Here is a 72,089-nt window from a genome sequence, read left to right on the forward strand (position 1 = left end):
TATAGACTGTTCTCTCTGCTACTGCACAGCAAGCAGTACCGGAGCCAAGTCTATGACCAAAAGGCTCCTTAACAGCTTCTACCCACAAGCCATAATACTGCTGAACATCAAATCAAATAGCCACCCAGACTATTTATATTACCCCCCCCCCCCCCCCGTTTTTACACTGGTGCTACTCCCTGTTAATCTATGCATAGTCACTTTACAAATTACCTAGACTAACCCTGCAAATTGACTCGGTACCCTTTATAGCCTCATTATTGTTATGTACATGTCACGTTCCTGACCTGTTTTTCCTTTTTCTTGTATTTATTTAGTTGGTCAGGGCGTGAGTTGGGGTGGGTTGTCTATGTGTTATTTTCTATGTTGGGGTTTTGTGTTCGGCCTGGTATGATTCTCAATCAGAGGCAGCTGTCAATCGTTGTCCCTGATTGAGAATCATACTTAGGCAGCCGGGGTTTCACGTGTGTTTTGTGGGTGTTTGTATCTCGTGTCAGTGTTCGTGCCACACGGGACTGTTTTTGGTTTGGTCACGTTTGTTGTTTTTGTATGTGTAAGTGTTCAGTTTACGTTCATTAAATAATGACCACTTTCCACTCTGCGTGTTGGCCCAATCCATGCTCCTCCTCGTCCGAGGAGGAGGATTACGACTGCCGTTACAGAAACACCCACCAAAAAAGGATCAAGCAGAGTGGGAACAGACAGCAGCAGAGACCGAGGACACAGGACTCATGGACTTGGGAGGAGATCCTAGACGGAAAAGGACCCTGGGCTCAGCCAGGGGAATATCGCCGTCCCAAGGCGGAGTTGGAGGCAGCGAAGGCAGAGAGGTGCTGGTATGAGGAGGCAGCGCGGCGACGCGGTTGGGAGCCCGAGAGTCAGACCCAAACATTTCTTGGGGGGGGGGGGGGGGGGGGGGGAGGCACACGCGGAGTGTGGCTAAGCCGGGTAGGATACCTGAGCGCTTACCGCGGAGTGAGAGGGCGTCGTACTGGTCAGACACCGTGTTATGCGGTAAAGCGCACGGTGTCCCCAGTACGCGTGCTTAGTCCAGTGCGGGCTATTCCACCTTGCCGCACTGGCCGGGCTAGGTTGGGCATCAAGCCGGGTATCATGAAGCCGGCCCAACGCATCTGGCCTCCAGTGCGTCTCCTCGGGCCGGCATACATGGCACCAGCCTTACAAATGGTGTCCCCGGTTCGCCAGCATAGCCCAGTGCGGGCTATTCCACCTCGCGTGTTGGTCCGATCCATGCTCCTCCTCGTCCGAGGAGGAGGATTACGACTGCCGTTACAGTACATTTCTTGTGTTACTTTTTGACTGATTCGATTTTTTTTTTTACTTTAGTTTATTTAGTAAATATTTTATTAACTCTATTTCTTCAACTGCGTTGTTGGTTTAAAGGCTTGTAAGTAAGCCTTCCATGATAAGGTCTACACATTTTATTTTATTTGTGTAACGGTCCTGACCTGTTTTATGTTGTTTTTGTATGTGTTTATGGTCAGGGCATGTGTTTTGGGTGGGCAGTCTATGTTTTCTGTTTCTATGTTGGTTTTGGTTGCCTGGTATGGCTCTTAATTAGAGGCAGGTGTTTTGCGTTCTCCTCTAATTAAGAGTCATATTTAGGTAGGGTGTTCTCACTGTTTGTTTGTGGGTGATTGTCTTCCGTGTTCGTATATGTATGTACCATACGGGACTGTTTGGTTGTTCGTTTCGTTTTGATGTAGTCTGTTCCTGTCCGTGAGTTTTACGTTAGTTATGTAAGTTCATGTTCAGGTTTTTTCGTCTACGTCGTTTTCTTGTTTTGTAATTTTGAAAGTGTTTGTTTTCGTGTTGCCATCGTGTCAAATAAAAGATGGCTTATTTCCCGAATGCTGCGTATTGGTCCACTGATCTTTCTCTCCTCTCCTCGTCCGAGGATGAGGAGAACGACAGCCCTTACAATTTGATATATAAACCCTTCTCATAAAACGTTATCAAGGTTTACACATAAAGGAGTGTATACGTCGCTTATGCTGGTATTGAATTTAAAGTTTTATTAAATCCAATTATTTTCAAATGTAGGCCGATAGCGTCAGAGAAGAATTAGAATAACCCTATAGGCTAAAACATTTTATAAGGAAAAAAAATAGCCTACCTCACAGGCATCTATCTGTTTGTTCTCCTGGAGTAAATTCAAATTCAAACAATCACAGCCTAGGGACTTGCAAATGAATAAAGACTACTAGGCAAGTACTACGTAATGACTATGTTTTGGGCATTTTATTGAATAGTTTGCTAGTGCAGTTGCCTAGTAGGCTATGATTTCCTCGTAGTGGGCTTTTATTATAGAGGAAGCCACAGGTCCACTAACTGTCATGTTACTGCCATAAAGTGTAGTACACAAAGTTCATTCACTCTCGGGAGCCTACGATAACTGATGATCACAGCCACACAGCAGAGGAGTTTGGAGAAAAATGATCTTACCTTGTCTTTTTGCTTGAAACTATACTGATTTGGGCAAAAAAATAAATAGAGTATTTTTAAATTGCTTTTTTAATACGGTCGGTGCGTAAACGGATATGTATTTGTCACTACAGTTCGGCATATGACAGCCGCATTATGCTCGACTCGTCTCTCAACTTTAGGCTGCGGAAGAGAGGCTGCGCCGTGGTTGTAGTTTTAGGTGTTATTAATCTCTTAGTGGCTTTATTTTATTTAATGGATTACTCGAATGGGTCGTCAGCAAACAAACTAATAAAGACACAGACGCGAATTGAAACAGCTTTTATTACCGTGACACTTCCACCGCAAGATAATGGACAACACGACCATAATAACAGAGTTGTAATATTGCGAACTCCGAAGTTTCAGGATATACCCAATACAACTACTACAACCACAACAACTACTAACACTACTACTACAACAACTTTGTGGAATAAGTTTGAAAAATGTCCTGATCCGTCTCCACATCTGGGTAAGTAGGCTATGATTTGATCAATTAATTCAAGGGCTGGTATTTAATCAAACATGCACAGCAGAAACATTACATTATATTGCATTATACATGTAATTGTTATAAACATTTAAGAGGACACTTTATAACACATTAGCAGGCTATTTCCATGCTGATTTTTTTTCTCCAATTCTGTCATGCACATATGGACTGTATTTGTTTCCCCAATCAAGCATGGCACCTGAATCCAGATAGTTTGGCCTCCCAAGGAAATACATTCAAATTTTTGATATTTAATCGAACTGTGTGGCCAAAAATAACAAGGAAATGAGCATGCTGCATATCCTTGAAATATATGTAATTATCAGCCATAACATTCATGGGATCATTCTCTGGGATCTTCTCCAAACATACACTGAGTACACCAAACATTAGGAACACCTTTCTAATATTGAGTTGCAACCCCTTCGCCCCATTCGCCCTCAGAACAGCCTCAATTCGTCAGGGCATTAACTCTACAAGGTGTCTGACTCCAATGCTTCCCACAGTTTTGTCAAGTTGGCTGGATGTCCTCTGGGTGATGGGCGATTCTTCAAACTGTTGAGCATGAAAATCCCAGCAGTGTTGCAGTTCTTGCGCCTGGCACCTACTACCATGCCCCGTTCGACACTAAAAAATGTTGTCATGTCCATTCACCCTCTGAATGGCACACATACACAATCCATGTCTCAGTTGTCTCAAGGCTTTAACCTGTCTCCTCCAGTTCACATAAGTGACATCGATAAGGGATCAAACCTTTCACCTGGATTCACCTTTTCAGTCTATGTCATGGAAAGAGCAGGTGTTCTTAATGTTTTGTATACTGGCACAGTTGCATCAAACATTGTATTATGTAATTATAAATGTATTATGTAGTTGTGTATCTCACATTAGGCCGATATTTCCTCGCTTTAGCTATAAGTCGATACGAGGAATTATCTCTCGATTTATTTCATTTTAAGCCGAGCTGCATTGTGAAGTTTGCTCTGTTGCTGGAAATAACTATATGTTCTGTGTTCAGCACAATCATGGCCCGGGGCAAATACTTTCAGCAGCATAGACCATACTTTTTTTGGGGGGGGGGGGTGAGATAACACATATTTCCTCTTAACCCCTGAACTGCCTGTGGCAAAGAGACAATCTGTTAAATCCGCACCATTTCCTGTGGGTCTGGTTGTATCTGTGAGTCAAATCAAATTGTATTAGTCACGTACACATGGTTATTAGATGTTATTTCAGAGGGGTTGGGTTAAATGCGGAAGACACATTTCAGTTGAAGGGGTTCAGTTGTACAACTGACTAGGTATCCCCCTTTCCCTTTATTGCGAGTGTAGCGAAATGCTTGTGTGTAGTGAAATGCTTGTGACATCAACAAGGGATGCGTCCGTGTGTGTGTGTGCATGCGTGCACGTGTGCTTGTGAGTGTGCATGCGTGCGCGTTTGTGTGTGTGCTCTATTTTTTTTTTTTACAGGAGGTCAAAGGCTGAAAACTTTGAACAAAGAGAGAGAGAGAGAGCAGGGAGTGATGGAGGCGTGAAGGCAGAAAGTGAAAAGGAAGTGAATGTGGTTATGGAACAGGAAGAGGTGTGTGAGAGTTTATGACCCAAGAGATCTGTTTCTCCCGACCTACAGTTGGGCCTCTCAGGGTGGAGTTCTCTACACCTGTCAGCTTGGACACAGTGAGGAAGGAGAACTCAGGTCTGCAGGAAGGAGGTCGCTACAAACCACATGACTGCGTCGCCCTCCAAAAGGTTGCTCTAATCATCCCCTTCCGCCATCGTGACGAGCACCTCAAGTTCTGGCTCCACTACCTCCATCCCATCCTTCAGCGCCAACAGCTGGACTATGGTGTCTACGTCATCAATCAGGTAAAGCCAGAGAAACCAGTCTAATCTACGTGCATGACTGGTTTCGTCTATTCACTGAACTAGCCTTTCAGAGTCTGTCTGAACAAAGAAAGCCGCTCAGTGGTCATACATTTGTTTATTCATGCCTAGAGGTTTCCACACAAGTAACCTCCCACCCATCATTGTAGATAACAGGAAGAATGTTAACCCCCTCCTCACAGTTACAAATCCTTACTCAGGGTCTTCAAACCGAGGCTGAATCTCAATAGCCTGTCCTTTATTCCTTGTGTCCTCTCCTTGTGTCCTTCACCCTCGCTTCCTACAGAAAATGTAAGAGGGATGAAAGAAGAGGAAACGTAAATGTACGGAACTACGAAATGATAGATTTGTAAGAAGTGCGACGTTTGTGAGAAACTAAGAGACCTAAGAGAGACTCTGAGAGAGACACAGAGAGACACACTGAGAGAGACACTGAGAGTTACACAGAGAGACACTGAAACAGGAGATAGACAGACATCCAGCTCCAGCTCTCCAGCCCCAGCGCCCCAGCTCCACACAAGCCCAGGCATGTACTTTAAACACAGACATGGTTCAGCTGTGAGTTGAAGTTTATACTCACTATCTGTAAACCACCAGCTGTCCTGCTGTGTTTCTCACAGATAATCAGAGGGCACAGCCAAGTCGCCGTGATGAACAAGTGGAAGCCTTCGGTTTGCAACATGGAGTGTCTCTATCAAATAACCGTGATGCCTGATGTGATGTCATCAAGTATGAGTTTATTCTAATGTATTGTTTTAAAGGACAACATGTCTTACTGTAGGTAAGATAAGAGGAACTAAACATGGTTGACAGACAGCCTCTATTTCCTGATTGTGTGGTAACTCAGGTCCATGAATACCTGTTGGATGGTTTCACCCGTGGGCAAAAGTTTGTTAGTTTAAGTCAACAGACTTAGTCATTGTTAAAAGATTTCAGACACAGGTGCATCTTGCTGTCTTTGTGAACGAACAGGTTATTGTCTTGTAAACCGATTAGAAACCAGATATGGCAGTATGAGCGTCCATCCTACACTACTGGAAGAGAAAAGAGTCAATGGCTCGCTATAGAACGGCAAAGCTGTTCGACTGCATACCGCGGACAGCTTCTCTCTGTCTTTTTATTCTTCCCTCTTTCCTCCACACCTTCCCTCTTTCCTCCACACCTTCCCTCTTTCCTCCACACCTTCCCTCTTTCCTCCACACCTTCCCTCTTTCCTCCACACCTTCCCTCTTTCCTCCACACCTTTCCTCCTTTCCAACACATCCATCGCCTCAATGGACTCTCTGCCTTTCCTAACTTGTAACGACTCTTAAATTCATAGACGGGGCTATTGATGCAAAGACTGATCATCCGAGATATCAACATTATAGTTTTAAGCATATTTTCAGGCTATGCATTTACAATGTTTACAAACATTGGAGTAAAACCAGCTTATATTTTGGGTTCTGATGGGGTACGAAAGTTGAACTAAGCTCAAAGGCATGTATACGTTATATTCTTCAAGAATCAATCTATCATTCATTTATAAGTTCTAAATTGGATGTAGCAACTGCAGATTGCCCCTTTTAAAGCACGAAAATGGTCAGGTATAGTAGTTTTCAGGATATAGCAGGTATCTCGAATTATGAAGATCAAACCAAGGCAACTGATTAAAGCAATTGTAGGTGAGAGGGCGTGCTTTTTCAGCACGGCTGTGCTGTGATCACAGGTACGAGGCGGATCCGAGTGCCGTAGATTCACAGGTACGAGGCGGATCCAAGTGCCGTAGATTCACAGGTACGAGGCGGATCCGAGTGCCGTAGATTCACAGGTACGAGGCGGATCCGAGTGCCGTAGATTCACAGGTACGAGGCGGATCCGAGTGCCGTAGATCAGCGGAGCCGTGATAAAAAGGTTGTTCAGCACCTCGAGTGAACAATTGCTTTTCTACAACGGGTTACCAATTAGATAAAACACTTGATTTTGATATGTATTCATAGGCCACTATTTCATCCCTCAATGAGAATATAGGCCTAGTCCTGACACAAATCTTGGTTGCTAGCCAAGCTGGCTGGTCGTTCATTCTATCGGTTAGGTTGCCAGAGCCGTGACCCAGTCGTGAAGTCTTTTTGTTCCATATCAATGGACGCGACCCAGTCGTTCGGCCTAAATGTTTATGGCAACGCTCTTATCCCTTACTTGCTAGCTAGCCATCTACGGCTAACTCTGTCACGTCAAACAGTGTAGCCAGAATAACAGCAAAGCAGCTGTATTTGCGTTTGTTTAAGCTGTTTTATATTGACATTTATTTGGATAACAATGAGCTGATGATGCACGATTTTCCCTGACATAGAATATTTGCTCTCCCGTCAGGACACTGTTCAGAGGTGCTAGCCAACTACACAGCAACACAGTCACTTCAAACGGAAGCAGGAAAGACCGCAAACTAGCTGCATTTCATTTTGTTTAATTCATGATTTGGACGGGCTGAGAAAAGATGTTTGTCTCGTCCTGACACGATAATCCTCATTGGGACAGTGAGAGATAGAATTTCAACAAATGTCAGAGAGAAAGACAGCAACGTTTGTACAAACCCCCCTCGTTGCGATCCAAATGTAATGCCTCGATCAGACCGACATCGTCATTGCGTTTTGGCACACCAGAAGTACATTCATTTCCAATGGAACGCTGCGTTTGCCTTGCGCCCTGCGTTCTGTGTGGTGCATACGTTGGATATATCCAACGTATGCATCAACTTGTATGCACAGACCTGACAGAAATAGTAGCAAAAGGTGAATGTTGAACTTTTATTGCACACAAAAGAGTAACAATTTTGGATTACATAATGGGAAAAGTTTGACTGCAGAATTTATTACACAGCATTGATGTAATGACGCTGTTGGTCTGATTGAGGCGTTAGGCTAGAAGCACGGGAGATCATGTCTAGATGCTTTTTATAGTGGAAATCAAGTTAATGAATGGCCTGTCTGGGCTGATGGGACACTGGATGCGCAGTGATTTCTCTGATGGAACAGAAAGCAAGATGGCAATTTTTGTATTATAGGCTTACCCGTACTAAACTGGTTATTTAGTATGGCTGAGACCGCGTCTCAACCAATCACAGAGCTTGTTTTGACCAACCTGTTGTAGAATTGTGACTTTATATATTTTTTTGTTTAAATAATCAAATTCATTATTTCATTTTTGTGGTGTATTTGGATGACAAAATCACCACTTCGGCCCTAACTGTCAGCTGATGACTACCACACATTGATAGTGAACAGTAGCCTACTCCTATGAAGATGACATTGACAGTGTCCTTACACACAGAGGAAAGAACTGTGTCCTTACATGACTTCTACAGGTGCTTCCTGTTCTTGAAACCAAAATCGCAGATGACTTTTCTCTCTACATATCTCTCTCTCTCTTTCTCCCCTCCTCTTCTCACTCTCTCTCTCTGTATGTCTCTCTCTCTCTCTTTCTCTTTCCCTCTCTGTTTCTCACTCTGACAGACTAATAACTACTATTAACTCTGTTTCCACTCTCCTAGCACTGCATGTCTGGAACCAATCACATCTCAGCTAAAGTATGGTTGGGTTCTTCCAATGCTCGGTGGCTTTTTTTTTCTCCTTCTGCTTTCTTCTGAGGTAACTAAGAGCTACTGTATGTATACTCCGCGGTTCTCTAACACGCTGCTGCTTATTTTCTGACATTCCTTAAGGGGAAGTCCCTTGGTTTTTCTAGTTAGTGTATTGCATGATGGTTATGCAAATATTGTTTACTTTCCTCATATGAGATAAGGACAAAACCTGTCTGGGGCTCCTAGGGGCGGTTTCGCAGACACACATTAAGCATAGTCCGAGACTAAATTTATTTTTAGACCAGGACTAGGCTTAATCTGTGTCCAAGAAGCGGGCCCCTAGTGACTGTCTTTTAGAAGGTGGTGCGTTGACCTGAAGTAATCTGTAAAAGAAAAAAGTAGTGAGTGCGGACCTTCCTTTTTTTTTCTAGTGCTTTGCTCATATGCTAATGTGAAGTTAGCTGGGTGTTGGGAAAGAGAACTGGCTGGAATGTAATGTTGCAGCTCAGTAGATCTTCAGGTTGTCAGTGACTTAGAAAACTGGTCTGCTTGCTTTTATTTATTTATTTAACTAGGGAAGTCAGTTAAGAACACAGTCTTATTTACAACGACGGCCTAACCTGGCCAAATCCTAAACCAGACAACGCTGGGACAATTGCGCACCGCCCTATGGGACTCCCAATCACAGCCAGTTGTGATACAGCCTGGAATCAAACCAGGGTCTGTAGTGACGCCTCTAGCACTGAAATGCAGTGCCTTAGACCGCTGCGCCACTCAGGAGCCCCTTCTCAGTAAATCTTTAAATAGTTTACCCAACAATGGAAGATCTGTGAGAGCTAAGAAGAAAAAAAATACTTTCAATGCCTGTGATGTGGTTGTCCCACCTAGCTAACAGTAAGTCGCTCTGGATAAGAGTGTCTGCTAAATGACTCAAATGTAAAATGTAAGAGTACACCAACTTGAAATCAATTTGCATATACCGGAACTTTTTTTAAATACACTTTTTGATGAATTAAACCTTTTCTAGGGATAAACTTTATTCAATTATAAGTGAATATTTGGCAAATAACTTTGCGTACCCATGTTTTGAAAATTACTGTCATTTATTCATTAGGATGGAGACAACACATTCAACAGGGCCAAGCTGATGAACATTGGCTATGCTGAGGCCCTGAAAGAGTATGACTACGACTGCTTTGTGTTCAGTGACGTGGACATCATCCCCATGGATGACCGCAACCCCTACAAATGCTTCAGCCAGCCCAGACACCTGTCTGTCTCCATGGACAAGTTTGGCTTCAAGTACGGCACAAAACTCAACCGACAACTTCTTTCTAATGCATCATCATCATTTTGATTAATTGGGACTCTTCCTCAATTCATACAATGAGTACATAGCGAGAAGAGTAGTTAACAAGTATATCTACTTACGCTTAGCCTACACTTTTCATTACTTGGCTCTTTGTATGGGCCAGATGAGAACTATTTTGTCTTTGTCTCATCCATAGGTTGCCCTATAACCAGTACTTTGGCGGTGTCTCAGCGTTAAGTAAGGAGCAGTTCCTGAAAATCAACGGCTTTCCCAACAACTACTGGGGCTGGGGTGGTGAAGATGACGACATTTTCAACAGGCAAGACAGTGCATTCCAATCCAAACAGACTTCTAAAGCATTACAGACGAGCCTATACTAAAGTCAGACTTGGCAAGGGGACATCGTCGCGTTCTAATGTTACCGATGCATTGTACAATGTTCATGCAAAACACAATATATTCACCAGGGTGTTAGAGTCAGTCAATTCAGGAACTAAACTGAAATGGCAGTTTCTTTTTCAATCTTTTTTTTAATAAACTGAAAAGGAGAAGCTATTTACTTAAAAAGTTGTCATTTTTTTTTTACTTAAATCACTTCCTGAATTGAACTACAATTGACCCCAATCCTGAATTCCACAGTATTTCCAACTTGTATGCAAAGTCCATTATAATAATCAACTCTGATTTCCACAGGTTGAGCTCCAGAGGAATGTCCATCTCTCGTCCAGATGGCGAGGTCGGAAAATGCCGGATGATCCGCCACGAGAGAGACAAACTGAACGACCCAAATCCTCAGAGGTAAAGTTTTAGATTAGAACAACCACATTCAACAGGTTCCCCACAATGTTGTGTCTTTAAAAAATAACATTTAGATTTTAAGGGGTAAGTTTTTGATTTCTTCATGATAGCATCAGCATTGTCACTCAGCCATCACAGCCAAGAAAATATTGGCTATTGTATGGCCACAGGATTGACATATCAGTGCATCCCGAATATCTTCATAGGAGGATAGTAGACTGATAAGTCGTTTCCTTTGCATCGCAGGTTTGACAGAATACAACGCACGAGACTGACGATAAATACCGATGGGATCAGCTCTCTCAAGTACGAAGTCATCAAAGTGGAAAAGGATGCTCTGTTCACGAATATCACAGTAGATGTGGGGAAACCTTAGTGAAAGTGGATAAATGTTAGGAGTTATTTTGCACATCACTTATCACAAGGTGGTGGGCAGAGAAAGCACAGCGGACCCATGGAATGCAGTACTGAGAATGCTCTGAATTCTCCGGGAACACGTGTATTTATTGTGGAAACAAATGGAGAGCACTTGGATAAATAGGATGGCACAGCAAGACCTCATAAATATCAGAGTGGATCAAAATGTTTGATCAACATGTTTGACTTTTAATGGCAGTACAAAAGGGAAGGTGCGTGGGACAAAGAAGTTACTTTATATATCATTTGTAATGAGTTGTCTTTGTGTAATTCTGTAAGGGGGAACTACTTGGTTTAAATGTGTATATAAGTTGTATAAATATGCATATAGTTAATACATATTTTATATATTGTTTCTTCTTTCATTTTCGGCTAAGATATTTGAGATGATTACGGTTTAATATATTTTTTGCGGAAATGTTTCCCATATTTGAAACTGTGTGAAAGGTCTTAATCACAATCTAAAAGCAACGATCGGTTTGGTTACTTATATATGTTTCTAAAAACATCAGTCGATACCCACTTGTTTGCTGTGATTCTGTACATTCACTACCTGTGACGTGATCACTTCCATGCTTCTTTACATTCAAACCCTATTCAGTACCTGTATGAATGATCACTTCCATGCTTCTTTACATTCAAAACCTATTCAGTACCTGTATGAAGGATAACTTCCATGCTTCTTTACATTCAAAACCTATTCAGTACCTGTTACATGAATGATCAATTCCTTGTTTCTGCAGCGCACAAATCAGTCGGGAACAAACATACGACTGACCATCACAATATGTCTGTATGGTCAGTCTCAGTCCCCGCCCATTTGGCTTATCTTTAATGTGTAGAAATACTGGTTTGGTGAGCAGAACACTGTGGACCCAACCTGTCACTTTATTTCATGTGACTGGAAGCAAAAGCCTACTGCCTGGTTTTCAGTCATAGGAATAGAACAGGGAGAAGTTATTGAATAAATCAAATGTTTTACATTTGAAATATTCAAAATCTATTTTTATTGAATACATTTTACTTTATTTGTCCTGTTGGGCTATTGAATATATTCATTTATAATAGTTAAAATTATTGGAATACATGTTTAATTGAATTTATTTAATTTCAACTCTCCAATTGGGGACTCCAAAAAGTGACTACAGACCTCGCTCTGTTTTTGATTTCCGTCCTGTTACAAGGAAATCAGTAACGGATTAATTTGTGGTTAGTCAAATAATTTGAAGAAATACTAGTGAATCAGTCTTGGGAAATCCCAGACCTAGGGCAACATTGTTCACATTGTGGGAGGCAACTCGTGTGCCAAGGGAGACTAGAGTATTATTAATTTAGAAGTTAATCATTTCCTTTTCCCCCGTCACCTCACAAATTGGAACTTGACCATATAACTGGGCAATAGTTCAGGTGTGATAAAAGTAGGTCTTGTAAGACTTGTTAAGTTGATTGTGTTGTCAAGAAAGCAGAGCAGTGCGTTATCACAGATAGACCTCTCACCGAGGTAAAGACAGTTTCAGGTTGGATATTCCACGAATATTCGCCTGTACTTTTCCTTACGTCCACCAACAGCAGTTAGGGACCGTCAACATAGTGACAAATCAAATTTTTCACATTTCGGGTTGTAGCTAACCCGATGGCATAGACACATTGCACACACATTTTTTTTTTTGATTTACATCTCGCACTATTTTCAATTATTTATTTACATTTTTGAATTTCAATAGCTCATTGGTCATATGACCTACTGACTTCAACAAGGTTCAGAATGTCCACTGACTACCCTTCTATATTGCACAACCTTTCGTTTGTCCATTTTCATCTCACATGTTTTTACATACATTTTTCAAAATGTTCATCTCTCACGTTTTTACATGAAATTTTCCAAATTTAACGTTTCAATAGTTCCTTGGTCATGTGACCTGACTTCAAACAAGGTGCATCTATAATAATTGGTAATTCTAAGGACTTATTTTCCCAGTTTTTATTTTATTTTTCCACAGTTTTTAACAGCGGTACACAATAGGAGAGAGACAGATAATATCTCCTTTCATCAACCATAAAGGAAAAGGGCAAAGTACGAGAGTCAAGTGTTGTATCCCAGGAGGTTTACCCCGGGGGATGGTAATAGAGGCGAGGTAGGCGACGTTGGCTCCCTCTGCTGGGAATACGGGAGCTGGGCACCCCGACACGGACAGCTCTAAGTAGAGGTAATTAGAGGAAAGTGCCAACCAGCCGTGGAGGCCAAATAAAAGGAGCACGGTGGCACACCGCGAGAGGGAAAGTTGTTTTTGCGCACTAAAACCTCCCTGTCTCTGTGTCAATCTCTGCACGCTCAACCCAACACCCCACGGTTTACCACACATGTTATGAATTGTCCAAAGCAGGGATGGCGAGTGAGCTAGTAAGGTAGGCTGCAGTGGGTTTGCTGGTCAATACATATACTGAACATGTCACCAATGTAAGAAATTGTAATAGAGACTGGAAACTAGTAATAACAACATTTCAACATAAGTCATCTTTTATACAAAATACACATACTCCTCATTTCTCTTGGACATATGCTGGACTTATTAAGACACCAACTACAGACACACACAATTCCCCTCCCCCATGATAACCATAGACACACACAACACAAGGTTGGAGCTCAAGACAAAGAACTATCTCAGGAACGTTGACACCAGGCCTGTTCAGGACTACCCAAGACCCAGATCAACCAATCGGAAGGCCAGACTTCCAGATCAACCTACTTTGCTTGTTGTCTATATAAAACTGTACAACTGCTTAAACTACCTCTTTCCGGACGATTCCATACGAGTCAGACAGAAAGAGCCTTGCTGCAAGATTTTACTAAGATGTCTTTATATGTGATTAAACGGCCTTATTATAAAATTATCCACCTCGTCCTATTGTCTCCTCTTGTTCTCCTGTCAACAGTAAACGTTTTATCAACACCAAACAAGGTTCAGAATGTCCACTCAGTCAACACCAAACAAGGTTCAGAATGTCCACTCAGTGGGCCTACACATTGCATACCCTTTAGTTTGTCCATTTTCATTTCTCACGTTTTTACATGACATTTTCCAAATTTAACATTTCGATAGTTCCTTGGTCATGTGACCTACTGACTTCAAACAAGGTTCAGAAAAGATTACAATAATGAGATGTATCCACCAATAGAAAGAAAGGATAGGCGGCAGCTAGACAGCCTGCTGTTGTGCCGTTAGGGTGAGACATGTATCTTGTTAGTATATCCATAATCTTTGGTAGCAGTAATTTTCCGGTAATCTCAGGTAAAGGTTGACATGAAGTTGCTTGACTTGAATTATTGTAGAAATAAGGGCAACTATAAGTGATGTATTTTAGAAAGGGGTTGGAAAACAGTTTACCTTAAAGTTATCTAGAATTTATAATGATGAAGGCAAGATAATAGTGGTAGATTTGAAGAAAGCAGACAAACCACTGTCTTGAAAATGTATCAATTTTTATTCCTGTAAATAAGTACTGTACACAACAAATAACAGACCCAACCAGCCTTTTTAATACTTCAAATGTAAACAAATAATATTCAACACAAGAAAATAACTACCATGGTACTGCAGGACACTTTTCCTTCCAAATTGTTTCTTTTTTTGTCATGGAACAAACTAAATGCATTGTAGTTTCAGGTGTATCTTCTGAAATCTGGGGCTATTCCAATGTAAATCCTGTACTGTGTCGATTACATAGAAAACGTCAATAAAGTGCTAGGTGTCCACATCCCTCCCCATCATGACCAATGAGCAGATAGGGTTCTTTGTATGATCAGCAATTCTGTACGAATGAACGTAGTACTCATCGTAACACTCATCGTAACGTAACCAAAACAGTGGCATTTTATTGGTCTGGTCCCTCTCAATTCGACTGTTGCCTTTAATCGTGTTTGTTTGGCCCTAAGTTTGCATGTTAATATGGCAGACTGCTGGTGTAACAATGGCGGACGTGTTGTGTGTCAGTAAATACAATACCACGAGTTAGAGAAGAGGGGGGGTGTACATTTGGGGTTATGGTCAGTAATAATAACGCACAATAGACACGCACAAAAAGGACCTTGGCAACGGCCCAGAAAGTACAATGATGGTTGGATTGTTTGTGAGCACCATGTGAGACCCAGCCTCCATGTGTAGCCACGTGTTCTATACATTCTAGCCGTTGCATCCTTCACTTTCAGCACGTGTCCTTTACTTCTCAAGCGGAAAACTCCAAAGATGGCGGCTGAACTACAGGAAGTCAGCTGTTCAAGGAAAAAGACAAGTAAAAGTGTACAAATAAGCCGCCCCGCCCTCTGACTCAACCTCAACACAACGTTGACTCAATGTTTTGGCACTGGTGACTGTTTACTGAACGACACATATCCAGATATATCTTCAATGTAGAATATATATATATATCATCATCGTCTGCTCTCCTGTCACTGCTACCTGTGACTTCACAATACATAAATAAATGAATAAAAATGGTATACCCAGTCACATTTCTCTCGTGGTCACGTTAGTAATACTGTGTTTTTTACCACAGAATCGTGAGGCCTGCCGGGGGAAAAGCCCAGTAGGTTATCCAACAGCAACAGCCCATCTCTTTAGTCCATTATACTTGTCTTAGAGGGTTCATGCTTTGGCACACAGGACCTGTACGATATATCTACACTATGTGGTCCATTAAAAAGCATGACATTTAGTTCCATCCTCACACTTCAGAAAACCTGTCACAAATGTCAAAAGGATGATTGTTAGCTAATAAATTACCTTTGTCGTTATTAGACTGCACATTCACGTACAGAAGTACAGAAGTTGACCCCACGTTACCTATGGCAAAGTACAGTACATTTAAAGCAGTAATCTGACAATAAGGTCTCTCTGAAATCCCTTCAGGGTTCTAAAGAAGCTCCGGTCTTTGTGCTTTGTCATTCCAGAACATTCCATGGCCTCTCTTTTGGAGTGTTAACATTATCTCCAACATGATTGGCAGGCACTGTGCTGGACGTCATGACAACAACAAAACATTCATCTTTTTAAAAAATACAACAAACTCCATTAGGTTCCATTTTTTAAGATGCAAAACTAAATGGATCAATATACTGTATTTAAAATGTCTTTCATTTGAGATTGGACTATCGTTGAAATGAATACTTATTCTTCCAGTTCATAAAAAAAGTGGTAACAAAGAGCGGGAGATAAAATACACCCTGAATCAAAATGACTGTCGGTTGGCAATGAGCGAGTTGATTGGAACTTCTTCTTTATACATTGTCGAGCGTGTCGCTGATCCTGGTCGAGTGAGCACACAGAAACTGTGTACTCTTCATGCTCTGCCTGGGGTACAACTTTGAAATATATTCAAGTCTTTCAGTCTTTTCAATCTAGCTAGCGAGGGGCACAAGGCTGTTCCTCGTAGAACACTTCATGGGATTTTATCATCTTTATTTCTTTGCATTGATTTGCATTGACTTTCAGTGTTGAACTTCTGCCGCTCGTTCTCGCGTCACCCTACAAAGAACGCTAACGCTGGGCAGTCCACAGAGAAAGAATAAAAATTAAAAAACGCTACAATAAAGTAGAAAACCCTCCTCTCCGGAATGACCCGTCTACAGGGGCCTCAGCAGTTAATCTGGGAGAGGAACAGACACAGGGTTTGTCCAAAATGGCACCCTATACATTACATAGGGCATTTTTTTGACCAGGGCACTGGTCGAAAGTAGAGCACTATGTATGGAACAGAGTTCCCTTTCATGTGCAGCCTTGGATTCACACACAGCTCTCCCGGGCCTTCTCGTCTGTGAGGAAAGACTTGAGCTGAGTAATGTCCACTGCCACCGCGTCTCTCTTGTGCATCGAAATGTCTTTTAAGTGGTCCTCGTCACTTTGGTCCTTGGCGAAATTGACAAATACCTGAAGTTAAGAGAACACACACAGACCAGATGAATCAGTGTGCTATGCAAGCAACGTTTGTTTAATTTGCATTTTGGTTTAAGTGTTTTTCTTTTTATCGTTCTATTTTGTACTGGCAAACGAAACACTCATTTCATATAAACCTATACAAGACCCCCTCGTAAAACAACATTATTATTAAAAAAAGAAGAAGAATTGCTATGATAATCAAAATGGCCGACAACAACATTTTCAACCAGCCCAGCTCTTACTTGGTCTAGTGTTGTCTGGGAAACGGAGTAGTCCTCAATGTGCAGCCACTCCTTGTTCTTGGCCAGGATGCTGAAGATGCGTGCCAGGGAGGTTTTGGAGGAGGACAGCTGATACTGCAGCATGTTCCTGTGCTTCTCCTTCAGAGTGCTGCCTGGAAGCTCCTTCTCAATGAACTCCATCACCGGCCTCAGGTCCGGGTCAGGTCCTGCCACCCGGAGGATGATGGTGTAGCCATCCCCAAATCTGAATGAAGAAACGCACAGGGATGATTAGCGTTAGCTCAATGTTGATCCAAAATGGCCACCGTGCTTTTTCACCAATGTAGTGATTCACTACTGTACAGTAGGTAACTCCCATCTCTCCCTCTCTCTGTTCTTACCTGTTCTTTAGGTGCTGTACGCTGCCCAGGCAGCGGAACCTCCCATTGACCATGATGGCCATCCGCGTACACAGGGCCTCACACTCCTCCATACTGTGCGAGGTGAGAACCACCGATCGTCCCTCCTTGACGATACTGAGAATGCAGTTCCACAGAGCCCGTCTGGCCTTGGGGTCCATACCAGTGGTGGGCTCGTCCTGTCAGCCACAAAGAAGAACAACACCAGAGCCTGGTCAGACTAGGCCCAGGAACAAGTTGGTGTAGGAAACAACACCCTCTAGTGCCTAGTCTATTGTTGACATCCTCAATGGGGAGACTGGTTTCTAGGTTATAGGTTGTGCTGGGAGTTTTTCCCCCTGACCATGATGTGATCAGGAAAAACTCTGGGTCCTAGATACTGTAATAGGTATTGAACTTGAATGAAAGGTTGGTCCCGTTCACACACATTGATATACTGTAATGTAGCATGACTGAATAACATAACGTTTGGGTATATGAACAAATGATTAGTTAGATAAAAGGCTCATAAAGTAGGCCTACTCACCAGGAAGACCACTGGTGGACCACCGATCAGTGCCATGGCCGTGGAGAGTTTCCTCATGTTCCCTCCACTGTAGCTCCCTGCTGCCTTGTCCACATACTTGATCAGGCCTAGTTTACGGATGCCCCACTCTGCCACCTGGACCAGAGAGAGATAGGTGCCAAAGACATGATTAGACAAACAAGATAACAAGATCACATGCTATAGCCCACCAGGGCTGGGGTCAATTCCATCTCACTTCAGTCAATTCAGGAAGTAAACCGAAACAACCTGTCCTTAAAACAACAACCCGTCCTTAAAACAACAAATTGTCTATTAAAACAAAAACATGTCCTTAAAACAATTACCTGCCCTTAAAATGGACCAACAAAAAGGCAGAGACAAAGTCTCCAAATAAGGAGCATGACATAGTTGCCTGTCCTATAACAGGGTACAAAATGTCACAGTTGTAAGAATGTCTTCTTCTTTTTTTGTCAAGAGGATAACACACGACACACACTCACCTCACACACTTCCTTCTCGGGAACCCCCCTCAGGATGGCGTAGAACTCAAGGTGCTCCCTGCCAGTCAGCAGGTCGTTGATGGCATCAAACTGAGGGCAGTAGCCCATGTTCTGGTGCACCTCGTTTATCTCCGTCAACACACTGACAGACCACACAGAGAACGCACACTGTCAGTCACAACAGTACACACCTCCAAGCTATTTAAGACTCCGTTCACAGTACGTATTTCAAGACCGTTGTAAGGCTATTTCACGAATATTGCGATATACAGCGGTTATGGAAGCTTCAGTGTGAATGAGGTCTTAGAGGCTGTAATCAATAATGCATTTAACCATTAAGATATACTGTAAAATACGGTACATGTATACTGTATAAATCCCGGAAAAACTATTTGTTCTGCTTGTTTAACCTGTTTGAGCTAGGGGGCATCATTTTCACGTTTGGATGAAAAGTGTGCCCAGAGTAAACTGCCTGCTACTCAGGCCCAGTTGCTAATATATGCATATTATTAGTAGATTTTGATAGAAAACACTCTGAAGTTTCTAAAACTGTTTAAATTATGTCTGTGAGTATAACATAACTCATATGGCAGGCGAAAACCTGAGAAAAATCCAACCAGGAAGTGGGAAATCTGAGGTTTGTAGTTTTTCAACTCTTGGCCTATCGAATACACAGTGTCTATGGGGTAATTTTGCACTTCTTAGGGCTTCCTCTAGATGTCAACAGTCTTTATAACCTTGGTTGATGCTTCTACTGTGAAGGAGGGGGGAATGATAGGGGATTGAGTAAGGTCTCTCCCAGAGAGCCACGAGCTGACCATGCGCGCTCACGTGAGAGCGACCTGCTTTCCATTGCATTTCTGAAGACAAAGGAATTCTCTGGTTGGAACATTATTGAAGATTTATGTTTAAAAACATCCTAAAGATTGATTCTATACTTCGTTTAACATGTATCTACGAAATGTAATATGACTTTTCGTCTGAACTTTTGCCTGGACCTGCCCGCGCGTCGTGAGTTTAGATTGTGTACTGAATGCGCGAACCAAAAGGAGTTATTTGGACATAAATGATGGACTTTATGGAACAAATCAAACATTTATTGTGGAACTGGGATTCCTGGGAGTGCATTCTGATGAAGATCATCAAAGGTAAGTGAATATTTATAATGCTATTTCTGACTTATGTTGACTCCAACATGGTGGATATCTTTTTGGGTTCTGTTGGTTTCTGAGCGCCGTACTCAGATTATTGCATGGTTAGCTTTTTCCGTAAAGTTTTTTTGAAATCTGACACAGTGGTTGCATTAAGGAGAAGTATATCTTTAAATCTGTGAATAACACTTATATCTTTTATCAATGTTTATTATGAGTATTTCTGTAAATTGATGTGGCTCTGTGCAAATTCATGGGATGTTTTGGAGGCAAAGCCAAATGTAAACTGAGGTTTTTGGATATAAATATTAACTTGATCGAACAAAACATACATGTATTGTGTAACATGTTGTCCCGGGAGTGTCATCTGATGAAGAATATCAAAGGTTAGTGATTCATTTTATCTCTATTTCTGCTTTTTGTGACTCCTCTTTTTGGTTGGAAAATCGCTGTATGCTTTCTGTGACTAGTTGCTGACCTAACATAATGATATGTTCTGCTTTCACCGAAAAGCTTTTTGGAAATCGGACACTGTGGTTGGATTAACGAGAATTTTATCTTTAAAATGCTGTCTAATACTTGTATGTTTGAGAAATTTGAATTATGAGATTTCTGTTGATTGAATTTGGCGCCCTGCAATTTCATTGGCTGTTGGCGAGGGGTTCCGTCCTAGACAGGTTAATGATATTTACTATCCCTCTCACCTCTTTCCTGCCAGGTAAGCTTCACCACTCGTGACTATGGAGTCTCCAGTCAGCATCTTGAAGGTGCTCGTCTTTCCTGCTCCGTTGACTCCAAGAAGACCAAAACACTGGAGAGAGAGAGGAGAGAAGAGTTTCACTGGACTGAACCACCAACAGGATATGGAAAGGGGAGAATCTATGGGTAGGGCCAGCAACTTCTCCTGACCATCTGACCTGACCAGTAAAGCTAGTCTATTGTAGACTAATGATCAGGTGAGGTCATGTGACCAGGAAAACTAGTCTCGTGAAGTCTAATGGTCATGTGACCAGGAAAACTAATCTAGTGGTCTAATGGTCATGTGACCAGGAAAACTAATCTAATGGAGGCTAATGGGCAGGTGAGGTCATGTGACCAGGAAAACTAATCTAATGGAGGCTAATAAGCAGGTGAGGTCATGTGGCCGGGAAAAACAACCGTCCCTATCTATGCTGTACAGTGGTAGCAGAGCCAGCTCACCTCTCCTGGAGGAATTCCCACACAAAGACGATCCACTGCTGGTTTCTGTTTTCTATTGTACACCTTGGTCAGCTGCTTGAGTTCCAGAATGTCAGACTGTCCCCCTCCTCCCAGAATCCTTTGCCTCTCTCTGGCCACGTCTTCATCCTCTTCACCAATAGGTTTCTGGTCGGTGCTCATAGATCTGAGACAACCAATTAGAGATCAAGGAGAATATTTACAGCAGATCGTTATGAATACAAAAGGTTTTACTGACTTGACTATTTTGATATGTATACATTTTTAAATAGAAAGTGGATAAAGGACACAACAAAAGAGTCTAATCTGATGAATCTGTCCAATGAAATGTGAGGCCACGCCTACCTGGCCTTGATACAGAAGCGGTATTGGATGAGCACGGTGATAGTGAAGAAGACCACACCCTGCACAGCCATGGCGAACAGGTTCTTGCCCACCATGTCCCACGCCAGAGGGGAACGGAACCGGTTCTCACCTAGAACCAATGCAAGGAACAGATGATTGTCAAGAAACAGAAGCACAGCACTGACAAATGTACAATAATAAAGTAATAAAGTAATAACGACCTATGACCTATGACCTGAGCCTACTTACCAAACCTCTCCAGAGCGTCGGACATGGCCTGGTTCTTCACCATGTCGATGAGGCCTCGGCCCAGACAGAAGTGAGGGAAGATCAGGAACACGTTCTTCAGGATGTCGTTGATCCCTCCGATCTCCTGTTGTCACATAGTAGAACAACACACAATCAGTCAAACTGTCACATTCATTTATAAAGTCCCAATTTAATTCAATTCACTTTAAATGTTGTAATAAAATAAGGGCTGAATTGTAACAGTAAGTAGTCACACTGATAAAAAAAAGCATTTCTACAGGGATCTTTCATTTCTGCAGTATTCGTCCACCTAATGACTTTCATGAGTTCTATGAAGTCTCATTAAGCCCTATTAAGTCCCTATGAAGTCTAATGAAGCCCTATGAAGCCCTACGAAGTCTTGTTGTACGCACGTTGCTGCCGAAGAGCTCGAGGACAAAGGTGGAGACGCTGCCGTTGATGCCGATGAGGATGTTGACCGAGGTGAGCACCACGTAGGCCGTGCTGGGGATCTTAAAGAAGAAGGACGCCGGGTACATCAGGGGCGTGATGGACCACCTAGGAACAGACGTCAACAGGAAGTTAGAACATGTACAACTCCCAATCTCATATAGACGTAGCCTTGCAACGCTAGGACATATGGTGTGTGAGTGAGGTAGTTTGTGTGCGACATATTGTGTGCGTCGAAGGCAGTGTGTGTATGCATGCACGTTGTGGCGTACAGCAGGTCAGCCACCAGGGGGAGACTCGTCGAGGTCTGGTGACAGACGGAGTATACATCACGAGGCGATGGCTCTATCTGCTGGACGTGCCAGATCTCGACGGGCTCTCCGGACAGGACTAATTGGGGCTGATTGGGAGTTGGTGAGTAATCAAGGGCTGATTGCTCACCAGTTGTACAAGTCCCATAAAGCTGTCAGAAGGGCAGCACACAGGGAGAGTGGGGGGAAGAAAGGATTTCTGTATGGTTGTGGACGGTTGCAGAGGTAACAGGAGTGAGGTCAGTTTTTGATCCCCACAGGATACAGCAAGACCCGAAGCCCAGAAGAGGGTCTCTTGGGGGAGACTTATTCTTTTCTTTTGAACTATTATTTAAATAAACACCTTTGAAACTGAGCTAATCCTACTCTGTCCGTGTCTGATCTGTGTGAACGTTTTGACCCACGTTGTCTGCCACAACGTGTTTTCTGTGTGTGTCTCTGTGTGTGTCCCCTCACCCATAGAACAGCAGCAGCAGGGCCAGTACAGGCAGGTTGGTGGAGGAGACGTAGGCGTCTTGTTGGAAGCAGATGAAGATGATAATGACCAGAGTAGCAGGGACGATGTAGTTACACTGGAACAGACAGGAAGAGGCCAGGACATTCAGGACTTTCTCATACAGTCACATACCATTTCAAGGTGAAGAACCTGCTGCGTACAGTCCAGATACAGAGCTACTCCAATGGGTCGACTTAAAACAACAGAGCATTTTGTGTTTGTGACGTTTCCATGGTGTCTCAAGGCATTTATATTTTTATAAAATTCTAATATACAGTTAATGAAAGTCTACACGTCACTTGTACGGTCTTCACATTATGCTGCCTTCAAATGACATCTAAAAAGGTGTGTGTGTTCACTGGTCACTATAAGACTAATATATATGGTATACTGTATATCCACACTGACCTCTCTACACTCGTAGAAAAAAAGGTTCTCCGGCTGTCCCCATAGGAGAAGCCTTTTTGGTTCCAGGTAGAACCCTTTTTGGTTCTAGGTCAGTGGAGGCTTCTGAGAGGAGGATGGCTCATAATAATGTCTGGAAAGGTATCAAACCCATGGAAACAACGTCTTTGATGTGTTTGATACCATTCCATTGACTCCCTTCCAGCCATTAATTCTGATCCGTCCTCCACACGGCAGACTCCACTGTTCTAGGTAGAAACATTTTGGGTTCCATGTACAACCCTCTGTGGAAAGGGTTCTACATGGAACCAAAAAGGGTTCTTCAAATGGTTTTCCTATGGCGACAGCCGAAGAACCCCTATTTTTTTCCCCCCTAAGACTGCAGGATGAGGTGAGAAGCCTTACCATGTCCCATATGAAGTTGGACACCCAATAGAGGAAGGGCTGCACCCCACTGATGAACTGCATGTGTTTGGCCTTGTTGACTCTCTCCTGGATGAGGAAGACTACGAAGCTGGCCGGGACGAAAGACATGGCGAAGATCACACAGATGGACACCAGCACGTCCACAGAGGTGGTCATCCTGGAGGGAGCATGCAGAGGGAAAAGATGGTTCTGAGTCATACATAGAACAAGTTGGAAAGCATTATGCCTGGATGCTTTAAGTAAAGTGTTGCCATGCTTTTTTTTATAAAAAATAAATAGTCATTAGGTTGGTACTTACACTTGTTCTATTTCATACACATGTACAAGTGTGTATTAGATGCATGTGTGATTTGGAAATGTTTTTTTTTTTGCGTATCCCAACTCCCTCTGATTCACCCCCCATTGAGCAATTAGGATTTACGTGCCTTGCTCAACAGATGTTTCACCTTGTCGGCTCGGGGATTCGAACTAGCGACCTTTCAACTAAAATTATTTCATGGAAGAATTTGAGTTGTCGGCTAGGTACTTACAGTGCGACCTGGGACAGTTGCTCCTTGGTGAGGTTGAGTGGGTGGTTGAAGGCATGGATGCCATACTTGCTGGGGTCCTGGCCGGCCGTCAGGCTGGCGCGCAGGATTCCGTTGTTCATCACGTTCAGGAAAGACCCGATGCTGTGCCACCCCTTGTTGTTGAACCAGATCTGGATGGGGTCAAAGGTTACAGGACAGAGGTTAGGAGGGAGGAGCTATTAAAACAGAGGAAGAATGAAGTGTGTTTGTAAGGTCTTAAAATGGCGGAAGCAATAAATGCGAAAACTGACTAAGCACACACCTAAAGGCCTCATCTTCCGGTTCTTGGTAGAATAACGGAAGTGAGGATAAGTGACTTTAGGTTCTAGAACAAAATGTCTTTGGTCTGAATATAATCAACACCGTTCAAGTTCCCTGAAAAACAATGTGAGCATTTCCCCTTTGTTTCCCAAGTCTCATTTCCTAGTCATGGCATTTCCGTTGGTCTGAACCTGCTTATTAAGGTCAAAGTGCTGTCGTAGATATTTTAAAACCCTTTCTGCAGTGTAAGCATGGAAATCTACTGTGTTGGGTCTGAAACAATGTTCCCACAGGGGCACGACGCTCAACTTGTGATTAAATGAATTGTGCAACAAAATTGTGCAACAAAAGTGGAATGAGGTGAAAAGTGTATTGTGACATTTTCTGTCCCAAACGTACATTTATACGAGTGTGGAAAATGTGCACCAAAGCAGTAAACTAACCTTGACGTTGTTCTTAGTGTCCAGTCCCTGGATAAAACTGGATAAGCTGGCGAGGAAACGGTCAGCAGCAGTCCCCTATACAGAGAAAGACCACAAAACCCAGTTTAGCACGCAAGCTAAACCCTAACAACATTAAATGCCAACATTTAAACAAATAGCAAGCATTGGTAATCATTGAAATATAATTGTTAGAAGGGACAAAGCCCCGCAGACCATGATCATTTGAGTGGAACGCTCATGAGTACACTCAATATGGCCTCCGGTCCCTGCATAACAGAACCTGGACTTCCATTCTAGCCATTCTATTTCTATGTTGGTAATACTGTACAGTACGTTACAGTGGCATTGTTCCAGGGTAAGTATATGGGATGTTAAGTATGTAAATGGTAAGGCTTACTCTTTCCAGGTGGAAGCGTCGTCTGATCTCAGAGATGGCCTGATCAATATCATCACCTGGTGGGAGGAGCTGTGTGTTCCTAGCGCCCAATGAGAATCCGCCATATCTGCATAAAAATATATAAATTGTCATATTATTGAATAACGTGGTACAGAACGTTCTCAGACCACTACTGATGCCTATGGCGCGTTCTAAAGACCTACAGTGTATTTAGCATTGAGAGATTGACACCTGCCAGTTTACCTGAATTCATTGACCGAGATTTTGTTCTTCAAACTGTGAAAAGACAACATGTACAGAATTAAAATAAATATTCCACCTCCTTTCATTTATATAAAATGGAGCATAAAAAGAATATTAACATTTTTAATACAATAAATTATACCTTTTCCCGATAATCTGAGCATAGGTTTTGACCAGGTAATCTGAGATATTTCTGCCAGTCAGATTTTGCAGGGTACCTTGGTCACTGATTTTCACCTGAAGAGAAAGAAAGAACGAAGTTAAACTTTTGTGGATACTACATTATCTGCATTTCTCTCTCTGTGTGTGAGTGTGCGTGTGTGTGTGTGTGTGTGTGTGTGTGTGTGTGTGTGTGTGTGTGTGTGTGTGTGTGTGTGTGTGTGTGTGTGTGTGTGTGTGTTCTCATGGGTGTGTACCTGTGGAGGAGGCAGACCACCAGCTCCCGCTGGGCATTCAGGTAGCATCTTCTTGCGTCCTTCACAGCTGCACTCACACAGAGGAGAGGGGTTTTCCATACTCCAGTTGCCATTCATGAAGATGTCCCTCACACTCTCCAGTACCTCAGGAACAACCCACTCATCATCCAACGTGTTGCAAGGAGCATGACTGTTAAGCGAGAAAGCCCGAGATAGAGAGAGAGTTATAATCATTCTTCAAAGCAACAAGTACTTAACTATCAACTCTTTTACAACCAGTGAATATCGATACTGTAGTTTAAGCCTTGTTGTATTTGGTTAGAAGGGGGGGGGGGGGGGGGTCACACTTACGGTGAGTCACAGCGTGAACCAAAGCCATCGTAGCTTGTCAGGGCACCCAACAGCTTGTTAGTGTCTGCATCCTCAGGGGCGTCGTTGCTGCGAGGAGATAATATCGTACCATGGTCAAGGAAACGGACACGTCACTACTTCTTACAACCCAATGGGTGACCGACCTTCATTGTAAATGTTTATATAACATCTCGTGTAACAACCACAATATTCTATTCACATTCGTGTTTCTCAAAAGCTACGTTTACTTCATGAAAGGTTTGAGGTTAGTGTCGCTATCATTGCTCTATGTAAGAAACACTATACAGAACATGGAACTTTGATTTCCAGGCTTTCTGACCCCGGTTCAAGTAACTGAGTGAACACGAGAAGCATCTACAAATTCAAAGACGTATGAATACAAATAAAAATTTGGCTGCCACAAATATCGCTCCATGCAGTTAGTGTTGGTCGTACCTGATGAAGGTGAACTGTTCTTCATACATGCCAGGCTCCAGCTCCAGGCTGGGATACCTTCCAAACGGAGGGACGATGAGACTGAAGACGAGGGCGATGCACACAAACACAGCAGGAAGCACGATCTGAAACCAACACAGGACAAGGCTCCGTTTACAACCGGAACAAGATCCAAGATCTACCTCACTACCAAACGAAGAGGTTCCAAGGTCAACACGGCAACTACCCACAATGCCAGTAAAAATACGCCGTAAACTTGCGCAGTACAATAGATGCAGAGGTAAAAATGTACTTGCTGCGCTATTGCTAGATCATGTAATGATGATGAATTACAATGTAACACTTAACAACTTTGATCAACTTTGATTTTATTTGTAATGCCCTGATGAGTCCAGTTTACCTGAGCGAAGAAGCCTTTCCTGGAGCGCCGGGCATACAGGAAGCGTTTCCATATCAACGCCACAAACTGCTGTCTAATCAGACGCCAGCCTTTGACCTGGTACGAGCCTTTACCATCCGAGCCTCCCAGCCAGTCCGTCTCACGAGATTCTGGGGCAGGAAGAGGAGAAACTTAATGAGCCTCATGTGTTCGAGGGTTTCCACTAGTTACCACAGCCACAAAGTCAGAATATGGTAAAAGCCGCTATATCGTAAAAAAATAATTTTTCATTTAAGTTTAGGGTTAGGCATAAGGCTTGTTTGTGTGATTAAGGTTAGGGTTAGGTTTAAATTCACATTTTAAGAAGAGAAATTGTAGAAATAGTCAGGGTTTAAGACTTTGTGGCTGTGGTAACTAGTGACGACAGTGTTCAAGGGCAAAATACACAAATATGATGCTTTAAAATGAGATGAGATCCTTTTTTGCGAATGAACGGTCGGAACGAAGAGTGCATCGTTCCAATGGAACGTGAGAGGAGAGCAGTGATGGTTCATGGGTAATAAATGGTACCTGGGTCACCTTCTGAGTCGTTGAAGTCGAAAGCGTCGTCCTCGTTGAAGGGTTTCAGACAGCTCTGGTGGTCTCCGAACGCATGTCTGCGGTGCCTACGAGCCGGGATGGTGCCATCTGAATGAAAGGCGACATAGAGAAGGTTGAGTCACGGAGTAATAATGAGCAATGGAACACTAATCAATGAAGTATTTGCTATAAAGGGGTTTCAATGGAGTAGTATGATAATGTCTCACCAGATTTGGGAAGTTCAGCAACGTCCACTCCACTGTCCTCTGCTACTTTCAGGAAAATCTACAAAAAAATAGAATACATTTTTAAAAATAAAAGAACCATAGTCAACGTACATTCATCAAATAATCGACTGCCACAATAACTCACTTATAAGAATATAGAATATAAATATCTGAAAAACTAGTCAAATCCAACTGCTTGGTTTATTTGCCGTACCTCTTCCAGGGTGGTGTCTGAGATGCCGTAGCTGGAAATGCCCAGGTCAGACAGGCGGTCGTCGATCTCGTGGAAGAGTTCCACGAAGGCTCCGCCTTTGGCCGCCTTGTAGGGCAGAACGTAGGTGAGTTCATGGCCCAGGTCCTCAACCAGCCTGGCAGCGGGGACGTGCTTGAAGATCACATTGGAGATCATGGTTACATCTACGAGGGAGAGGAGGATAAGGATCAAAAGGATTATCGTCAGCGTCATTATCGTCAGCATCATTATATTGTTCTTCAGAAAGGTAAGTACCAAAGGGTTTAATTCATCGTTCATTGTTTGGGATCAACTTGAAAAGGGTCAAATAAAACGACCCTCTTATAGGGGCGAAGGTGTGCTTATAAGGCCTTTTTCTGACTTACCAATAGTGGTGGCTTCACTCTCAGGTTCACTACCCAGTCCAGCGTCAGAGCTGCTCTCAGAAACACTGTCCTCCTGCAGAGAGAAAAGCAACACACGTTAGTCTAACAGACTAAATCTCTTTGGCAAAAGATACCGGTTAAGGCCCAAAAGGTGCATTTATATATTGGTCTGGCACAGGGCGATTAACTTGGTTATTATGTGAATAAAAGATCAGAGCACAGTCTAGCTGTGAGTAGATTTCCATTTCTGCCATTTCTCACAACTGTGATGTCTTTAAATCTACCTTTAAAAGTGAGTACCGTAGTTTATATGTGTCGGGAGGTGTCGGGATCTGGGGGATTTTCGTCCCTTCATCCCGGATGCATTTCAATCTACCTTTAGGACTGTGAGGGCCTGAGGTTGCGGCTGAGGGAGGCCCACCTTCTTGCTGTAGGAGACAGAGCTGCTGCTGGAGGAGTTCCTACAGGAGCTGAGGGTCAGGTCGAAGTCTCTCTTCACCAGGGTCAGGTAGTAGCCCGTCCCCAGCTGGGTCTTCAGGAACAGGGAGGAGCCCACGCAGCACAGCTTGCCGTGGGAGATGATGGCGATGCGGTCGCCCAAGATGTCCGCCTCGTCCATGTGGTGAGTTGAGAGGATGATGGTGCGGCCTGAGGGGGAACGAGAGAGAGAGATAGAGAGGGAGAGCGAGAGGGGGTGAGGGAGAGAGGGAGAGGGAGAGAGAGATAGAGGTAGAGCGAGAGTGAGAGAGAGATAGAGAGAGGGAGAGAGAGAGAGAGCGAGAGAGCGAGAGAGAGAGAGAGAGGGAGAGGGAGAGGGAGAGCGAGAGGGGGTGAGGGAGAGAGGGAGAGATAGATAGAGAGAGAGAGAGAGAGAGAGCGAGAGCGAGAGGGAGAGCGAGAGAAAGAGATAGAGAGGGAGGGAGAGGGAGAGCGAGAGGGGGTGAGGGAGAGAGGGAGAGAGAGAGGGGGAGAGAGAGAGGAGAGGGTGTTAGAACCAAGAGGACATTAGATTGGAATAAAGCTAGCCGTTAGCCTATTTACACAATCATTTGCCTGGTTTCCATTATGCAAACAATTTCAGAGCAATTGTTTGCATAATGACAGTCTCACTCCTCCAGCATAGGAGAAATAGTAAAAATTATATGTAGAGTTCGTTACCGGCACGATACTTCAGAAGCAGGTCCCAAATTCCCCGGCGTGCGTAGGGGTCGACTCCAGCAGTGGGTTCATCCAGGATCACGACCTTTGACCCTCCAACGAAAGCCAGCGCCACTGACAGTTTCCTCTGCATGCCCCCTGAGACAAAAACAAACGTCAAGGTCAACTCGAGAAATCATTAAGGGTCAAAATGTAAATTATTCTCAGCAATACTACTATTTTTAACAATAGCTGATATAGTTGTTATATCGACAGGAAGAAGAGCCACTTACCGGACAGCGTGTTGCTACGACACTGGCGTTTGTGAGGCAGGCCGATGTCGTTGACGATCTGCTCCATCTCAGCCTTCACCTTCTCCTCAGACAGACCCTTCAGACGGGCATAGAACCAGATGTGCTCCTCCACCGTCAGCCTGGGACAGAGGAGGAGGAGGAGGAAGAGGAGGAAGATACGAGGGAAGAAAAAAACAGATACAGCCAGTCATAAACAAACAGCTACAATCGTATTATGCGAATCAACTTGAAAACTTGAGTTAGAACTACTAGTCATTTTGTTTTACTTGAACTAGTAAAGTACTAAAACTGGCAACCCCAGTGAGTATATATTACCGTCATAGTACAGTAGTAATGACTTACATGCTGAAGAGAACGTTGTGTTGCGGGCAGATGCCCAGGTTCTGTCGGATGGCGCTGAGCTCCGAGCGGATGTCCTTGCCCAGGATGTAGGCGGTGCCAGAGGTGGGCGGGAACAGACCCGTCAGGATGGACCTATCAGAGCCAGGGAGAACACACAACCATACCTGTCAATTAACACAATTTAACTCAACACGGTTTAGTTTCACACATTTCCCATGTACTCATATTGCATCGGACTGCTGTATTTTCAACGTGTTTTAATTGTATCTGTCCCAACGCTAATTACGATCCAAACAAAAGATTGCGGGTTTTGGAGTTTTGGATGCGGGTTTTAAAGAAACGCCCCTCAAGATTAAGGTCTTTGATCCTAGGCCTTACATGGTGGTGGTCTTGCCGGCTCCGTTGTGCCCCAGGAAAGAGGTGATCTGCCCCTCGTAGAAACCCAGGGTCAACCCGTCTACAGCCAGCTTGTTGCCATGGCTATACACCTTCACTAGGTTCTTGATGTAAACACCAGGCTCAATGTGAGACGGCTCCTCTTCGATGCACACAGCTGAGGACGAAACAAGGCAAAATTAGCACCTGAAATATCTCAAATCAAAATCACCCAATCATTTTGAAATTTGTTTTCTTTTTTAAGTGTTAAATCCATCAATAGAGCGGTAAGCCATTTTCTTTTTTTAATCTACCTTCTGCGTTTCCTTCCTTTCTTTCTTGTATATTCTTCCCTTGTTTCTCTCCACACCAGTAGGACTTGGTGAAGGGGAAGTACCAGGGTCTGGGGATCCCATACTGGCCTAAAGTGGCATACCAGGCATCATACATGATGAGTACAAATACACACTCCTTTATGTACAATATAATTTGACGTTTCATAATATGACATTTATTGTCTGGTCTATTTTATTTGCCTAATACTGTTGGTAGACATAAGAAAATGTGTGTAGGTATGCTTGGGAACACATTCAAAAACAATACAGGCTCATCAAATGACATGACTTCCTCTGGCTGCTGCTTACCAGGGAAGACAGCCTCGATGTACCAGGTCATGACCCCGTAGAGGAAGGAGTCAAACAGCATGAGACAGATGGAGGTGGTGAGGGAGTAGCTGTCCTCTTCCAAGGGGCTGGACAACAGGTTGGACCACTGGATACCCACTCCCTGCTCCTCAAACAGGGCAAAGTACTCACAGCCGAACCCAAACGCCACCGGGGACAACAGGCTCTGGAGAAAGACGGGAGAATAGAACACAAGTTAGAAAAGAGGACTATGTTCATGACAAAGAACAAACAAAAATGCGATTTTTTTTGGATTTGAACAGTCTTCAGGTCTCGGGCAAGGTAGCTCGTCATCACGTGAGAGTGTTTCACAACCCCACCTCCATTACAATCCCCATTCCAACATTACCACGACAACAAAAGAGTGTATTAGCGATCTGAACTCACCACAATGACTTTAGCCCCGAAGCCCACATAGTCCTGCCAGGCCACACAGAGGACATAGGGCAGATAGAGGGTGAAGTAGATGATTCCCCCGCAGGCCGCCGCCAGGTTGGCACGGGAGAAGATGGTACTGATGAGGAAGCACTGCATGATGGTTACCACAGCAAAGGAAGCCAGGAACAGGAAGACCACGCAAGGGTCGCTGTAGGGAAGCAGGTTCCCCATCTGATTGGACGAGAGGAGACAGATGAGATTATGAAACACGGTGAATTGTGTGATTATGTGATTGCGTAAGGGTTCAGTGTGTGTGTGTGTGTGTGTGTGTGTGTGTGTGTGTGCTTCCACACACACCTTGAGTATGACCACCAGCAGCGAGGCGGAGATGAGCAGGGGGATGAGGCTGCTGATGAACCAGCTGAGCCACAGGATGCCGTTGTCCAATCCCATGATCCTCATGGTCTCTTTGAGCCGTGCCTCCTTCTCATAGACCACGCCCTTGATGATGAGGGCCACAGAGTACATCCAAGCCAGGGTCATGAAGAGAGGCATGGAGCGACTCATCACCCGCAGGAACCTGGAGAGGAGGGAGCACGGAGAAGTCAGGAAATCATGAAAATGATTAAAGATACACCGTACTTTTGCAGGCAGTGTTAACAACTAATCGGATCTTGTTGCCTCTGCTCTGCCGTCCTATGCTCTGCTGTCTTATCCTGTGCTCTGCTCTGCTGTGCAATGCTGTGCTGTGCAATGCTGTGCTGTGCTGTGCTCTGCTGTGCTGTGCTACGGCATGATTTGATATTGTGTTATACACATATACACTACAATATTTCATCCTGGTGAAACAAAACAGTGCCTCTCCAAGTCTCCACAACGCTACTTACATATCGTCTACGTAGCAGGGGTAAGGCATCTGTTGGATGTAAACTCCAGTCTTCTCCTTACTGCCCGTCACTGCCCTGATGATGCCCTGTTCAATAACGTCCTGCAGGTAGGAGAAACCACCCCAGATGTAGCGCAGGTCCTCAAAGGGATCCGCCCGGGGACCAGGGTCCCAGTAACTACAGAGAGACAAGGGTAGAAAGTAAGGAAGACATGTTCATATACTCTATATTCAGGATTGGCGTCTAATACATTATTACAACATACTGGACTCTTTCAATAACTAGAATAAGTAAAAGGATAATATATATTACAGCCTACAGCAGGGGTTGGTAACCGGCGGCCCACGGGCCAAATATAACCTGCAAGCCAATTTGATTTGGCCAGCCAGAGTTGTCGTAGGAACATTTTTGTTATGTCATGTATCTTACCCGTCCTTGATCTTGTTGGTGCGCTCCACGTTGTCGATGTCCATGCGGATCTTGTAGTTGACGTTACCCGGCAGGTCAGAACTGTTGCTACGGGCGATGTCCGGAAACACTATCCCAGCCCAGAACTTCTGGTTGTCTAGGAGACCCATGGATTTGTTGACCAGTCTTTCCTCATTGGCCACTGGCTCTAGTTTATCCAGGTTCACACACTGTGGAGGGATACAAGAAGGGTTGTCAGGCTAATAACTACTCGCTTGATTTCCATTGACTTGTACAAATAAATGACCATTTTGAATTTGTTTCTCATTTTGACAAATGCACATTGAAAAGCTTATTTAAATGGCCATTGGCAAGGTAGAAATGTGTTAAAGTGAGAAGCTGCACTAATACAGTATAATGATTGTGTTATAGGAGACACAAATACCATGCAAAACGCATAAGCCAGCATGACTGTTGAAGGTCTTGGCCTCCAGCAAGACTCCCATACTTTGAAGGGACCAGCGTCACCCAGCCAAGGCCTACTTGGACCCCCGTAACTATTTTCAGCCAGTATGTCAACTATAATTATCTGGAATGGAAAATCATTAGCTTGTCTAATCGCGTTTAACCTGGCATGGCAACAACAGTTACCCTTTCATTGAAGCCAATAAAATCGATCAGCATTTAGCTACAGAAAGCAGGGTTACGTAAGACACTGACAAACTGGCCCAAAGTCTAAACTGTGTTAAATTGATCCGATTTACAAAGGCATGGTAACTGTGATGTTCCCAGGGAACCGAAGGCTTAGAATGACCACGCAATCTATTGGGAGTTCAGCGTTAACAGAAACTAACCAGGGGCTTATTTATCATCTTATGTCCCTTTACCTTGAACTGAGCAGACAGAATTAGATAGGAGTGTAGACTATAGAATGTTGGCCAATTCCACCTACGGTATGCAATTTTCTTATTCGTGTCGTCTAAGTGTATAACGGTCTTTGAGAAGAGCTCAACACACGCACCTCCATAAAGCGGGAGATGGTCTTGATAGCGTCGTCGGTCTCGTTGAACACCTCTCTCCAGGTGTAGGCTGAGCCGGCGGGACGTTTGTCCTCCGCGGCCTTGGTCAGGAAGCGGGACACGTCCTCCACCTTCCACTCTGTGCCAGCCAGACGGTCGTTAAAGAAGCGGGCGCTGGCGTTGTTCTGAAGCAGTGTCTAAACAGGATGGAGGTAACAGATAGATATAGATTCCGATATAGATGCCGTATTGGTTGCCTATAATTATTTGTGTAGTGTGGAGCTCTCTCATAAGCATTTCCACCAGTTATTTTTTTTTAAAGACTAATAATATATATATATATAGATAGATATATATGGAAATACATATAAAGAGAATAAGACAAAGACAATGTATGGTCTAAACTGTAAATTTAGACTGTTTGTTTTCTGTTCCCTTCATATCCTTCATCCATCCTATCCATTAGCCTGTATCTATTATCAGAGGTCTCCTATCAATACCACTCCCACCACAAAGTACTATGTAATGATAAGTCAATTTCAAGCCGTTGTGGTTAATGTCCACATTAACTGGAAGCCACTAAAAATACCACAAGATGAATTGCTATGGAGAAAACGCTTCTGGGAGTTCATTTCTGTCATATATTTTCGACCACTGTGAGGCACTATGGGACCGGGGATATACATTGCCTGTAGGAACATGGCTTTTCTCATAGCATGAGGAGGAGCCATGTAAGAAACGGAAAGATCCTGTCTCCTACAGTTACCTTAAATTAACATGAATCAGATAATGTAATATCGTCGTTGTTTGTCCCTTCCAACTGCATGTCTGATTCTCAAAACGATCAACCTAATGTGTGTACACCGAAAACACTGTCCCTTCTTTTCTAACCCGTTGCTTAAAAATAGGAAAGTTCTGAAACTGCAGTAAAAGTGCAGTAACTGCAGTCGCAGTGGTATTTTGGACACAGCAATTGTAGAATATACTGCGCTCTAACTGCAGTTACACAGCAAAATTACTGCAGTTTATTTTGGACGTAGTATTTGCAGCATACTGCAGTTATACGGCACTCTGACTGTAATATTTTTTTCCGTAAGGGACACCGTAGACCACGTTAGTTACGATGATGGAAATATTTAACAACATCTTGTCAATAAATAATACTAAACCACACAGCAAATGTTGTATTGCTTGGACTGTCTGGGGATTATTTCACTTCAAAGTGCTTTCACTTCAAATATTTTCCCCCCTTCATAGCTCTGACTTTGCTGATAGCTACTTTGCTGATAGCTACTACCATGACTGTGATATGTGGTCGTCCCACCTAGCCATCTTAAGATCAACGCACTAACTAAGTCGCTCTGGGTAAATCTAAAAGATCTTAGCATTCTTTTAGGCTAATAGGAACCATGATAACCTTAGCAGACTCAAACACCTATCGACACTAAACCTATACGCGGAACCTTATTTTCAGTTTGACGTGTTCTTCTACAGTGCCCGATGCTGTTGGTATCATGACAACCGATCTGTAGCTACTGTATACTGTAGGTACAACTGTAAATACCATGAGATCAGGTGAGAGAGTAGAAACTCACCCGAACCAGGTTCATCTCCTCACTGCTCTCCATGAAGGTCCAGACTTTAGGCCTCATCTCCTCCCACATCCCACCCAGGTCCCTCAGGATACCCAGCTCCTGGAACGTCTTGTTCATCTGGGCGGGGGGTGGGCAGAAAGGGAGAGAGAGATAGGAGAGAGCGTTATCGGAGAGAGGGAGAGAGAGAGAGCGAGAGAAAGAGAGAGATAGAAGGGAGGGAGATGGTTAGAATGGCTGCCTGGCCTCAATGCAGAGTTAGTGGAGAAACACTTATGTGTAGGTTCCTTTTCACGCAGGCTTCTTTGGTGTTCCTTCAGTTAGAGTCTCTCACCTCGTGTATGATCCTCTGTGTGGCGGGAGTGTCGGGGGTGTACAGGATCTTTCCCATGAGGAGAGGCTTCAGGGCCCTCCAGATCATCCTGGAGATGGGGCTAGCTTCCAGACTCCTCATCATGCTGTTACAGTACGGAGCTGAGGGGTGGAGGACAGATGGACACAGGTTAGTATCACACCACCGTAGGCAGAGTATTCAGTAGCCTATACACTTTGAAGAGGGTTACGGTAGCTATCTCTGTTATAACACCAGGGAGGAATACACTGGTGTCCATACAGCCTGTATCCCCCCCCCCCAAAACTGTTAAAAGCTTTACCAAAAATTACAAATTGAAAATGGATCTGATTGAAGTGTGTGGAGATTCCTTTTTTACTATAAAATTATAAACAAATTGATCCACATTTGATAGAAGTAAAAACTATTAATGAATTTTAGAGCAAGGAGTTGACCAAGGACTGACTTGAGGTGTTGTCGTAGGCGGACACGGGTTCGTCGTCGCTGCCGTTGCCGCCATGGTTACCGAACAGGGCCTTGTAGTTGTTGTCCTCGTACCAGTTGAGCGACTTGATCTTCAGTCCGCCGCCCTCGGGGTGGCCACAGACGATACGGGACACGGCCTGGTACATGTGGCTGGGGGAGCCTGTGGCGTTGACCGTCAGGTAATGGATCTCGTTACGCATCTCCTTCCAACTCTTCATACTGGCCAGCTAGGGGAAGAGGAGGGGAATATGTACGTTTAAGAAACTATTGAATATTGAATCTATTGAATCATATTATTCAGGATTTTGTTATTTGATGCATTTGTCTAGTACCTATTTATTAGAATGTTTACTCTTGTATTTGTGTATTGTGTTTTACTGTGTTTTGTGTACGCGTAAATTAAAGTATTTTCAGAGTACAGTAATATGTGTCATGTCAACACATGATTACAACATGTGCCGAAGACATGTTGAGACATGTTTACACCAACACTCAGGTGGTGTGAGTTCAGAGAGTTAATGAAAGCTATTCCAGATAGGAGCCTTTGGCTGCAACGGGCCCTGGTCAAAAGTAGGGCACTATATAGGGAATAGGGTGCCATTTGGGAAACAGACTTTGTTAGACATAAGGTTAAAAACACTTGTCCTAACTGCCTGCCTAACAGCCTGGGACATATATAGCAACTGTTCTTGTCACACACACTCAACTGGCATGGTAGCCTGAAAACGTTGAAAACATGTGGCTTGTGTGGTCTATTGTGCAATCCCCCTCCCATATTTTCAATAAAGGATTTTTTAAAAACATTTTAAATACTCAAATCCTTATTCTCCTCAAGTCAACACTACTTGTGAGAATTCTGTGTCCGGTAATAAATTAGAATAGCAATGGGTTCACTGTGCACTCTAGGTCAGAAATGCTGACAATCCACAAACATTTAAGCCTGTAAAAAAAAACTTAACAACTTCTATGAGAGTTCAACTTTTTTTCAGTGCGGACCTTTTTGCTTATCTGAATTCCCAGGTCATGCGCACTAACCAAACTTCCGGGAGAGCGCCATGGTCCCCTTTTGATTGAGTATTTAGCTAATCTGGGTCTTTAGGTGTGAAAGTGATGTTGGGAAAACCAGGCTGACCTGTGTGCTTGAGAGTGAGACCGGCTCTGTGCATGGGTGCGTGCATCAGTGTTTGCACAATGGAGAGAAAGATTACTCTGTCATTTTTCTAATAAAAGGAGCCACAGCGGACTCACCGCACAAGCGGCTGGTTATCTCAGAAAAACACGTTGAGGATGGTGGACGGAGCTAAAACTAACGCACCTATGCATGACAAGGTCTTTTGTCATTTGAGACTGAGAATAGGCAGGTCAGTAATTATAACTCGGCATCTTTCTGGAACTATAAATATATATTGGTTTTATTATCCAACCCTGTTCGATAATATCATGTGATACGTGATGAAATGAAACAGACCGGATATTGTTGCACAGTTCTAGTAGTTTCCTGCCACAAGGAGACGGCTTGAGATCCTCCGACTCTTAACATATCTTCATTGACACTGATCCTTTAATTAACAACCCTAGTTTTCTAGAGATGTCCTTTTTGACAAAGATGACAACACATTCTTATCATTTAGAATGTTTGTAATCGTTTAGAACGGTGTAATCACTTAGAATGTTTGTACTAGTTTAAAACGGTGTAATCGTTTAGAATGGTGTAATCACTTAGAATGGTGTAATCGTTTAGGACGGTGTAATCACGTAGAATGGTGTAATCGTTTAGAACGGTGTAATCACTTAGAATGGTGTAATCACTTAGAATGTTTGTAATTGTTTAGAACGGTGTAATCACTTAGAATGGTGTAATCACTTAGAATGTTTGTAATCGTTTAGAACGGTGTAATCACTTAGAATGTTTGTAATTGTTTAGAACGGTGTAATCACTTAGAATGTCGTGATCATTGACAGTCAAGTTTCTCATAACAAAGACATTTCAGCAAACTCTGAGATCCGGGAGCCGCCTCAGCAAGTCACATGCTTCCTCAGCGCCGTCCAAAAACACACAAAGAAAGAAAGAACAGTGCAGCCAGTGGGAGGAGATGGGAGGGAGGGAGGATTTCTCTCCTCTCCACTTCAAGTAGAGCTCTCCGTATACAGTGAGAACCTTGGTAGAGGAAAGGCCTCGCTCTTTCTCTTTCTGTCTGTGCCTGTCTCTCTGCCTCACGCCCGCGGGCCAGACATATAGCATGCAAACAGGCCGAGTCATTTGAGGAAGGCAGCGTTCTGTTGCAACCCCCCCGCACCTCCAGCCTGAAGAGAGGTTACTAGAGGTTATGTCTCAGAGCCGAGGCAGCTCACCGCTAGCCAGCTACAAGGCTAACTACGCGTCTTCCCTCTCACACCAGGGAACATAAGCAGCTAACGGCAAAAAGCTGTGGTTGAGGTAAAATAAGGGTGGGAAAAGGTGTATTTTTCTGTTTTTGAGACATTCATACCGGTAGCTTCTCTTGTCTTGTAACATTGCTGCTTGTTTGACTTGTTGAGTAGGGAGGAGATCATTCAATCATTAGTTTAAGGGACATTTCTTTGTCTCTGTCCATGGATTTCCTCTGACATACAGTATGCCAGATGGATATACAGCGACATACAGTTCTGCCAGAGAGTGTGTGCTAAACACATCAGTGGGAACGACCTCTCTTTCCCACAGCTGACGGCTTCCTTATGTTCCGCCAACTCAGCAGAACTGTGGCTGGAGAGAGGGGAGGTGGAAGGGAGAGAGATTGAGAAGAGGGGGCAGGGGGGCAGAGAGTCTCATGACTAGGTGATCTATTGTTGTTTGTTCCCCAAGCACATCCCGCTAAGTCTCTTAGCGTTTCCCAGCCATGTACTTTTGTGGACATTCCTTTGATTTTTTCCCCTTTGATTCTTTGGGGGTAATGTTACCCCCTTTTCTCCCCAATTTCGTGATATCCAATTGGTAGTTACAGTCTTGTACCACCGCTGCAACTCCCGTACGGATTCGGGAGAGGCGAGATTCAAGAGCCATGCGTCCTCCAAAACACGACCCTGCCAAGCCGCACTGACTCTTGACACACTGCTCGCTTAACCCGGAAGCCAGCCGCACCAATGTGTCGGAGGAAACGCCGTACAACTGCCGACCGTGTCAGCGTGCATGCGCCCGGCCATGTCCTGACCTGGACTGGTACCAACTGGACTGCTGGCACTAAACAGTCTATTTGTTGTGAAAGACTACCCTTGTGTACAAAATGACAAGGTTATAGCCATTTGAGGCGGTCATTTTGTGAAATGTACGTCGAAACATACATGTAAGTGTGTGTGTAAGTGTGTAAGTGTGTGTGTGTGTGTGTGTGTGTGTGTGTGTGTGTGTGTGTGTGTGTGTGTGTGTGTGTGTGTGTGTGTGTGTGTGTGTGCCTGACAGACAGCACCTACCTCTACAGCCAGCGCTCCCAAGCTCTCTAGCAGACCGTCGGTTGCCGCGGATACCTTCTGGACGACCTCAGGGTCGGACTTCACGTCCTTCTGTTGTGGGGGAGGAGGATGAGGGAGAAAGGGGAGGGGGCAGGGGGGATAAAAGACATGAGAACAAACACTCTCCAGGGACACTTCAGAGAGGGGTTCCTGTTCAACCTCATCTGTTATTGACTGTCACAAGAGGGCCGCTGAAATGTGAGCTGCTGCACACTCACAGCTGACCCAAGACTTGTACTTAGTTGCTAAGGTGGTTCTGAAATGGAACCTGATTCCTTATACAGTGCATTACATAGGGAAAAGTGTACCATTTCAGCGCACCTTAGCCACTAAGTACAAATCTGGGGTCAGCTTTCCTTATAGGTTCAATATTGCTGTGTTCCATTGTCCATATTAGTGTACCACTTAGAATGCAAGCCTAATGCAAGGCTTAATTTTATGTATAGTGGTATGATGTGGATATTGGATCAGGGCCTATATCAGTACGCAAGAGCAGTCGGTTACTTTATACTGTATTCAGAACAGGGGTTATTTATTCAAAACATAGTCTAATATCCCTGATCTGTTTTGTTACGGAGGGAAACCTATTGGTCTTTTTCAGAACAAATAGTATTGCTTTTACACCCGTTTGAAATTACAGCTGATTCAGCAGTACGATATTTCAACAACTATTTATGACATTTCCTCCCATGTTAGTTGACCATTGCGACAGCGTTTGCATTGGCAGACTGTTCTGTACACTTGGGCACCTTCCAAAAGCTTGTCCCAACACCGGACTGAGAGTTCTGACTGAGCTAACGAAACTGGGTCAGCTAAAATGGATCACTCTTTCATCTGCATCCAAGTGTGACGGTCATCTGAAGTGTAGAGTGATTCTATTCACTGTATTGTTGAAAATGAACTAACTGTATTTTCTCTCTCTCTCTGTGTGTGTGTGTGTGTGTGTGTGTGTGTGTGTGTGTGTGTGTGTGTGTGTGTGTGTGTGTGTGTGTGTGTGTGTGTGTGTGTGTGTGTGTGTGTGTGTGTGTGTGTGTGTGTGTCAGTGCCAAAAGTCTATATTCAGACACCTGCCACAACAGGGTTCACAGCCTCTCCAACCCCCATTACGACAAAGAGACAATGGACGCATTCATTGTCAAGCTAATGTTTTGTGACAGGAACGGGATTTCTGTTCTTATGAGATAAGAACAGAAATCTTGTACAGAAATAGGGATTGATAAGTCCTGCCACTAAACGGTAATCATATCAGGGAACATGATGTTCTCTTTATCAGAGGAAAGAAGGCTTGGTGTCAGCAGGCTACATTACCCCGTCATAAAGTGTGTGTGAAAGTGAGTGCAAAGGGAATAGCCTATTCAGTTTGTCTGACTGATCAATCATTTAATAACACATTCATTGAACAAACTAAGATTAGCTAGGTCTATAGCATTGTGTTATTAGGCGTACACTGTTAAAGCCCCCGGTGTTAAAGTGTTCAGTATTAAGTTTTAAAAAGTGTTAGTATTTTAAGTGTTTCTTACCCGTATGGGTTTCAGGAAGTCCAGGTTGGACAGGAAGTGGTCCTGGGCCTTGTTCAGCCAATCAGGGGAGGCCTTGCAGATGATGTCTTGAGTGAGCCGTGACACATTCTTGTCGGAGATGGTCACAAACTCCTCCAGGGAAGTGGTGTTACACATATCTCTAAGATGGACGCCGAAACCTCCAATCAGGACCTGGTAGATAACATGCAATTATATTTCAGGGATCAAGTTCTCGCAGTCGAGAAACAACAGCAAAAATGTGTTGCGAGGATGTAGGGGAGAATTGTGATTTCATGTTTTAACTGTAACCACTTTCACAATGAATGCCAAGTCAGGAATGATTTTGCAAATATGTTTTGAATCCTATATCATCACAGGAAAGCTGTTGTCATGTCACTGCTCGTAGTTTTACTGCCTCTAGAGGCATTACCAAACTGCTCTAGAATGTTCCTATGACTCAAACAAAGATGTTTGGGTAATGTTATTTCTAACCTATCAGAAACACCCTGGAAACCCAATATTTTTTAATTCTATTCCAGGAAGATATTTGCTTGCGGAATGACCCATAAATAAAATCAAATTTCATTATTCTACATTTCCACATGGCCATAGCTATCGCACAACATGGTCAACAACAAAACATATGAAAGATTTGCACTGTGCAGCTTTTCAGTCGTGCATGGGGAAACTGTCTGTGGAAAAAGAGCAGAGAGAGAGGGGGCTGATGGGTAATAAAACAACTACAGTGGGGGTGGGATACGGTTAATAGATCCACCGCATGCGTTAGAGCCCCTCTCCGCACATGCTCACTGTGAGGCAGACAGAAGATGGAGGAGAGATGGAGGGGTGAGCAAAATCATGTGACTACTGCCCTCCAAATACAGACAGTGATGAAACTGAGCTTAATTATTTTCCCTGAGAAAGAGGGTGACATGCGCCACAGACTTGGTTCTCTCCCCAACACCATCCCCCTTTCATTACACGGTGTTACGAGTTTAGCCGTCTCGCGGTATATATAGTTACGCTGCGTCAGATACCAGCAAACCAAGGTCATGGCATGTATGACTGCCTTTTAAAAGGTACTCGATGTGGTGACAAACAGAAAGATAGGCCTTCTCTTTCCTCTTCACACACAGTCAATATGTTTACCTTCTCTAGGTTGAGGTCAGCCTCTACAATCTGCTGGACGGCGTGATGGGATAGGGAGGCGTTGCGATGCAGGAACGACGATAAGGTCTCCTTATCGCGGAGAAAGTCCTTCAGCTTGAAACCTGGAATGGGATGATGCAATGCACATTCAACAGACTGCCTAGGAACACTGTGCTGCATGATGAGAAACAGATCTATTTAAAAAGACAGAAATATGTTTTAATGGATAGAATTGGGATTTAGCGTCGAAACTCATCATCTTGAATAGAGAAATTGTAGTCTATTGTCTGGGGGAACTCCAAATACTTGGTTACTTGGGTGAAAACTGTAAAGTCCTCAATAATATGGTATAATAGACATATTATACTGATATACTGGCATGGACAGAATGGAGTGATACAGTGAGGGGGAGACATATCATGGACACAGTCTACCCTGCTCAGGGGACTATTGTGTTCACTGGGTCAGAACATTCCAGAGAAGTCATCTCCGCTTAAAAACCAGTTGAAGTCAGCTCAGCACTCTGCTGCTTGGCACTCCGCAGCTGGGGTTACTTTAGGGCGTTCCACTTTGGCCCAAATACTGGGCTAGAGTTCTGGGCTCCTCCCCTTTTCACTCTGTCCCGTCCCTTCCTGCCCAGCTTGAATTGGAAATATCGTTACTTAAACGTTAGATAGCACAGTGACAAGAGTAGCTGCCGGATACATGGTAAAGATTACCATTAATCTTACCATTAATCTCATTAATCATTAAGGTTACCACATTACCCCTTGGGGGGTGGGGGAGGGGACTACTAGAATGGAGTGTTACCCATAACTAGGGCCAAGGAGTTTTTCCTGATCAGAACCCTAACCCTATACTCTTAGAAACAAGTTATACCTAGAACTCTGTCTGTCCCTGTAGGAGAACCCTTTTGGGTTCCAGGTAAAACTCAACTGGTTACACGATCTAGACAGGAAACACATCTGCCCCAGAGGCTCTTGGGAGCAGGTCAAGGGGGACGTGGTGTGTGTTGCAGAGACATCCCCAGAGCATAGAGATGATCCCAGAGCACGGAGACAACCCCAGAGCAAATAACCAGGGAGTGGTAATGGACTCTAATCATCCTGACTTCAGGAAACACGAGACTGGAGATGTGCCCAAACAACAGCACTGAGTGAGAGTACAGCCATACAAGAAAGAGGGATAGCCCCAAAAGGTACCGTCTATCTGCACTTGGCTTAGGTGGTTACTATGCTGTGTCTTTGACCTACCAAAACAATAACAAGTAGGCTATAATATAACAATATGAATCAGACTGCCATCCAGGCTTGTCACTACTTGCTCTGCCTTCTGGTGAAAAATACTTTATAGACATGAGGAGACATATATTTAACATGTTCCTAAACTTCTCTGACTCAACAAACAACCTACAATCAGACAAACAAAATGGCTGCCTTTGCCAAGCGTGACAAATGACAGTTAGCTACAGATCATTTCAGGTTGATAGAAGAAGTGGAACAAACATACTGACTGAGAGGGTCGTGGTCACCTAAGGCCCGAACGACCCACCCTGTTCCCCATAGGGATCTGTTCAAAAGTAGTGCACTATATAGGGACACAGAAGAGGATTGTCCTGACTGGCTGAGTCTAATAACCTGAGAGAAGGAAGCTGCCTGTGGTGTTATTCAACAGAACAAAAATGGGAAATAAGAGTCGGACTAGGCAAGCCAGAACTCTTTGAGAAGGAGAATTGTGCGTGCTTGCACCCGTGCGTCAGTGGGAAGAGAACCGAGAGGAGTTTAGAGACCTTCGAAATAACAAACGACCCACCTAGGAAACCTTTCAGTCAGTCTGTCTGGCTGACACATCAACCCACTACATTAAAACTAGTCTGGGTTACAAACCCGAAAAGACAAATGCAAGCAGCAGCATATCGATGTCTAGCATATAAAACATACAGCCAAGTGAGAGAAGAGAAAATTGGATATATTTCATGAATAAGATTAAAGTGCTTCTCTCTTGACATGAGGCACTAATTCTAGCACCAACATGAACTTTCTCCCTTTTGACATAACTGCACTTCACTGTAAGGCTTTATATAGCGGAAGGATTTTAGAGCGGGTCGATGCAGAGCTGTGATCTGCTCCTAGACTCCTTTTAAACACTGAAGTAACCAATTTTAACACTGGTTGCTTTTAAGTCCTGATATTCAAACTGGTATTTATAACACGGATACATTACTCCACGTTTGCCCAGATTGTTCACGTGACTCGTTTTATTTGCATACAACATAATTATGCTGGAATGAGCTATTACGCAATAGCTTTTGACACAGTCTCCATGACCTGAATATCTCAGGTAATATCTTAACTAGGCTCTAGTCCTCTGGAAGGAAGCATAAGTGAGAGGTTATGCTGCAGGAGTAGATAGACGATAAATGCAAGTTGGAGGGGGAATGTGAAAGACTACTGTTTTGAAGCGATTCATCTTTTAGTGGTAGGCCTATGTTAGTCTCTGAACTACTCTTTGGTTAGATATAGAATCGTGATAGTATGGTTACCACAGACACAGTTCATTTATGCTCCTTTATGTAATAATGAATGACTTCATTTGCTATCTTTAAAATGTGTCAGCTTGATGGTTTAACAGTGGTGTTAGCGTTAGCCTTGATGGTTTAACAGTGGTGTTAGCGTTAGCCTTGATGGTTTAACAGTGGTGTTAGCGTTAGCTTTGATGAGGCGCCATGAGGCTCATCCAGCAGCTGATGTTACCTTGTTAGGAAATTCAACCAAAAAAAGTCAATTAATGGTCAATGTCAGTTGTACGTTGAAATATGACATTGGTATAATGTTAATTCAACGCGTTTTGCCCAGTGGGTAGGTAATATGTATGGCAGATATGTACGTAGGGGTGTGGGGACTGGGACACCTCAGGACTCATGCAAGGGAAAGATACTATCATCAACCTGATTTCCTCAAAGATCTTTCCCCCTCTTCCTGGTCCAAAGTCATGACAGCCCCATGTACTTTCCACTCTGAAAATGGCCGCTCAGCAAGAGCCAAAATCTAACATTACAGTATCCATTAAATCTGTGGAGCAGTGTGCAGAAGTTTATTTTCAATGGTATTCTGTTTTTTCCTGCTGGAAATACGATTACTTATTCACCATCTAAAATGAGATGGACAGTCACGTGAGGCGAGACCGGAGCACATAATGACCCTCAAACAGGATGCAGACACATTCCAAGCCCGGGGTTGGTCCAGTTCAGACACAGAGATAGCAGTCAGAACATTGATGGGCCAGTTAGTTTAAATCTGTATCCTGTTGTGATGGGTGGGCCCAGGGAGGTCTTCCTGCTACTTAAAAAGAGTTAGAACAGGACAGGGGCACTGCCCCCTGCTTGGCCCAGCAGCAACCTCCCCACCCCAGGACTGGCATGGACTGATTACACCAACGCTATGCCACCCATAGAAATCGAATTACTAGAAGGGACAAAGCCTGGTCCCATATTTGTTTTTGCCGTCTAGCCAACTCCCAGCAGATCTGGGACCAGGCTAACAAAGCCCCTCAGACCACCGCGTTTTTGATTGGATCACTCATGAATCGTAGAACAATCACTGGAATGAGAACGTCCATTCTAGTAACTCTATTTCTATGCTGCCAACCTGCACCCATTGCCCTCCATTACGAGCCAAACGGCCCCACTTTGATTAGGAGCTGTACGGTCGCCAGTAATCTGCTTTTCTTCGCATTAGGAATTTGGGGTTTCATGGAGGCCATTAAAATCTAAGCATGCCATTTGCTCTGAACTCTCTGCACCGTACGGCCCCAGGAAAACGAGAACTTCCCCATCAAACAAGTCTCAAGTTCAGTACTATGTGCTTCAAGTCGACAGCGTGTGCCCTCCATTACGAGCCAAACGGCCCCACTTTGATTAGGAGCTGTACGGTCGCCAGTAATCTGCTTTTCTTCGCATTAGGAATTTGGGGTTTCATGGAGGCCATTAAAATCTAAGCATGCCATTTGCTCTGAACTCTCTGCACCGTACGGCCCCAGGAAAACGAGAACTTCCCCATCAAACAAGTCTCAAGTTCAGTACTATGTGCTTCAAGTCGACAGCGTGTGCCCTACATCTATAGCGATAAGGCATGTACAGATATGTGATCATACCTACCTACTGAAAAACTAGGCTAACCAAACCCAGATCAGTATGCGTGCTATACGTCTATGGCTCAGGGACTATGTACGCAGGTGGGCACAGGCTTAGGATCAGATTCAGTAACATCACATGCAGAAACATACATAAAATGTGATGTCATACAGTACTTTAAACAATATGTACAAATATATAAATCAGTGTAAATTTATGGACAGTGCATCAATAAAAGGGTTATCCATGTACATCCCACTGGGCACAGATGGAATTTCAACACCTAGTTTTCATTTGGTTGATTTGTCAACTAACGTGAATTCAACATGAAATCAACAACAAAAAATGTCACCATGTCGTTGAATTTAAGTTAAAAGTTGCGTGAAAATATACAAAATTCCCGTACGTTGATGACTTTTTGCAAATCCAATCAGTTTCCCACGTGGATTCAACATCCTCACATTGCATTTCTTTGTTGAAATGACGTGGAAACAACGTTGATTCAACCAGTTGGTTGCCCAGTGGGATGCATCTTGAAGTCTGTAGCTCAGGGTCTATGTACTGTGACCTGTCCTACCTGCCGTGTTGCTCTGTAGTTTCCCCAGAGCCCGCACCAGAACTTTGTAGCCCTCGAAGCTCTTGTCATTCTGGCTGTAGAGGAGGATCTTCTTGGCATCGATGAACAGGCGGGAGATTCTGTGTTTCATAGAGAGACGATTAGACGATGTGAGGAACAACGGTGGTAAAACACACATGCTGATCCTCTGGGGTTGAGGGTCTGAAAAGAGGAACAATGCTCCTTGTGGCATGGTCCCTTATTTCAATGTTTTAATGTCTTAGCTTACATTGTTTACTTGGTTGTTTGTCATAGACATGACTAATCAAATCATTCTATCAAATGTTAAATGGACAATTTTCCCGGGATGAACTCACATAGAATCGTTGAAGTTGCCCACCAGCCCTGGGGTCTCTCCTGGTGTGGGGTGGCGGAAGCAGGGGTTGTTGGCGTTACAGATGATCCCTTGTACCCAGGGCAAGGTGCCCGCCGAGGGCATGGCCTTGTTAGGGAAATGGCCTGGAGGGGGACAAATAGGGAAGGTCAATGATCGACACCGCTCTATGTCACAATATCTCCCTATGTAGCTGCCCAGATGGCCACTGGAGTCAAATGATTATGTTGGGTAATTGTGGTACTTTAGTCAGTCACCCAACATTTCACAATGGCAGAGCAAGGAGAACTGAGTGAAACTCCATTTCAGCGTGGCTCAATTCAGAAGATCGAAATAACAGCCAGGCGGACATCTTGGTTTAGCAAGAGCACAGTACAACGGGGGACACCGCGTGGGCACGGATTCCTCGTGTACTCTTGAGGAACTGTGTTATCTAACAGAGAGGCCAAGGTTGCGTCCCAAATGGCACCCTATTCCGCAAGTGCTCTGGCCAAAAGTACTGCACTATTTAGGGAAACAGGGTGCCATCTGGGTCGGAGACCAAGAGAGATGGGGGGGGGGTATTTGGTGAATAATTGCCTCAGTGAACCACATGACTCATATAACCTTTGGATCAACATTCACTTTCAGTGACGAGCCATAAGAGGTTATAAGCAAACCGTTATCTGCTACTGTACAGTAGTTAGTTATTAAGCCCAGCAGATTGTGAAGCAATCAAATAGAGTAGGACTATATGGCGTGACCCAGTCCTGAGGTCACAACTGTTGAGTTCAATGGGTGAAATCAAGTATTACTATCTACGGCCGAGTTGACTAGAGTTGACAGGTTTGACCGTCAACAAAATGGTGACGTGCCCATTCTGCTAAACAAGATGTTACAGAAGTATTCCCATTTTCCTTTTTGTCAATGTGTGTGTGTATCTGACAAGCCTTTGTAGTAACACTTGAATAGTTCTTTCCCATTCCACAGTTACGGTATCATACACTGAGTTTAATAGCCTAGCCTACTGGCCTGCTATCCAACCTACACTGGGTGTGCAAAACATTTTGAACACCTGCTTTGTCCATGACATAGACTGCCCAGGTGAATCCGGGTGAAAGCTATGATCCCTTATTGATATCACTTGTTAAATTCATTTAAAAATTACTGTGTATATGAAGGGGAGGAGACAGGTCATAGAAGGATTTTTAAGCCTTAAGACAATTAAGACATGGATTGTGTGTGTGTGCCATTCAGAGGGTGAATGGGAAAGACAAAATATGTAAGTGCCTTTGAACGGGGTATGGTAGGTACCAGGCGCACTGGTTTGAGTGTGTCAAGAACTGCAACGCTGCTGGGACTTCCATGTTCAACAAGAACGTGTATCAAGAATGGTCCACCACCAAAAGGATATCCAGCCAACTTGACACAACTGTGGGAAGCATTGGAGTCGACTTGGGCCAGGATCCCTGTGGAACGCTTTCGACACCTTGCAGGGTCCATGCCCAATTCATTTAAAGGGGGTGCAACTCAATATTAGGCAGCTGTTCCTAATGTTTTGTACACTCAGTGTATATCTGTATTATACAGGAGGGCAAAGGTATAGCCTTCTGACCTGATGAAATACAGTATGTACATCCCAAATAGCACCCTATTCCCTATGGGCCCTAGTCAAAAGTACTGCACCATAAAGGGAATAGGATGCCAATTGGGATGAAACCAAGATCTTTACTGGAGACCTGTATTGACAAGATAGAGATAAGGAGGGCAATAGAAAGTATAGTAGCTATCCTTCTACTGTATTGATGTGAACAAACATACAACACAGTCCAGTGTTGTTTGAGTCTTACTGGTATACATTTAAATTCAGGAAGTTAATTTAAATGGAGATTCATTTATTATTGTTTTCGGGTGAATTTTGCAACAATTCAATTTCATTTCGCTCTCTGATTTTACCGAGATAAACAATTCCATTTTAGCTTCTAACTTTAGCTTCTAACTCAAAGTTGAGAATATATTATCTGTGTAAGTAACAAACTGTTCCCAGAGCTGTTATTGTGCACTACAGGAATTTTAAAGGCCAGCGGGTCAATATATCAAATATTGACCTACTGAGTGGGATGTTTTTAAGAAAACTGTATAGAAGGAAGACCTTGGCTTGGGATGAGTAATGGCAGGTAAGGACATTAATGAACTCTTCATTGACATTTCTTGGACAATAAAACATTTTTTCTTCCTTTCCAGTAGGTCTATGGAACATTTCCACATATGTTCACACAGCCCACTATTTGTTTTCCCTTATCCATTGTTCTATAACAACTAAATCCATTGGGACACAATTCTTGTGGGAATCTCCTGCCTTCCACTGTTCTGTTATGACTATCTGTCTTTGATACTAACAGTAATGTCCAAATGATGAGCTCTCTCTTTCCCTGAAGTATCTTTTGTCTGTATTGCTTTGCTTTCCAAAGAGTCTTGGACTCAATAAACACTAGTGGCCGATGACGTAAAAGACAACTGTCTGGCATCCTGTTGTCCTCCATCTTGTGATCTGACTCATCTAACTACAAAGAATGAGAAATGGGAACAAATGATGACAGGAAACAGCATTTGGACCAAATGTCACGAGGCCTCTAGTACGTCACTACTTACCCAGTCGAGACACTAACATTTTTCTTGAATTGCCTCATTATAACTGAGTGAATAAATCACCATAAACAAGGCTAGATTTAAGTCCATTTCAACTCAATTCAATTTCTAAAAGCTTTATTGTCCTTCAAATTTACATAAGACAGAAAATCGTCTTTCACAGGCTAATACATTGTGATTTCAGGCACTCTGTGTATGTGTGGGCTACTTACACTCATGTTGCTCGTAGGGCGGATAATGCATCCTCACAGATATGAGGATGAAGAAGATGAAGAGCGGCCATATTATCTCGATAATTAGCTGGAGCTGAAAGGGAAGTTCAGAAGGTCGATGAGCGACTGATAAACTCATCAGGACAAACAGCATTCAAACAGTGAAACCAATGCAATAGTCAGGATGTCTGGTCTCCCTACAGAACAACCCATTTGGAGATTTCAATCATACAATCATGTGTTGTTTATTTGGGGCAAAACGACAGATAAGGAGGAATCTTTGAACCTGAAATTGTTTGCAAAGTAGGGTGGCCATGGACGTAACAAAAATTTGACAAAAAAAAATGCATTTAATGTTTCAGTGTCCTGGAGCAGTGGTTCCCCAACCAGGGGTACTTGAGAAGACTCATGAAACCATAGGCTTACTGGTAAAATTCACATGAGGGGGTAGTTCAGGGGTACTCAGGGTAGAGCAAAATGCACTTGGTGATACAATAACCGAAAAAGGTTGGGAACCACTGTCCTAGAGTAGACAACCCACCTCTAAGCTTTCTTTGTGTACTTTAGTCTACAATCCAGGTTACCAATTTCTTGACTATGTTGGATGGGTCATTTTGATTCTAAATGAGACATTTCCTCAATTACAATTCAAATCTAGGATCCCCTTTAAAATGGACTGATCCAGCTCTACAATGGAAGTGGGTCATTCCACAAACCATTATGGGGGTGTCAGGCAGCCATTAAGGGGTTTATCAGCTGTTGGCAAATATATTATAATCTTTATCCTAGCTAAGACTAGGAGTGGGAAGGGAGAAGGGTTGGTTGGGTGGACATATGTCCACAACAGCTGCTGTCCTCCCAGCACCATCCTCACAGAGCATTGGTCAAATGGAGGCTGGGGATCTGTTCTATAAATGTATCTGGTTCTAAGAATCTCTTGAGAGATTTTGAGGATTAACCGTTTGATGGCATGATAAGACGATGGTGTTATTTAAAATGTTCCACAATCCAAACCCTTTTTGCGGAAATGTGTACTTGAGAGAGCACTTAAAAAACTCCCCCATGCTACGCGTCACCATCTCCACATTGACGCCCTGCTACGTTGATGTCATCGATGGTCTAAACATCCTCAATGAGTCAAAGGATAAATAAAGTCCATTCAAGTGGTGTTTCACAATCTCATTCCTTTTACCAATAAATAGAAAATGCTATTCTTTGTGTGAATTGACCACACAAACGACAATAGTAACACATTGTATTTCTACTAAACCTTGTAACCACTAAAGCTTATTATTCCACTTTTCCCCAGCAACTTTCATTGACATGCTCCCCTTATCTCACAGAATCTACGTGGGGTTGATAGACTTTAAAAAATATATAGTAGCTACTTACTGTCTGTCTCCTTCTGTAGGTGAAGTTCTTCCACAGCAGTAAGCCCAGTTGAGTAGAGATGGCCATCTCGCCTCAGGGACCTATCCTACAGCCGTCCAGCTCCCAACTGCAGAGCACAGTGACAACACAGTGAGACTCGGGGACCTTTCCTACTGCTTTTGAGCTCCCAACGGCAGACACACAGCACAGTGAGACCAGAGAAGCAGGCTGTTTGAGTCCACTGGACACCTCGCCACTCATAGGTCAAAGTCCAACCAAATATAACCATCAGATCTCCAATGGATACTAGACTGTATTAACCAATCGGGGCAGTTTTACTAGTGCACTGGTGGCATTTCCAGGATTGAGAGATTCAGTGTCTGTTACAAAAAAAACACACACAAGGACTTCTGGATCTACAAACAGTCACTGGGTACTTGGCAAATGAAGGTGTGCCACCCACACAATTGCACAAAAAAAGACTAATATCTAAACTACCAGATGTCCTCATAACATGACATTTCAATTCAATCCAGCAATTGCAATACAGAAATGAACAATCACTAAAATTGCACGAGGCGATTGCTGTTACTATTTATCTAATTTTATAGCCAGCTGTATTATTAAATACTTTCAGATGCAACAGAGTTTTTATGACATGAATGGGTCCCTGTGAGGCTCTGTTGGTAGAGTGTGGTGCATACAACGCCAAGGTTGTGGGTTTGATTCCCATGGGGGACCAGAATGCAATGGAAAAAGTTTGCACTCACTACTGTAAGTCGCTCAGGATGAGAGTGTCTACTGAAATGTAGTCCTTTTCATCTGATAAATGCACTTGCCATTCAAACAATTTTGGGGAGGCTGGTAGCCTAGTGGCTAGAGCGTTGGAATAGTAACCAAAAGGTTGCAAGATCGAATCCCCGAGTTGACAAAGTAAAAAAAAAAATCTGTCGTTCTAGGCCGCCGTCATTGAAAATAAGAATTTGTTCTTAACTGACTTGCCTAGTTAAATGAAAAAATGATGGCGATTCAAACAATTGGAATGTCTATTCTCAAGCCGAGACGATTGAAGGACAAGCAGGCTACGCAGGTAATATTTCACCAGTAGCCTGGGTGGATGGATAGCCTATTCATAACGAAACACATTCAAAATATGTAATTTGGCTGTATTTGTATGATAGTCTACCTCAGGTCCCGGCATAATAAAAACAGATTTTCAAATGAACATATCGGTTACATTGTAGGTTGTTTTTCCATCAGCTTCAACGCATACCATAACAAACCACTACACTTGTCCTAGAAGTTGTAAACAGCCTCTCTGCAAAATAATCAATGCGGTTGCCTGGTGCAGAATTGCTGCGCGCGCCTCTAGTGTTTTAATGTGGTGATTTACTTTTTTATTTATTTATTTTTTACTTGTTTACAAAAAAAAATCGCTCGTGCCATATCCATATGATGATCATATTTCTTTATCCAATGGAAGCTTAGCCTGTTATTTTTTCAACTACGGTCTCAAAACATAGCAAAAATCATTCAGAATATGAACATCTTACAAAGGCTAAGAACAAAATTAAGCAATGCTTTGATGAAACAGGCTATGAAAAAAAAACAACAACGAATGAATAACAATATGACAACCGCTATGGTCAACGACGGATCGACAAAAAAACACAATTGCAAAATCAGCTTGGTAAACATCTCCTTCCTTAACTACAACCTCATGCCTGCATCAATGAATCAGAAACAAACATTTATTAAAACAATACAAACATAATTTCACAATAAAAACATCATTTCACAATCTAAGACGTTACATTCTTTCATTGTAATCGAATGTCAACCGTATCAGTGCAATATAATTATCGAAATCCTTTCAGAACTTCATGCTGGATGTTTCATTGTTTCAAGAGGAAGGGGTTACTTTCGGTCATTCAGCGCAGCGCAGACTCTTCCATACAATGAACAGCAGCAGATGCTGTAGCCCATACACTGTGTTCATCAAGCACAATACGGTCATTTGCGATAAAGGACATCAAATACACTACCCACAGTTTGTCATCTTACCCATCCTACCAAAACCTCATAAATGCACACGTTATTCAATACATTTGATTAAGGATGAACACTGTAAATCATGTGTTGATTGCTGTGAACAATGCCGCGTACTATACAGGCGCCGAGGCAAAGATGCGCTTTTGTTTTGAAAAGATTTACAGACTGAATCAAACATGCGCAACCATATACATCCGTTCTGTACATATCAAATAATAAAGTTCCTTTAGGATGTTGCATGACACAATGCATATCACCCACAGAGCAACTTAACAAAGAAACAACAAAAACGAATAAAGAAAAACAACCGACCTTTTCCCCTAATGCTGCGAAATTCCAATTCTTCAATGTTCATCAAATGTAATTCCTTGAATTGGAAAAAGGTCAAATGGACGCTTTTGTATTCGCCTTTTCACGACCGTTATTGTCTTCGCCGCTCTGTATCTGGTTCTAACAGAACTGCTTTTTTTCTCCTCCAAGCTTTTATAGGAGCAGCCAATGCAGCCGCTTTCAGAAGAGGAAAGGTAACTCGCGGTCAAAAGGATCCAAGGCTGGTTGTGTTGCTGTCGCCTTAAACGGGACGCACGTGTATAGTTAAAAAGCATCTCTTAAGAGGGCTACGGCGCCTTATACATATTTATTTCGGTATTGAATCCGCCATGCGATGTATACAATCATTTTATGATTGTGTGATTGTCAAATCTGTATAATAGCCTCATTTTTGGTTGAAAACAAGTGCTCAGACTTGTCAGTGGCCATTGGGGACATAACCGAGTCCAATAAATGCCAGCATTCTATGACAGACTCTAAATGTAGGTTCGATCTGAAGGCATATCAGTTCACACACTTTATAAAAATAGAATTCTGTTTTATCCTTTTGAAATAGAATTCTATAAGTGTTTGAACTTCAGATTTAACGTACATTTAGAGTCTGTCAGAGCATATTGATATTTATTGGCCCAAAGACCATTCCACCTCAGTGACTTTGACTAAACAATAACTAGACACACAAGCGTGATGACCAGGTTCAGTGGTTAACTAACTACAGAATACTGTCCAACGAGCTGCATTCAGGGCTTCAGGAAACAGCAGAGGGTGCACCCCCATATCTACATTGATGGGACTGCAGTGGAGAAGGTGGAAAGCTTCAAGTTCCTTGGCGTACACATCACTGACAAACTGAAATGGATCACCCACACAGACGGGAGGCTAAAGAAATTTGGCTTGTCAACTAAAACCCTCACAAACTTTTACAGATGCACAATTGAAAGCATCCTGTCGGGCTGTATCACCGCCTGGTATGGCAACTGCACCGCCCACAACCGCAAGGCTCTCCAGAGTGTGGTGCGGTCTGCCCAACGCATTACCGGGGGCAAACTACCCACCCTCCAGGACACCTACAGCACCCGATGTCACAGGAAGGCCAAAAAGATCATCAAAGACATCACCCGAGCCACTGCCTGTTCACCCCGCTATCATCCAGAAGGCGAGGTCAGTACAGGTGCATCAAAGCTGGGACCGAGAGACTGAAAAACAGCTTCTATTTCAAGGCCATCAGACTGTTAAACAGCCAACACTAGCACATTAGAGGCTGCTGCCTATAGGCATAGATTAGAAATCACTGGCCACTTTAAGGAATGTAACACTAGTCACTTTAATGTTTACATATCTGGCATTACCCATCTCATATGTCTATACTGTATTCTATACTATTCTACGGTATCTTCGTCACTTAATAATGTTTTACATATCTTGCATTACTCATCTCATATGTATATACTGTATCTTAGTCACTTAATGTTTACATGTCTGGCATTACTCATCTCATATGTATATACTGTTTTCTATACTATTCTACAGTATCTCATTCACTTAATAATGTTTACATATCTTGAATTACTCATCTCATATGTATATACTGTATTCTATACCATTCTACTGTATCTTAGTCCGTTCCGCTCTGACATCGCTCATCCATATGTATATAGTCTTAATCAATTCCTACTTAGATTTGTGTGTATATGTTGTGTAATTTGATAGATATTACTTGTTCGATATCATTGCACTGTCGGAGCTAGAAGCACAAGCATTTCGCTACAACCGCAAATAACATCTGCTAATCACGTATATGTGACAAATCACATTTGATTTGATGACTAGGGCCAATATCAAATGTAAATCAACTAGGCTACAGGAGAAAATACACTAGGAGGCTAGGCACAAGTTGAATGTTGAAGACGTATCACAGATTGTTTAGTAGAGTAATCCTAATTGGTTTGTGTCTTTGTCTTTAGAGGATGGGTGCAAGGACATGGTTGCATCTCTCTGCAAAGGGATCGACCATCTGGTGTTCAATCTTTATATAGCTTGTCTAGTCTCTTAGGTTTAGTCTTACTGTAATACAGTCTTACATACACAAACTCAGCAAAAAAAGAAACAGCCCTTTTTCAGAACCCTGTCTTTCAAAGATCATTCGTAAAAAATACAAATAACTTCACAGATTTTCATTGTAAAGGGTTTAAACACTGCTTGTTCAATGAACCTTAAACAATTAATGAACATGCACCTGTGGAACGGTCGTTAAGACACTAACAGCTTACAGACAGTAGGAAATTAAGTTCACAGTTATGAAAACTTAGGACACTAAAGAGGCCTTTCTACTGACTCTGAAAAACACCAAAAGAAAGATGTCCATGGTCCCTGCTCATCTGCATGAACGTGCCTTAGGCATGCTGCAAGGAGGCATGAGGACTGCAGATGTTTTTCAGGGCAATAAATTGCAATGTCCGTACTGTGAGATGCCTAAGACAGCGCTTCAGGGAGACAGGACGGACAGCTGATCGTCCTCGCAGTGACAGATCACGTGTAACAACACCTGCACAGGATTGGTACACCCTCGAACATCACACCTGCGGGACAGGTACAGGATGCCAACAACAACTGCTCGGGTTACACCAGGAACGCACAATCCCTCCATCAGTGCTCAGACTGAGAGGTTGGACTGAGGGCTTGTAGGCCTGTTGTAAGGCAGGTCCTCACCAGACATCACCGGCAACAACGTCGCCTATGGGCACAAACCCACCGTTGCTGGACCAGACAGGGCTGGCAAAAAGTGCTCTTCACTGACGTGTAGCGGTTTTGTCTCACCAGGGGTGATGGTCGGATTCGCGTTTATCGTCGAAGGAATGAGCGTTACACCGAGGCCTGTACTCTGGAACGAGATTGATTTGGAGGTGAAGGGTCCGTCATGGTCTGGGGCGGTGTGTCACAGCATCATCGGACTGAGCTTGTTGTCATTGCAGGCAATCTCAAAGCTGTGCGTTACAAGGAAGACATCCTCCTCCCTCATGTGGTACCCTTCCTGCAGGCTCATCCTGACATGACCCTTGCAGGTGCCACAGCAACTGACTGTTACTTTTGATTTTGACCCCACCCCTTTGTTCAGAGACACATTATTCCATTTCTGTTAGTCACCTGTCTGTGGAACTTGTTCAGTTTATGGCTCAGCTGTTGAATCTTGTTACGTTCAAACAAATATTTACACGTTAAGAAGTTTGCTGAAAATAAACGCAGTTGACAGTGAGAGGTCGTTTCTTTTTTTGCTGAGTTTATACTCTCGTATTCACATCCAATATACAATATGGACCATAGAGTTCATGAACCCTTAAGGTCTTCATTTGTTGACTTAAGTCCTTTTGAGGGGAACACAAAGGCTGTTCCTTACAGTAGCCTATCTTTGTAGCTTTACTGTACCTTTACTGTAATATGGTTAATCTTTACTGTAATATGGTGAATCTTTACTGTAAGATGGTGAATCTATACTGTAACTTTACTGTAAGATGGTGAATTTTTACTGTATATTGGTGAATCTTTACTGTAAGATGGTGAATCGTTACTGTATCTTTATGTATATCTAAATATATTTTTAAGTGTAGATTACTGTTTCTATACTCATTTACTGCACAGGAGGTTGGTGGCACCTTCATTGAGGAGGACGGGCTTGTGGTAATGGCTGGAGTGGAATGGTATCAAATACATCAAGCACATGCCATTCCATTCGCTCCGTTACGGCCATTATTATAAGCCGTACTCCCCTCATCAGCCTCCACTGATCTACTGTACCTTGAAGACAGTTTACAAAAAGTCTTCCTTTTTTCCTAAAGGGGTAGTAGGACACTATCACACAGTAGGGGGTGCGTTTCAATTAGACAGCAGTTAGGAGAGATTAGACACATAATCCATCAAGAAATAGGATTCATTTAGCTCAAACAATAAGGATAAAGGAGGATCCTGATTAAGAGAGACAACTGTATTGAAAACGGCTCAATATTTATCCTCACAAAGCTCAATTGACTTGATGATGTTCAAGTTGATGACATTAAAGGCCCACTCTGTGTTATTTGTAAAAAAACAAAAAAATGCATTTAAATGACTGATGCTACCCATTGATTCTTGATGAATATCACTTACACAGCAAATCGGCCAGTGTTACCACGTGTTGATTTTCCAGTGTAACATTTCTAGTGTTGATTCAGGTGTTAATTTAACCCATACAGAGTTAATGTAACTCTCAAACAGTGTAAAATAACCCCAGTGTTGGTGTTAATAACCAGAGTTGTGTTTGAGAATGTGATTGTGTCAGTTTTACTCTGTGGAGAGTAAAAGATCTCCATCAAAACCACACCCATCATTATCATATTTCCCAGCATGCTCTACTGCAGGTAGTTTTTGGGGGGGATTGTTTTTGCATGTCCATTTATTGATTGATTAATCACATGCAACACAAAGATGCACAACATAATTTTTCTAAACTAATCAAATAGATGTATTGCACCCGTTACTGAAATGGTTGTTCCAGTTTAAATGGTTTGTGTAGTCTCCTTTAAGGTAAGGTAAATTCTTATTTTCAATGTTGGCCTAGGAACAGTGGGTTAACTGCCTTGTTCAGGGGCAGAACGAGAGATTTTTACCTTGTCAGCTCGGGGATTCGATCTCACAACCTTTCGGTAACTAGTCCAACGCTCTAACCACTAGGCTATCTGCCGCACAGTGTAATAATAATCGGCCCCCGGCTGACTCTAGTTGATGTGACGGCCGGCCGCCCAACAACCTGTCCGCTTGACCCTATCCCCTCCTCTCTTCTCCAGACCATTTCCGGAGACCTTCTCCCTTACCTCACCTCGCTCATCAACTCATCCTTGACCGCTGGCTACGTCCCTTCCGTCTTCAAGAGAGCGAGAGTTGCACCCCTTCTGAAAAAACCTACACTCGATCCCTCCGATGTCAACAACTACAGACCAGTATCCCTTCTTTCTTTTCTCTCCAAAACTCTTGAACGTGCCGTCCTTAGCCAGCTCTCCTGCTATCTCTCTCAGAATGACCTTCTTGATCCAAATCAGTCAGGTTTCAAGACTAGTCATTCAACTGAGACTGCTCTTCTCTGTGTCACGGAGGCGCTCCGCACTGCTAAAGCTAACTCTCTCTCCTCTGCTCTCATCCTTCTAGACCTATCGGCTGCCTTTGATACTGTGAACCATCAGATCCTCCTCTCCACCCTCTCCGAGCTGGGCATCTCCGGCGCGGCCCACGCTTGGATTGCGTCCTACCTGACAGGTCGCTCCTACCAGGTGGCGTGGCGAGAATCTGTCTCCGCACCACGTGCTCTCACCACTGGTGTCCCCCAGGGCTCTGTTCTAGGCCCTCTCCTATTCTCGCTATACACCAAGTCACTTGGCTCTGTCATATCCTCACATGGTCTCTCCTATCATTGCTATGCAGACGACACACAATTAATCTTCTCCTTTCCCCCCTCTGATAACCAGGTGGTGAATCGCATCTCTGCATGTCTGGCAGACATATCAGTGTGGATGACGGATCACCACCTCAAGCTGAACCTCGGCAAGACGGAGCTGCTCTTCCTCCCGGGGAAGGACTGCCCGTTCCATGATCTCGCCATCACGGTTGACAACTCCATTGTGTCCTCCTCCCAGAGTGCTAAGAACCTTGGCGTGATCCTGGACAACACCCTGTCGTTCTCAACTAACATCAAGGCGGTGACCCGTTCCTGTAGGTTCATGCTCTACAACATTCGCAGAGTACGACCCTGCCTCACGCAGGAAGCGGCGCAGGTCCTAATCCAGGCACTTGTCATCTCCCGTCTGGATTACTGCAACTCGCTGTTGGCTGGGCTCCCTGCCTGTGCCATTAAACCCCTACAACTCATCCAGAACGCCGCAGCCCGTCTGGTGTTCAACTTTCCCAAGTTCTCTCACGTCACCCCGCTCCTCCGCTCTCTCCACTGGCTTCCAGTTGAAGCTCGCATCCGCTACAAGACCATGGTGCTTGCCTACGGAGCTGTGAGGGGAACGGCACCGCCGTACCTTCAGGCTCTGATCAGGCCCTACACCCAAACAAGGGCACTGCGTTCATCCACCTCTGGCCTGCTCGCCTCCCTACCTCTGAGGAAGTACAGTTCCCGCTAAGCCCAGTCAAAACTGTTCGCTGCTCTGGCACCCCAATGGTGGAACAAACTCCCTCACGACGCCAGGTCAGCGGAGTCAATCACCACCTTCCGGAGACACCTGAAACCCCACCTCTTTAAGGAATACCTAGGATAGGATAAAGTAATCCTTCTAACCCCCCCCCCCTTAAAAGAGTTAGATGCACTATTGTAAAGTGGTTGTTCCACTGGATATCATAAGGTGAATGCACCAATTTGTAAGTCGCTCTGGATAAGAGCGTCTGCTAAATGACTTAAATGTAAATGTAAATGATCCCTTCCTCATGTCAAAAATACTATATGAGGTGTTATTGCATAACACTAAAAGTGTTAATTCCCTCACATTGACAAAGTGTAACGGTGTCAGCACTAAGCACAGTGTTAATTTAACACTTAAAGTGTGGACCCATATACACACTGGCCGATTGCTAAATGTAACACTGTCAATGTTGATTCAGCACTGGAGAATTTTCTGCGTATAAATGCCTCATGGTTTTAGTTCAACTGTCTAACCTCATAACTTTAAAATTGTGGAATGGGCCTAAAACAGTCTGTTGAGAAAAGCATGTCCTGGTTGACCGGTTGAGAGTGTGTGCATCCCAATGGCATCCTTTCCCCTCCTATGGGCCCTGGTACACAAAAGTAGTGTACCATAAACTGTACATTTACTATAAAGTAAATAGGGTGCCATTTGGGATGCAAAAAGTGTGAGTAGTTGTCAAGTGCTTTTCATTTTCCAGTGCATGGGACACAATAGCTGTTGTGGCTAGCACAGTGTGGTGCTAGACTAGTGGTGGAAGAGAATGAGTGAATGAGTTGGGATAGCTAGCTAACCCTCTTCTGGTGTAAAAAGCCTATCTGCGAGTGCCTGATCATTCAACTGTCTCAAAGCAGAACCTTGCTGTGAGATCTGGTTGTCTTTCTGTACATTTCTGCAACCAAGAACCACAATCTCGTGTAACTACGTCAGCGACTCAATACATCTGTCCATGAGAGATTAGTCTTTCTGTTAAACAGCAGTAGGCTACTTATAGAAACCTACACCTGCAACAACTTGAATGCAAAGCATTAGCAAAACAGAGGAAGTATGCTATAAGGTTTTCTGACAGTGAAACTTCATTGTCAAGGTTAAAGCATTGACTATTTAGTTCTGGCTCATACAAGTGATCCATAGACTTAATTGTTTGTTCCATTGTTTAAAATTAGGCATAGGCTGGAATTCAATTGAAACAGCAGTTGACTGTGGTATTTTGGACACAGTAATTGAATAACTGTAGTTGAAATGCAGTTGTAGTGCACTATAACTGCAGTTACACTGTAAACTTACTGCAGTAAAAACGGTGCTGTTTTGGATGCATTATTTGCAGCATACTGCACTCTAACTGCAGTTATACTGCACTCTGACTGCAATTATTTTTGTAAGGGCATGCTTATGCAAAGTGTAGGCCATTTGTTTCCAAAATATGGCTTGTGTGCGTGCACACATACACTCTTATATAAGCTATAATAGCCAGTGGTGTAGTGGAGGGTTAACAAGTACACGGAGTTAACACACGTTTTTTTGCACGACAGTTTACCTTCATTTTGCGAAAAAACGCATTGAATGTATTTGGAGTTTAACTCGTTTTTTTTCGCAACCAGTGATCAGTGTTTACCCAGCAAATGTTTTTTTTACCACTACATCACGACAGTAGTCTATTATTACAGAACCCCAAAACATATTTAGTCGTAGGAGGAAGAGATGCTGCCTATTTACCGCAATGTGGGGTTGATTGAATTAAAGTCCATATTTCATTGGGGGAGCACACAGTGGCGTTGCCCTTTTACGAGCGAGCAGTTATGTGGTGGTCAATAGAGGGGGATACTTGGTCTAGAGCAGAGAACCAGATTCAGAGAAAGTTGCAGTCAAAAGGATCTTATGAATATGATAATGACTTATTCAAAATATCAAACACATGATGAACAAGAGCATAATGACCATCATGTTGAAAGATGAAAATTCACTAATCAAATTAAATTTGCCCCAGAAAATGTTGACCATTGAAATTAATAACTTCGGTCGTCTACTTGTGTTTTGCACAATTGACATTGCCTCAATCGGAAATGAGTTTCCTAATTTGGCTACACCACTCAAATCAAGATTGCGCTTCCTAAATTTCCTAAATGCCTAGGCAACTTCTCAAAAGCCATTACCTATAGCAAGCTAACCTCAATAACGGTGCGTCAAGAAGACCACGATACAATGGGAACAGAGACTGCCTGCACGTCCCCATTATCCGAAAAGTACGTGTTAAAGAATACAGAAACACAGCTGTGTTGAAAACAAAGGCACGCCTGCCTGCCTGCCAGTATGCAATGTAGGCAGCACAGTTGATTCGCGGAGGAGGATGGTTTGTCCGATAGTAACCTCGGAGTGAGCGAGAAAAGAAGGGGGGGGGTTAACAAGGTAATAAATAGTTGGCTATATATAGAACTGATAATGGTACATTTTTATATGTGTACCGTGCCCTGTATTTATGAAATAAACTAATTACCCTCCTGGACCGGTAAAAGTGTCCATTCTTGTCTCAAAATATGCATCACTCATTCCTTTCTCTCTGTCTGACATTTTTCATTCAAAACCAGCCATCGATGATCAGAACAATTCCTTTTCATCACACATCGTTTATCAGATAAATATAACCATAGAAATATAATCTATTAATGTAAGAATGTTGACGAAAACATAATGAAGCTAAACACAAAATGTTCGAAATCATTGCATCTTATCGAAAAGAAACGCTACAGAAGAGAAACATCCGCCCTGCTCTCCACTCCGCATGAAAAGCAGCTTTGACCGATAGTAACCTCGCTTCGCAGCCGGCAGGAACTAGGTGAAACTAGGTGAAAGGGGAATGATGTCATTGGGCTGTGGAGGAGAATATTATGGCTCGAAACAGCAGAATACCATGATGGCTACTTGGTTTTAGGGTAATATTTTTAAGAACATGGTCATATGTGATTTACACTTAATGCTGCAATGTCACTTTTTGGAGGACCGGACCAGGTGCATATTGCACCTTTAAACATAATATTATTGGCCTCCCGAGTGGCGCAGTAGTCTAAAGCACTGCATCGCAGTGCTAGCTGTGCCACTAGAGATCCTGGTTCGAGTCCGTGCTCTGTCGCAGCCGGGCGACCCATGGGGTGGCACACAATTGGCCCAGCGTCGTCTGGGTTAGGGGAGGGTTTGGCCGGCAGGGATGTTCTTGTCCCATCGCGCACTAGCGACTCCTGTGGCGGGCCAGGCACAGTGCACGCTGACACTGTCGCCAGGTGTACGGTGTTTCCTCCGACAATTTCGTGCAACTCCCGTACGGACTCGGGAGAGGCGAAGGTCGAGAGCCGTGCGTCCTTACGGAACACATCACAGCCAAGCTGCACTGCTTCTTGACACAACGCCTGCTTAACCCGGAAGCCAGCCGCACCAACCACCTGTACAGGAGTTGCAGCGATGAGACAAGACTGTAACTACCAATTGGATACCACGAAATTGGGGATCAAAATGGGGTAAAAAAATATAACATTATTATACAGATGATCTATAACATAAACCACGTTCCTCCCAATACATATTTTTGTTAAAAGAAAGAAAAACATTTCCTTCTAGTGAAGATTGCATTTTAGGGTTGAGGGTATTACATGGATGCCCTTATGACTACGCTATTACCATTCAAATTTCAGGACAGGGTGGTGTACGTGTAGAAGTAGATTATCTGGAAGATGCCGAGCTAGTCAAATCACTGAGGCCAGAGCAATATATATAGATAGCTACAGTATATGGATCTATATGAAGATATATGGCACTGGTATGTAGAGACACTAAAACATGCTGGGTTAAAAACAACCCAATTTGGATTATTTGGTGACACAACACTGGCTAAATATTGGACAGAACACACGCTGGGTTATTTGGACCCAGCCAGTAGACCCAGCTAGTAGACCCAGCCAGTTGACCCAGCCAGTTGACCCAGCTAGTAGACCCAGCCAGTTGACCCAGCCAGTAGACCCAGCCAGTTGACCCAGCCAGTTGACCCAGCCAGTTGACCCAGCTAGTAGACCCAGCTAGTAGACCCAGCCAGTTGACCCAGCCAGTTGACCCAGCCAGTTGACCCAGCTAGTAGACCCAGCCAGTTGACCCAGCTAGTTGACCCAACTAGTAGACCCAGCTAGTAGACCCAGCTAGTAGACCCAGCCAGTTGACCCAGCCAGTTGACCCAGCCAGTTGACCCAGCCAGTTGACCCAGCTAGTAGACCCAGCCAGTTGACCCAGCTAGTAGACCCAGCCAGTTGACCCAGCTAGTAGACCCAGCCAGTTGACCCAGCTAGTAGACCCAGCCAGTTGACCCAGCTAGTAGACCCAGCCAGTTGACCCAGCTAGTAGACCCAGCCAGTTGACCCAGCCAGAGACAATGTTGAGATGTGTATTATCTACATATACCAACACTGCGATACGCATAGGCTCTTGTGGAACTCATACACGTGTGTATGCCTCTTTAAAGCCCAAAAAGTGTCCGTGTTTGACCCTAACATGTGAAAACAATACAACAGAACAGATTCATCGGAATGACATTTCCTCTCATGGGTGGCCCAAAAAAGCGATGTGAAAGCCATGCCCCAACTAAGCCACGGATCTAGCCTACTATGCTGACCTGCTGGGTGGTATCTCAAATCACCCAGCATCAATAACCCCAAAGGTTTTGAAGAAAACAACCCAACTAAGTGACCCAGCACCTGCAACCCAGCAGTTGGGTCAACCAAACAACCCAGCATTTTTTTTAGAAGGTAAACTTCCTGTACTAGAGAAAAACTCTATATGGAAAAAGTAACTGGATCTCCTAGGGAAAAACTAGGGTCTTCAAGGGAATAAAAATAAGGTCTACTAGGGAGAAAAAAATATGTAAATAAAATAAATAATAAATCGATCCACTAGGGAAAACCGGATCTACTAGGGAAAACCTCTACCTCAGCAGAAGAACATGAATCATATGTAGACTGAAGCATCACATGCTATGTGGTCTGTGTCATGAGAGCTGACGTCTATAGAACCAATGACTCAGTATTTACTAAGCACCTTCGCTATGTCCCATCAGCACTAAGTTATTTGGTTGGTGGTGCGTTAAAATGTTAGACTTTCAAACTCGTTAGGAATCTGTTGATTAATCCCACATCACCCCCCCCCCCCCCCCACCGGAAAAAAAACGTGTACCCTTGACTTTCTTGCATCAACATTCATACTGATAGCTGCTTTATTGGGGGGAAATGTACTTCATAGGACTGATATGTGTTTGTCTCACCTAGCACTAACTGTAAGTTGTGCTAGGTTGATAAGCTGTAAGTTGATAAAGTTGTTAAGGGGGTGTTTGTCATTAGTACAGGTTGGGAATTGGAAACCTATCTTCTCCTTGTGACCCTCCTGCGTTATCATGGACAAAGGTGCGGTGACCTCCCTGATAAACCCTGACCCTATTGGTCGACTGTCTAAGGCATGAATAGGGAAAGGCATATCCACAGAAACAATAGGAATCCCTAAACTATGAGCTAAATTTTTATTAATGAAATTCCCAGCCGCGCCTGAATCTACTAGCGCCTTAATACTGGGAATGCAGGGAAAAATCCGGAAAAGTGACAGAGACAAACATAAGTGCAGCAGAGGGCTCTGGATGAGTATGGTGCCTACTCACCTGGGGTGATGCCAGAGTGCCCTGCCTGCCTTCTCTATTCCCAGAGGAACCAACCCGGCACCGATCAGCAGTGTGATCTCTGCGATCATAGATGGTGCTCGAGCGGGTACCCCCTCCGGTCTCCCTGCGCACCATCCCTCCCAATTCCATAGGTTCGGGAGAGAGAGTGCGGGAGGATGGAACAACCAGACCCCGATCTAGACGTCCCCGAGTAGCCAGCATGTTGTCCAGCCTGATGGACATATCCACCAGCTGGTCGAAGTTGAGGGTGGTGTCTCTACAGGCCAGCTCCCGACGGACGTCCTCGCGTAGACTACAACGGTAGTGGTCGATCAGGGCCCTGTCGCTCCATCGAGCGCCGGCAGCCAAAGTCCTAAACTCTAAAGCGAACTCCTGAGCACTCCTCGTCCCCTGCCTCAGATGATAGAGGAGCTCACCTGCTGTTCTGCCTTCGGATGGGTGGTCGAATACCTTCCGGAAATGGCAGATGAACTCCTCAAAATGGTCCAACGCCGTATCCTCTCCACACACAGCGTTGGCCCACTCCAGGGCTTTCCCGGTGAGGCATGAGACGAGGGCGGATTTTTCTCACGGTCTGATGGTACTGGAGAGACCGTGGCCAGATACAAGTTCAGTTTTAGGAGAAAACCGTGGCAGCTGGCAGTATCTCCATTGTATCCCGTGGGTAGGAATAAATGGATCATGTTCTGTTCAGGAGGAGGAAAAGCGTTCAAAGGAATTCCAGGTGGTGGTGGTGGTGGAGGTGCTGGAAAAGCTCCCTGTCTCTCCCAGCGGTCCATATTCTGGACAATGCGATCCATGGCAGCGCTCAGACTGTCAATCTCCTCCGCTTGTTCCATGACGCGTTCCTCTACCTCCATTAGTGAAATGCCTCCTCCTGCTGACTTCATTTTTAGGGTCAGAGATTCTGTCAACGTCGTGTGTATAGGTGGCAGTGAAGTCAGGCGCAGGAGAGTTAAACGAAGTGTAAATGGAGACTTTTAATAAATGTCCACATGACATGCTCCAAACACGAGAATATACATACATCAAATAAACATGGGTACGAGGACCCGTCGCGCACCTATACACCAAGAATCAACACTTGACATAAAACAATCTCTGACAAACACATGAGGGGAAACAGAGGGTTAAATACACAACAGGTAATGAATGGGATTGACAACAGGTGTGTGGGAAGACAAGACAAAACCAATGGAAAATGAAAAATGGATCGATGATGGCTAGAAGGCCGGTGAAGTCGACCGCCGAACACCGTCCGGACAAGGAGAGGCAACGACTTCGGCAGAAGTCGTGACACCGTGGGGTCAAAATGATCACAAGAACGGTGAGCAAAAATCCCAGAACCACACGGGGGGACCTAGTGAATGACCTGCAGAGAGCTGGGACCAAAGTAACAAAGCCTACCACCAGTAACACACTACGCCGCCAGGGACTCAAATCCTGCAGTGCCAGACGTGTCCCCCTGCTTAAGCCAGTACATGTCCAGGCCCATCTGAAGTTTGCTAGAGAGCATTTGGATGATCCAGAAGAAGATTGGGAGAATGTCATATGGTCAGATGAAACCAAAATATAACTTTTTGGTAAAAACTCAACTCGTCGTGTTTGGAGGACAAAGAATGCTAAGTTGCATCCAAAGAACACCATACCTACTGTGAAGCATGGGGATGGAAACATCATGCTTTGGGGCTGTTTTTCTGCAAAGTGACCAGGACGACTGATCCGTGTAAAGGAAAGAATGAATGGGGCCATGTATCGTGAGATTGAGTGAAAACCTCATTCCATCAGCAAGGGCATTGAAGATGAAACGTGGCTGAGTCTTTTAGCATGACAATGATCCCAAACACACCGCACGGGCAACGAAGGAGTGGCTTCGCAAGAAGCATTTCAAGGTCCTGGAGTGGCCTAGCCAGTCTCCAGATCTCAACCCCATAGAAAATCTTTGGAGGGAGTTGAAAGTCTGTGTTGCCCAGCAACCGCCCCACAACATCACTGCTCTAGAGGAGATCTGCATGGAGGAATGGGCCAAAATACCAGCAACAGTGTGTGAAAACCTTGTGAAGACTTACAGAAAACGTTTGACCTCTGTCATTGTCAACAAAGGGTATATAACAAAGTATTGAGATAAACTTTTGTTATTGACCAAATACTTATTTTCCACCATAATTTGCAAATAAATTCATTAAAAATCTTACAATGGGATTTTCTGCATTTTTTTTTCTCATTTTGTCTGTCATAATTGAAGTGTACCTATGATGAAAATTACAGGCCTCTCTCATCTTTTTAAGTGGGAGAACTTGCACAATTAGTGGCTGACTAAATACTTTTTGCCCCACTGTAGGTCAGTTAGGATCACCACTTTATTTAAAGAATGTGAAATGTCAGAATAATAGTAGAGAGAATGATTTATTTCAGCTTTCATTTCTTTCATCACATTCCCAGTGGGTCAGAAGTTTACATACACTCAATTAGCATTTGGTAGCATTGCCTTTAAATTGTTTAACTTGGGTCAAATGTTTCAGGTAGCCTTCCATAAGCTTCCCACAATAAGTTGGGTGAATTTTGGCCCATTCCTCCTGACAGAGCTGGTGTAACTGAGTCAGGTTTGTAGGCCTCCTTGCTCGCATACGCTTTTTCAGATCTGCTCACAAATTATCTATGGGATTGAGGTCAGGGCTTTGTGATGGCCACTCCAATACCTTGACATTGCTGTCCTGAAGCCATTTTGCCACAACTTTGGAAGTATACTTGAGGTCATTGTCCATTTGGAAGACCCATTTGCGACCAAGCTTTAACTTCCTGATTGATGTCTTGAGATGTTGCTTCAATATATCCACATAATTTTCCTGCCTCATGATGCCATCTATTTTGTGAAGTGCACCAGTCCCTCCTGCAGCAAAGCAGCCCTACAACATGATGCTGCCACCCCGTGCTTCACGGTTTGGATGGTGTTCTTCAACTTGCAAGTCTCCCCCTTTTTCCTCCAAACATAATGATGGTCATTATGGCCAAGCAGTTCTATTTTTGTTTCATCAGACCAGAGGCATTTTTCCAAAAAGTACGATATTTGTCCTCATGTGCAGTTGCAAACCGTAGTCTGGCTTTTTTATGGAGGTTTTGGAGCAGTGGCTTCTTCCTTGCTGAGCGGCCTTTCAGGTTATGTCGATACAGGACTCGTTTTCCTGTGGATATAGAAACTTTTGTACCTGTTTCCTCCAGCATCTTCACAAGGTCCTTTGCTGTTGTTCTGGGATTGATTTGCACTTTCCGCACCAAAGTACGTTCATCTCTAGGAGACAGAACGCGTCTCCTTCCTGAGCGGTATGACGGCTGTGTGGTCCCATGGTGTTTATACTTGCGTACTATTGTTTGTACAGATGAACGTGGTACCTTCAGGCGTTTGGAAATGTTTCCCAAGGATGAACCAGTACTTGTGGGGGTCTACAATTTTTTTTCTGAGGTCTTGGCTGATTTCTTTTGATTTTCCCATGATGTCAAGCAAAGAGGCACTGAGTTTGAAGGTAGGCCTTGAAATACATCCAAAGGTGCACCTCCAATTGACTCAAATTATTTCAATTAGCCTATCAAAAGCTTCTAAAGCCATGACATCATTTTCTGGAATTTTCCAAGTTGTTTAAAGGCACAGTCAACTTAGTGTATGTAAACTTCCGACCCACTGGAATTGTGATACAGTGAATTATAAGTGAAATAATCTGTCAGTAAACAATTGTTGGGAAAATTACTTGTGTCATGCACAAAGTAGATGTCCTAACCGACTTGCCAAAACTATAGTTTGTTAACAAGAAATTTGTGGAGTGGTTGAAAAACGAGTTTTAATGACTCCAACCTAAGTGTATGTAAACTTCCGACTTCAACGGTGTGTTCTGCCTGCCTGTCTGTGCCTCGTGCCTGACCAACCACTCCTCTGTAGCCCATTGTCACATAAAGGCCCATTCAACCCCAACAGCTGGCTACAACACTGTTCCCTCTCTCTTTATCTCTTTCATGGTCAGAGTGGTGGTTGCCCCCTCGGTTTTCCATGACTCTATATCTGCTTGGCCTCGAATACCTTTCTCTTTCAGTTGATGTTTTGTCTAACAGACAGTTGTTGTTGTTTCTTCTGCCCCAGTGTGTTGGAGGGTAGGTTACCGCTGTCCCAACATGGGCCCCTGACCAACACGGCCGCCGCTCTGCTGACTGCGCATAACTGCATGTTTCACTTCACTAACTTTGTGCTGAGAACATGTAAAAGTACCGGTTCTGAACCACTGAGGTCTCTGGCCGGAATGTACTCACTTCTCCCATAGTTAGGGCCAGGGGGTTTTCTGACTACGTGACCTGATCAGGAAAAGCTCTAGGCCATAGTTAAAGGCTGTACTATAGGGGCTAGAGTTTTCCTGGTTGGGTCACATGGTCAGGAAAAACTGCTGGTCCCTTGCAGATGTGTTTAACATTTTATTGCATAAAAAGATGGTATGAAATGCACTGTAAAAATTATACTGAAAGACTGAGCGTTCATTCGGTTCCCAAAGGGATCACCCAGTCTATGTCAAGCAGGCCCTTTGAAGTAGTCAGATTCAGAGGCTGACGATGGATGTATGAAAGACCTATTTTAGTAACAAACAGGGTTTCAATTACAAGATTGCTGGGGGTATCTTGGTTGGCACCATGGACACCTCTTCACCCACTGTAATATTAACACGGGCATCCCTATAGAAGCTTGAAAAACTATGCCCTATTTTTAGAGCACCAAGCTACGTATGTATGTAATATGTATGTATGTAATTCAATCCCTAGTATGAAATTAGTCTGACAATGAACCAAGCCTCAATATAGGTTGAATATAAATCTCAGGTGCATTCGGAAAGTATTCTGACCCCTTAACTTTTTCCACATTTTGTTACGATACAGCTTTATTCTAAATAAAAAATATCAATCTACATACAATACCCCATAATGACTGGTGGTGGAAAAATACTACATTTTCATACTTGAGTAAAAGTAAAGATACCTTAATAGAAAATGACTCAAGTAAAAGTCACCCAGTAAAATACTACTTGAGTAAAAGTTTTAAAGTATTTGGTTTTAAATATACTTAAGTATCAAAAGTAAATGTAGTTGCTAAAATGTACTTAAGTATCAAAAGTAAAAGTACACATAATTAAAAAATCCTTATATTAAGCAAAACAGATGGCACAATATTATTTGTACTTATGGATAGCCAGGGTCACACTCCAACACTCAGACATAATTTAAAAACAATGCATTTGTGTTTAGTGAGTCTGCCAGATCGGAGGCAGTAGGGATGACCAGGGATGTTCTCTTGATAAGTGTGTGAACTGGACTATTTTTGGTCCTGCTAAGCATTCAAAATGTAACGAATACTTTTGGGTGTCAGGGAAAAATGTACGGAGTAAAAAGTACATCATTGTATTTAGGAATGTAGTGAAAATACAGTAAAAGTTGTCAAAAATATAAATAGTGAAGTACAGATACCCCAAAAAACAACTTAAGTAGTACTTTAAAGTATTTTTACTTAAGTACTTTACACCACTGATAATGACAAAGCAAAATCTGTTTTTTAGACAAAAACAAATACCTTATTTACATAAGTATTCAGACCCTTTGCTATGAGACTCCAAATTGAGCTCAGGTACATCTTGCTTCCATTGATCATCCTTCAGATGTTTATACAACTTGACTGGAGTCTACCTGTGGTAAATTCAATTGACTGGACATGATTTGGAAAGGCACACACCTGTCTACATAAAGATCCCACAGTTGACAGTGCATATCAGAGCAAAAACCAAGTCACGAGGTCGGAGGAATTGTCCGTACCCTTCCCCAGATCTGTGC

General features: G+C 43.5%; 2 protein-coding genes across 6 annotated transcripts; one reads left to right on the top strand and one right to left on the bottom strand.

Annotated features, from left to right (window-relative positions):
* Window positions 1–1,494: 1,494 nt before the first annotated feature.
* Window positions 1,495–13,844, top strand: LOC129841132 (beta-1,4-galactosyltransferase 1-like). The gene is made up of 6 exons (XM_055909259.1): window positions 1,495–2,959; window positions 4,610–4,845; window positions 9,537–9,724; window positions 9,931–10,053; window positions 10,428–10,532; window positions 10,779–13,844. The coding sequence occupies exons 1-6, from the start codon at window positions 2,602–2,604 to the stop codon at window positions 10,906–10,908; spliced, it is 1,140 nt and encodes a 379-aa protein (XP_055765234.1). The 5' UTR covers window positions 1,495–2,601; the 3' UTR covers window positions 10,909–13,844.
* A 572-nt stretch (window positions 13,845–14,416) lies between these two features.
* LOC129841131 (phospholipid-transporting ATPase ABCA1-like) lies at window positions 14,417–54,468 on the bottom strand. 5 transcript variants are annotated; one of them, XM_055909258.1, is made up of 48 exons: window positions 54,303–54,468; window positions 51,960–52,065; window positions 50,568–50,661; window positions 47,711–47,852; window positions 47,355–47,473; window positions 42,646–42,767; window positions 41,497–41,688; window positions 39,938–40,027; window positions 36,474–36,720; window positions 36,011–36,150; window positions 35,680–35,796; window positions 34,087–34,281; window positions 33,087–33,295; window positions 32,658–32,834; window positions 32,128–32,350; window positions 31,780–32,001; window positions 31,354–31,558; window positions 31,024–31,131; window positions 30,713–30,887; window positions 30,335–30,466; window positions 29,972–30,111; window positions 29,700–29,837; window positions 28,963–29,189; window positions 28,542–28,614; window positions 28,138–28,340; window positions 27,924–27,981; window positions 27,697–27,804; window positions 27,139–27,287; window positions 26,739–26,863; window positions 26,283–26,369; window positions 25,932–26,121; window positions 25,658–25,752; window positions 25,516–25,548; window positions 25,273–25,378; window positions 24,876–24,950; window positions 24,133–24,302; window positions 23,582–23,759; window positions 22,732–22,847; window positions 21,928–22,072; window positions 21,515–21,638; window positions 21,266–21,395; window positions 20,903–21,086; window positions 20,407–20,513; window positions 18,552–18,693; window positions 18,052–18,186; window positions 17,508–17,704; window positions 17,128–17,371; window positions 14,417–16,876 (listed from the first exon to the last, which is right to left on the bottom strand). In XM_055909258.1, the coding sequence occupies exons 2-48, from the start codon at window positions 52,023–52,025 to the stop codon at window positions 16,733–16,735; spliced, it is 6,798 nt and encodes a 2,265-aa protein (XP_055765233.1). In that variant the 5' UTR covers window positions 52,026–52,065; window positions 54,303–54,468; the 3' UTR covers window positions 14,417–16,732. The 5 variants fall into 5 exon arrangements, with proteins under 5 accessions (XP_055765233.1, XP_055765232.1, XP_055765231.1 ...); XM_055909257.1 differs by having other exon boundaries at window positions 27,688–27,804; XM_055909256.1 differs by having other exon boundaries at window positions 28,918–29,189.
* Window positions 54,469–72,089: the final 17,621 nt, after the last annotated feature.

The sequence above is a fragment of the Salvelinus fontinalis genome, chromosome 42 (assembly GCF_029448725.1).
Source record: "Salvelinus fontinalis isolate EN_2023a chromosome 42, ASM2944872v1, whole genome shotgun sequence".
NCBI lineage: Eukaryota > Metazoa > Chordata > Actinopteri > Salmoniformes > Salmonidae > Salvelinus > Salvelinus fontinalis.

Excerpts from the sequence above, each read along its gene's own strand:
- LOC129841132 (XM_055909259.1), top strand. The coding sequence starts at position 2,602 with ATGCTCGACTCGTCTCTCAACTTTAGGCTGCGGAAGAGAGGCTGCGCC. Across the intron at positions 4,846-9,536 it reads GTGTCTACGTCATCAATCAG|GATGGAGACAACACATTCAA; the intron begins GTAAAGCCAGAG and ends TTTATTCATTAG. Across the intron at positions 10,054-10,427 it reads GATGACGACATTTTCAACAG|GTTGAGCTCCAGAGGAATGT; the intron begins GCAAGACAGTGC and ends TGATTTCCACAG.
- LOC129841131 (XM_055909254.1), bottom strand. The coding sequence starts at position 52,025 with ATGGCCATCTCTACTCAACTGGGCTTACTGCTGTGGAAGAACTTCACC. Across the intron at positions 24,951-25,272 it reads GACGCTTCCACCTGGAAAGA|GGGACTGCTGCTGACCGTTT; the intron begins GTAAGCCTTACC and ends TTCTCTGTATAG. Across the intron at positions 20,514-20,902 it reads TGGGAATTCCTCCAGGAGAG|TGTTTTGGTCTTCTTGGAGT; the intron begins GTGAGCTGGCTC and ends CTCTCTCTCCAG.